This window comes from Saccoglossus kowalevskii, chromosome 17, assembly GCF_978046115.1.
Source record: "Saccoglossus kowalevskii chromosome 17, keSacKowa6.1, whole genome shotgun sequence".
NCBI lineage: Eukaryota > Metazoa > Hemichordata > Enteropneusta > Harrimaniidae > Saccoglossus > Saccoglossus kowalevskii.
The window spans coordinates 18,865,750-18,937,838 of record NC_140657.1 but is presented as its reverse complement, the minus strand read 5'-3'; the positions used below and the strand labels follow the sequence as shown (position 1 = coordinate 18,937,838).

At 34.8% G+C, this 72,089-nt stretch overlaps 3 protein-coding genes across 3 annotated transcripts; all 3 read left to right on the top strand.

Moving 5' to 3' along the window:
* Positions 1-42,224: 42,224 nt before the first annotated feature.
* On the top strand, positions 42,225-43,055 carry LOC146732706 (galactose-3-O-sulfotransferase 2-like). Its single transcript, XM_085491923.1, has one exon. The coding sequence runs from the start codon at positions 42,225-42,227 to the stop codon at positions 43,053-43,055; it is 831 nt and encodes a 276-aa protein (XP_085348049.1).
* A 4,579-nt stretch (positions 43,056-47,634) lies between these two features.
* On the top strand, positions 47,635-54,539 carry LOC146732705 (galactosylceramide sulfotransferase-like). Its single transcript, XM_085492004.1, has 3 exons — positions 47,635-47,685; positions 49,267-49,341; positions 52,129-54,539. Exons 2-3 carry the CDS (start codon positions 49,303-49,305, stop codon positions 53,242-53,244), a joined length of 1,155 nt encoding a protein of 384 aa, XP_085348130.1. The 5' UTR covers positions 47,635-47,685; positions 49,267-49,302; the 3' UTR covers positions 53,245-54,539.
* Positions 54,540-61,836: 7,297 nt separating this feature from the next.
* LOC144347806 (galactosylceramide sulfotransferase-like) lies at positions 61,837-68,817 on the top strand. Its single transcript, XM_085492041.1, has 3 exons — positions 61,837-61,879; positions 63,691-63,771; positions 66,812-68,817. The coding sequence occupies exons 2-3, from the start codon at positions 63,733-63,735 to the stop codon at positions 67,910-67,912; spliced, it is 1,140 nt and encodes a 379-aa protein (XP_085348167.1). The 5' UTR covers positions 61,837-61,879; positions 63,691-63,732; the 3' UTR covers positions 67,913-68,817.
* The last annotated feature ends 3,272 nt before the right edge of the window (positions 68,818-72,089 follow it).

The following is a 72,089-nucleotide window of genomic DNA, read 5'->3' as shown; positions in this document are numbered from 1 at the left end:
TTATAAATATGAGCGAAGGACCATGATTACGTGATAAAAATGAGCGAAGGACGACGTTTATATTATAGAAATGATCGAAGGACCACGATAATATTATAAATATGAGCGAAGGACCATGATTACATTATATTATTACATGTTTATATTATAAATATGAGCGACGGGCCACGTTTGTATTATAAATATGAACGAAGGACCACGTTTATATTATAAATATGAGCGTAGGACCGTGATTACGTGACAAATATGAGCGAATGACCACGTTTATAATATAAATAAGAGCGAAGGACCACGTTTTTATTGTAAATATGAGCGAATGACCGTGATTACGTGGCTAGTATGAGCGAAGGACCACGATTATATTATAAATATGAGCGAAGGACCACGTTTATAATATAAATATGACCAAAGGACCACGTTTATATTATAAATATGAGCGAAGGACCACGATTATATTATAAATATGAGCGAAGGACCATGATTACGTGATAAAAATGAGCGAAGGACGACGTTTATATTATCGAAATGGGCGAAGGACCACGATTATATTATAAATATGAGCGAAGGACCATGATTACGTAACAACAATGAGCGAAGGTCGACGTTTATATTATAAAAATGAGTGAAGGACCACGATAATATTATAAATAAGAGCGAAGGACCGTGATTAGGTGACAAATATGAGCGAAGGACCATGATTACGTGACAAATATGAGCGAAGGACCACGTTTATATTATAAATAAGAGCGAAGGACCGTGATTACGTGACACATATGAGCGAAGGACCATGATTACGAGACAAATATGAGCGAAGGACCAAGTTTATATTATACATATGAGCGAAGGACGACGTTTATATTATAAATATGAGCGAAGGACCACGTTTATATTATAAATATAAGCGAAGGACCACGTTTATATTATAAATAAGAGCAAAGGACCACGATTACGTGATAAATATGAGCGAAGGACCACGATTATATTATAAATATAAGCGAAGGACCACGTTTATATGATAAATATGAGCGAAGGACCCGTTTATATTATATATATGAGTGAAGGACCACGTTTATATTATAAATATGAGCGAAGGACCACGTTTATATTATAAATATGAGCAAAGGACCACGTTTATATTATAAATATGAGCGAAGGACCATGATTACGTGATAAATATTAGCGAAGGACCATGAGTAGTGATAAATATGAGCGAAGAACCATGAGTACGTTATAAATATGAACGAAGGACCATGTTTATATTATACATATGAGCGAAGGACCACGTTTATATTATAAATATGAGCGAAGGACCACGTTTATATTATAAATATGAGCAAAGGACCACGTTTGTATGACAAATATGAGCGAAGGACCACGTTTATAATATAAACAAGAGCGAAGGACCACGTTTGTATTGTAAATATGAGCGAATGACCGTGATTACGTGGCTAGTATAAGCGAAGGACCACGATTATATTATAAATAAGAGCTAAGTACCATGATTACGTGATAAAAATGAGTGAAGGACCACGTTTATATTATAAATAAGAGCGAAGGACCGTGATTACGTGACAAATATGAGCGAAGGACCATGATTACGTGACAAATATGAGCGAAGGACCAAGTTTATATTATACATATGAGCAAAGGACCACGTTTATATTATAAATATGAGCGAAGGACCACGTTTATAATATATATAAATAAGAGCGAAAGACCACGTTTTTATTGTAAATATGAGCGAATGACCGTGATTACGTGGCTAGTATGAGCGAAGGACCACGATTATATTATAAATATGAGTGAAGGGCCACGTTTATATTATAAATATGAGCGAAGGACCATGATTACGTGATAAATATTAGCGAAGGACCATGAGTAGTGATAAATATGAGCCAAGGACCATGAGTACGTTATAAATATGAACGAAGGACCACGTTTGTATTATAAATATGAGCGAAGGACCACGTTTATATTATAAATATGAGCGAAGGACCACGTTTATATTATAAATATGAGCGAAGGACCGTGATTATGTGATAAATATGAGCGAAGGACCACGTTTATAATATAAATAAGAGCGAAGGACCACGTTTATATTATAAATATGAGCGAAGGACCACGTTAATATTATAAATATGAGCGAAGGACCACGTTTATATTATAAATATGAGCAAAGGACCACGTTTATATTATAAATATGAGCAAAGGACCACGTTTTTATTAAAAATATGAGCGAAGGACCACTATTATATTATAAATAAGAGCGAAGGACCACGATTACGTGATAAATATGAGCGAAGGACCGTGATTACGTGATTAATATGACCGAAGGACTATGAGTATGTTATAAAAATGAGCGAAGGACCACGTTTATATTATAAATAAGAGCGAAGGACCACGATTACGTGATAAATATGAGCGAAGGACCACGATTACGTGATAAATATGAGCGAAGGACCACGATTACGTGATAAATATGAGCGAAGGACCATGATTACGTGATAAATATGAGCGAAGGACCACGTTTATATTATAAATATGAGCGAAGAACCATGAGTACGTTATGAATATGAGCGAAGGATCATGGTTATTTTATAAATATGAGCCAAAGACCACGATTATATGATAAGTATGAGCGAAGGACCACGTTTATATTATAATTATGAGCAAAGAACCACGTTCATATTATAAATATGAGCGAAAGACCACGTTCATAAAACATCACAAGGTCGGCACTCAGCTGGAACCCACAGGGCAAAAGGAAAAGGGGCCGTCCAAGAAATACCCGGCGACGGGACCTAGAGGCTGATGTCCAGAGGTTGGGCTATACCTGGAGGTGGAGTGGCACAGTGGCACAGGACCGGCCTGGTTGGAGAAATCTTGTTGATGTCCCAAGAGGGACGATAGGCAATAATAATAATTAATAATCTATCAATTTGTTTATACTTAGCTTTACAATTCATTAATTAACATTACATTGGATACTAGCCGTACGTTTTTCGCTCAGGATTTTAAAATATCCATGTCACTCAATTGTTTTTAATTCATACACAATTTCTTGTATAAGAAAATTACTATTATTATATGATGTTGGCAAATGTTTAGCTCCGGGTATGTTGAAAATATATTATAATATATCATCTTAAGAAGTAATGTAACTTTAATATTAATAATGTGTTTTTGTTTGAAAATGGGGAAACATTATTAATATTATAAAAGACTATTCATACAAAACTTTGGTAACTTTGAATACAAATTATAATATAGTCGTAGCAAATTATATTTCAGAATATTTTTAAATGGAGTTTCTACGTGTATTGGGTATTGTGGTTTGTGCGTGGTTTCGATATTACTTTCATCTGTATTTTGTGACAATATGATTATTACTACAATTTCTAATGGAAGCAGGTGTTTTTCCACGCGTGGGTGATAGATTGTTGGCTCACATATCTATTTTTTCTACGCCTATATAGGCAATATTGCAACAAAATGTACGAGGTTGAATAAGTTCAGGTACTACATGTTGATAAATGAGTGATAAAAATATACGACCCATAAAACCACTGTCTAACTGTTCATAATACCCGTCAGGGGAAGAGTATATAAAGTGAGTTTCAAAAAGCTCTAAAACTATTATTTAGTTCTGTTTTATTTGTACGCATTATTTTTGTATAAAATGTGTTTTTATTCTTCATCTTTATTCCCACGTCCACTAAAAAAAATTATCACAATCCACTAACTCGTTTTTATCTTAGCAAGCAATTTAATTTACCACTGAATGTTTTGGTTTGCGCAAAATACGTATGTGCGAACACAACAAGTAACCCGAAAAGTCAACTGTTGGTCGAAATTTGTTCATTGCTATTGCTTGTAGGTAATAATCAGTCAATAAGCACTAACGGACTAAGATGTCATTTCAAATGTCACTGTTACGCGTAGAGAATCCGTGGAACTGTCAGTCTGGTAAAACCAGGCTACAACCAAATGACCGCCCGTGTCTGGCAAACCATTTAGTTGCTTACATCTCAACATAAAGCAATCCGATGTTGTTGTATATTGGGTATGGGATGAACACATGTGGTGGCAATGACCATTCCAGTCCAAAATATTCACATTAGCCCAATACACTTTAATATTCACAATATAGAGTACGACTATTATTACATGATATAAGTACCAAGATTGGAGTGTGGTTAATGTCAAGCCAATTATTTTAGCAATTATTTCAAACTATGTTATCACGCAGAAGAAGTCCCTGTTTTGTTTTGTTTTAATTCCATTATAATGTAGCCTTGACTCCAGTCATTTAGATTGCCCTTCTCAGTGCATCCGAGAATGATCAGCTGAATTGCAACGATAATACGTAAACGGCACAGAATTCTGTGTCATCACTGATTGGATGTCTCTATGACTTCAGTTCATTCTCATGGAAACTCTCATGCGCTGACCGAGTCGTAAATAAGGTCCGCTCACGCCAAGAACGATTTACTAGTCTATTATATAATCAATGATGTCAATGCCTAAAGAAAACCAAATGAAATGACTCCGGTTCATTTCCCCTTGACACTTGATATGATATTAATCCGGAATTAAACCACATTTTCTATTTCTTCACGATTTTTATTGGAAATAATTAATGTTATTTGTTTAATAATTGATAGTTTATATTTGCTATTCTTACAAGCAGGGTATAACTCGTCAAAATAATGACACCGACTGTGGCGTGTTAAAGTTTTGTATTTAATGTTCACCAAGTTACGATGTCGTTTTTTTGTTTTTATTTTGATTACCAAAATGTGCAATGATTGGGCATTTTGGCACATTTTTCTAACCATGCAGGCCGGGATGTATTGCCGTTGTTTAGGGGATAGTGGGCTCGCATCACATAAGTGAGATATATGAGTTCCATCCGATCCTTAACCATTCCTTCATGTTGAACATACATCGCTTCAATGCGTAATTACAGCCAGTCCCCGTGAAATTTAATTAAGTCAGGCATATTCGGTTAAACGGATTTCGAATAGATCAAACTTGTGCACTGTGTCAAATTACTAATAATTGTTGGATTATGTATTACCATATTATAGCACACGGGAAGATTACATACATAAACTAATTATTAATTGTTATTTATTTCAGTATCTCAAGAGCTGCATTTTACAGGAAACTCTTCGCTTTAGTGTAGGTTATCAACAGTTAAAACAGTTAAATAATCAATCCAATCATGTTAAATAATTGTGTAAATACTTACACAGGGATATAAAGTTGGGTAGCATACTGATATGATTTTGACAAAATCAAATAATTTACATATGCACGTGCGTGATTTATAGTGGTGATATATAAGGGCATCCTATTCTTGATTCTTGATATGTGAGCTACTGGTGTATTATCAACATGTCAATATGACGATATTAACACATAAATTACTAGTTTGGACCTATTGCCTTCATAGTGCATTATTTTATTTATTGTATACAAAATGAACTCAGTTAAGAATGTACCGTATATTAAATTCTGTTGGCATTGCTTATTAGAGTGACTCTAAATATCTTCACTCTGAAATAATGAGTGATATGAAAAAAATGTTGAGTTAAATATATTATTAATAAATCCATATTTATTTTGTATTGTTGTTAAAAGTTTATCAAAGACAAAACGGTTAATTCAACATATTCAAAAATCGTCAACAGTACATACATTTGAACTGTCAAAGGTCAAGGAAACACTATATATTATCATTATTATTTCCATTTCTCTAAAGAAATATACCCCATTAACCTGGAGGAACAGGTTACACTGCATATAAAAAATAAAGTTACAAGCGTGACTTTAATCGCCTAAATAAAATAAAATATTATAACTCATCTATTAGAGAACTCACACTAACAAATTATATCTAATCTGAAAAGCTGTGTATACAAATCTTGCAAGATTTTGGATGATTTCATGGTTATCCTGGGAAAATATATATATATATAAGTTTACTGATAGGCGAAAGGAGCTCAAATTGTGGTTCAATGCAGTTAATTCAATCAAAAATTGGTTTTAGAATATGGTTATATGCTGGAAAAACTACCAGAAAATGAGTCTCATCTTCAACAGCATCTGTACATATTTGGCAGGTTCTATTTTCCACTGGAGTTCCATAATATCTACCGATCTCAATGTGTAACTTATGATAGAGCACTGAAAGTTAGTTAAGCGTGTCTGTACAAGGGAACACGAACGATATCCAAATAATTCTCATAAAAAATATTTGTTTTAAATTGGCGAAACGTTCGTAACTTATTTCTACTGTTCGAGGATTTACGAACATCGTCAAATAAAGCACTTTCCAACTTTCGAAATAATAATCTCTTCCTTTCTTTCCAATTAACAACGTTATTTCATCTCATCAATAAACCTATTCTCCCAAATAGTATGCATATTTTGTTTAATTAATAATTTATTAATAGCTAAAGCAAAATATGGCTTTCCTACTAGTGCCAATTTTTCGGACTCTCTATAGGCTTTGTAAACGAGTGGATTAGATGACATTTCTATATTACGTTTCCAAAATTTAATACGGATTATATTTCTGTGGAGATCGTACGAGTTCCCCCATAACTGCATTGCTGGTTGTATTTTGCCCCACACCTAATATATATTTACACCACTTTAACTGAACATCTTCAATTAGTTTACAATACCGATTTCCTATAACTGCCGCTCCATAGTTTAAAATTCGTTTAATTTTAGAGTTAAATATTTGTTGAAGTAATTTTGAAGAAATCTCGTTACCAATTCCTTTCCTGACCGCGTACGCTGCCTTTGAAGCTTTTCCGGCCAAAATTGCACATGCCAACTTAAATGAACCATTTTCGGCAAAGACAACACCTAGATATGTATAATTTACAACAATATCAATTTGATTTCCAAATAGTTTCAAATCCAAGTTATCGTCATCACAGTCACGAATATACTATTGGAGATAATAATTTCAGTTTTAGTGGTGTTTACAAACATTTTCCACGTATAACAATAAAATTGAAATCTGGCAAGTAACAACTGTAAACCCGAAGCACTATTAGATACAATAACGGTGTCGTCGGCATACATAAGACATGTTAGTGGATAATCATCCATTTCAACCCCATTAAATTGTGCAAATTGGGCTTAATATGACCTTTGTTGTACCCCAATCTCAGACTTATACGTTTTTGTATAACCATGCGGTAATTTTACATAATATTTAATCACACTGTACACACTCTTTAAAAGATTGACTATTTTACAACTAAAGCTTACTCTAACAAGCTTTAAAAATAAACTAGCTCGGTCAACATAGTCAAACGCTTTTTATAGTTTACAAAACAAACGTAAAATCTCTTTCTAGCGACTCTATATTTCTCAATTAGGCCACACTGATTTAATTTTGTGGATGACATCCTCTGAAGACCCTAAAACTAATGCGAGAGGGCGAAAAAAAAATCGGCCAAAAAAAAAATGCTGCTAAACCCACAGGATTATGGAGCTATTATTACGAATTTAACCACAGTGTATCACAAAACAACATGTCTTTATTTGTAGGAGGCACATGTTGATGTACACATTTCGTACTGTATTACTGTCACAGGTATCATCACCTTTGATTTTGAAAAAGAGGATAAGAAAGATGATACCTTTGCCAAAGGCATATACATCAACTCAATAATAAAGAAAAACTTACTGTGTTGTATTGAAAAAAAAGAATTAAAAATGAACAATAAGTTTGTCAACAGCAACCTGGAAATTAACTTCTTTGACATTCAAACTACAGCTTTTAATGTGACACTTCGAATAGACTAAGTGTAGACACAAATGCTCTAGAACTACTTCAACTATGTAACAAATTATAAGAGGCTCGATATTAAAAAAAAAACACCAACGTCACCCCGTAAGGGGACTTTGGCCAAGGAGCTTCTGCTGCTTTCGTTGCAGTTTTGTCGACTTCAATGCGGACAAAGCAACCGAACTGATTTGTCGCCTGACCGACTTTTAGGCCACCATACACCTCCACTCCTCTCCCATTTCTCTCATCATTGCAGAAGAAACGTGGGACAGCCACTCTGGACAATATGTTCTCAAAGTTGTCTGGGCGAAACTCGCTTGCCGCTACCGACCTCCTGTATAGCTGTGTAAACGTCTCCCTTGCCAACGTCAATTGCGTACCAGTCTACAAAAATCCCTCCGTTTCACCTCTGAACTTTTATGGTCACGTATTTTGGTGGTGTGGTCGCCATGTTGGATCATTTATAGCAAAATTTGCATGTTTTGAGGCAATCTCTTTCCCATAGGTCTTTGCGCTTTACGTAACGCGCATCTAACTGTGCGGAGTTTGGTTTTGAGGTAGTCCAAAACGAGTTTTACGACAAGTCGGCGCTTTGCGACAATATGAGTCGGCAAGTTCCGGACAGAAAACCGATCTGTGGAGACTCGTCGTCGGAGAGTTTTTTTTTTTTTTTTTTTTGAGAACAGGAGAAAACTAATGCGCGCGGATGTCATCCATAAAATTAAATCGGTGTAGCCTTAGCGTTGACAGGGTAAAATATTATCCTCAGTGCTGTGATTTGCCCGGACGCCTGCCTGATTATCACTGAGAATATTATTTGTATCAAGCCATTTGACTATTCTTTAGTTAATAATAATTGTAAAAATCTTACCAAAACAACTCAATAGGAAAATGTCACGGTAATTAGCGAGGTCGTGTATGCTACCTTTCTTAAAAATTGGACAAATCAGTAATCAAATCTTGATTACAATTTTGAATAACTAATTTCTAAAGCCATCAAATCCGAGTTATTTTTTTTTTTCATTTTTAATTTCTTTATTGCAGCTGTCACTTCCTCCGTACGAATCTCCATATCAAGTTGTACAGTATCAATATAATCTTGTGAGTCGTGTATTATCATGAGTGGGAATTTCAGAGCCCACTGTCTCGGAAACTGGTGCTTTACTCAAACGCTCAAAATAATTAAACTAATCTGTGTTCGAAATATATGTATGTATATAAAAATCAAATCCCAAATTATTCTTCCTTGTCATCGCTTCAAATAACGTGATACTGTTGTATTTTCATTTTTGCTGGAAGTTTCCCGATGGATGTAGCAGTATCTGTACTGGTTTCAACTCTTCAAAATATTACAATACAAGAAGCTGAGTGTACTCTAACTAAGCGTGTTCATAATAATATGTATTAGAAACGCCACGAGCAAGTGTAGGTTTTAGTGAAAATCTCGTAAATGGACTAGCCAAAACTACGGCTGTATTATTTTAAACACAAACAGTCATCATCAGTGTATTTTGTATATGTGGTTTAAAGGAAATGCCAGTACATTTATTAATCTTGTTACGCGTTTAGTGTTATGTACTCGTCAGTGCCTCGGTCATTCGAATAGAGTCACGTGACAGTTTAGCATAGAAAAAAATAAATGATTAATTTGATAATTGTTGTATAATAATTTCTCTTTTTTAGCTCCGCTTACGACTTTGTCGATCGGTGCTTATCATATAAGTGATTGTCCGTCATCGTTCGTGTCAACTCTTTTATTTTCAACTTATTCTTGAAAACTACAATTCTTATTGCTTTGATTCTTGGTGTCGTGTATATTGAGCAGACCTCTCTTAGATTTTTTTATTTCGTGTTGACATCCTTAATTCTCCAATGTTGATGAATATTTTTGTCATTTTTGGTAAAAGTGATATTTTTGACTTGTTGAAAACCGCAGGTCTGATTGCTTTGATATTATATATATATAGGTACTACATGTATACCTCTCTTAGATAGATTAATTCATTTCGTGACGATATCTTTAATTCTCAAATTTTGATGAATATTTTCGGTAAAAATTAATATTTTTTAATTCTTGTTGAAAACCAAAGTCCGATTACTTTGATATTATACGTATTGTTCATTTTCTAATGAAATATTCAGTTCTTTAATTGAAATGTGCATTGCTAACAGCGGAGCGGAGCCGACAATACGTGATATTGAATAGCATACATTAAAGTGATTGTTGTTATTTAAGTTTAATGAGTGAATCTACGTTATTTTGAACGTGGTCCTTCGCTCATATTTATATAATCAACGTGGTCCTTCGCTCATATTAATCACGTAATTGTGGTCCTCGCTCATATTTATAATATCAACGTGGTCCTTCGCTCATATTTATCACGTAATCAAGGTCCTTCGCTCATATTTATAATATAAACGTGGCCCTTCGCTAATATTTATAAGATAAACGTGATTCTTCGCTCATATTTATCACGTAATCAAGGTCCTTCGCTCTTATTTATAATATAAACGTGGTCCTTCGCTCATATTTATAATATTAACGTGGTCCTTCGCTCATATTTATAATATAAACGTGGTCCTTCGCTCATGTGTATAATATAAACGTGGTCCTTCGCTCATGTTTGTCACGTAATCACGGCCCTTCGCTCATATTTATAATATAAACGTGGTCCTTCGCTCATATTTATAATATAAACGTGGTCCTTCGCTCATATGTATAATATAAACGTGGTCCTTCGCTCATATTTGTCACGTAATCACGGTCCTTCACTCATATTTATAATATAAACGTGGTCCTTCGCTCATATTTATAATATAAACGTGGTCCTTCGCTCTTATTTATATTATAAACGTGGTCCTTCGCTCATATTTATCACATAATCACGGTCCTTTGCGCATATTTATAATATAAACGTGGTCCTTCGCTCATATTTATAATATAAACGTGGTCCTTCGCTCATATTTATAATACAAACGTGGCCCGTCGCTCATATTTATAATATAAACATGGTCCTTCGTTCATATTTATAACGTATTCATGGTCCTTCGCTCATATTTATCACTACTCATGGTCATTCGCTAATATTTATCACGTAATCATGGTCCTTCGCTCATATTTATAATATAAACGTGGTCCTTCGCTCATATGTATAATATAAACGTGGTCCTTCGCTCATATTTGTCACGTAATCACGGTCCTTCGCTCATATTTATAATGTAATCGTGGTCCTTCGCTAATATTAGCCACGTAATCACGGTCATTCTCTCATATTTACAATAAAAACGTGGTCCTTCGCTCTTATTTATATTATAAACGTGGTCCTTCGCTCATATTTATCACGTAATCACGGTCCTTCGCTCATATTTACAATAAAAACGTGGTTCTTCGCTCTTATTTATATTATAAACGTGGTCCTTCGCTCATATTTATAATATAAACGTGGTCCTTCGCTCTTATTTATATTATAAACGTGGTCCTTCGCTCATATTTATAATACAAACGTGGCCTGTCGCTCATATTTATAATATAAACATGGTGCTTCGTTCATATTTATAACGTAATCATGGTCCTTCGCTAATATTTATCACGTAATCACGGTCATTCGCTCATATATACAATAAAAACGTGGTCCTTCGCTCTTATTTATATTATAAACGTGGTCCTTCGCTCATATTTGTCACGTAATCACGGTCCTTCGCTCATATTTATAATATAAACGTGGTCCTTCGCTCACATGTATAATATAAACGTGGTCCTTTGCTCATATTTGTCACGTAATCACGGCCCTTCGCTCATATTTATAATATAATCGTGGTCCTTCGCTCATATTAGCCACGTAATCACGGTCATTCGCTCATATTTACAATAAAAACGTGGTCCTTCGCTATTATTTATATTATGAACGTGGTCCTTCGCTCATATTTGTCACGTAATCACAGTCCTTCGCTCATATTTATAATATAAACGTGGTCCTTCGCTCATATTTATAATACAAACGTGGCCCGTCGCTCATATTTATAATATAAACGTGGTCCTTCACTCATATTTATGATATAAACGTGGTCCTTCGCTCTGATTTATAATATAAACGTGGTCCTTCGGTCATATTCATAATATTAACGTGGTCCTTCGCTCATATTTATAATATAAACGTGGTCCTTCGCTCATATTTGTCACGTAATCACGGTCCTTCGCTCATATTTATAATATAATCATGGTCCCTCGCTCATATTAGCCACGTAATCACGGTCATTCGCTCATATTTACAATAAAAACGTGGTCCGTCGCTATTATTTATATTATAAACGTGGTCCTTTGCTCATATTTGTCACGTAATCACGGTCCTTCGCTCATATTTATAATATAAACGTGGTCCTTCGCTCATATTTACAATACAAACGTGGCCCGTCGCTCATATTTATAATATAAACGTGGTGCTTCACTCATATTTATAATATAAACGTGGTCCTTCGCTCTGATTTATAATATAAACGTGGTCCTTCGCTCATATTTATAATATTAACGTGGTCCTTCGCTCATATTTATAATATAAACGTGGTCATTCGCTCAAATGTATAATATAAACGTGGTCCTTCGCTCATATTTGTTACGAAATCACGGTCCTTCGCTCATATTTATAATATAAACGTGGTCCTTCGCTCATATGTATAATATAAACGTGGTCCTTCGCTCATATTTGTCACGTAATCACGGTCCTTCGCTCATATTTATAATATAATCGTGGTCCTTCGCTCATTTTAGCCACGTAATCACGGTCATTCGCTCATATTTACAATAAAAACGTGGTCCTTCGCTATTATTTATATTATACACGTGGTCCTTCGCTCATATTTGTCACGTAATCACGGTCCTTCTCTCATATTTATAATATAAACGTGGTCCTTCGCTAATATGTATAATACAAACGTGGCCCGTCGCTCATATTTATAATATAAACATGGTCCTTCGTTCATATTTATAACGTACTTATGGTCCTTCCCTCATATTTATCACTACTCATGGTCCTTCGCTAATATTTATCACGTAATCATGGTCCTTCGCTCATATTTATAATATAAACGGGTCCTTCGCTCATATGTATAATATAAACGTGGTCCTTCGCACATATTTGTCACGTAATCACGGTCCTTCGCTCATATTTATAATATAATCGTGGTCATTCGCTCATATTAGCCACGTAATCACGGTCATTCTCTCATATTTATAATAAAAACGAGGTCCTTCGCTCATATTTATAATAAAAACGAGGTCCTTCGCTCATATTTATAATATAAACGTGGTCCTTCGCTCATATTTATAATAAAAACGAGGTCCTTCGCTCATATTTATAATATAAACGTGGTCCTTCGCTCATATTTATAATAAAAACGTGGTCCTTCGCTCATATTTATAATAAAAACGAGGTCCTTTGCTCATATTTATAATAAAAACGATGTCCTTCGCTCATATTTATGATATAAACGTGGTCCTTCGCTCATATTTATAATAAAAACGAGGTCCTTCGCTCATATTTATAATAAAAACGAGGTCCTTCGCTCATATTTATAATATAAACGTGGTCCTTCGCTCATATTTATAATAAAAACGAGGTTCTTCGCTCATATTTATAATATAAACGTGGTCCTTCGCTCATATTTATAATAAAAACGTGGTCCTTCGCTCATATTTATAATAAAAACGAGGTCCTTCGCTCATATTTATAATAAAAACGAGGTCCTTCGCTCATATTTATAATATACACGTGGTCCTTCGCTCATATTTATAATAAAAACGAGGTCCTTCGCTCATATTTATAATAAAAACGAGGTCCTTCGCTCATATTTATAATATAAACGTGGTCCTTCGCTCATATTTATAATAAAAACGAGGTCCTTCGCTCATATTTATAATAAAAACGAGGTCCTTCGCTCATATTTACAATAAAAACGTGGTCCTTCGCTCATATTTATAATATAATTGTGATCCTTCGCTTTTATATTTTTCATGTAATGTATTTATCAAGGTATTTTTGTAAATTTTTCGCTACTGCATAATTTGTGAACAAATGCAACGTATAACAACGTTATTTGTATCAGGTTTTATAGTCATTACACCCGTTTAAGTCCTTCGGTCCTTCGGTTAGGTCCTTCGGTCCTTCGCGGTCCTTCGTTTTAGTGAGTACCCGTAAAATCCCCGTCGAAACATCGATACGACTCAAAGATAATGCAATTCCTGGCTTATTTTGTTTGTGTATGTCACGGATACGTGAAATTAAGTTCAAAACAGCAGCAGCAAACACATCATTTACGGTCATGCTAGAATTCACAATATATTTCAACAACGCGTAGTGATTTCAATAGAAATAGAGGTTATAGAGGGTCGTAATGCGCTCCATGAAAATAGACCAGCTGGGTTCTCAATTTATACTACAAAAAACGCAAACTATGTGAATTCATGTGATCAATATATAATTCTGTAATATTTTCTCTTACCATTAATATGGATTGTTTACACCTTCGTTGAGTAAATATTATACAATTATAATTTTATTGTGTTTACATTAATTTATCATTGTAGAACTTTTTCACCATCATTGAGTAATGAAAATGCATACTATCTACATTTAATTCTTCCATATTTATTTTCGTTATCCCCTATGAGAGAGCTGCTAAACAAAATGCCTTCAATTTTGCTATGATGATAGGAGATAATATGAGCTAGCAGACTTTCAAAATTGTGATTGGTCACTTTTTTCGGCGGCTATCCTTATTTGAAATGATCAATTTCAGGGGTCTGAACTAGGAGATTTTTTTATCATGGGGGAAAAAACTAGAAGTTGCAGAGCTGTGAACAAGGATGAATAAGTATTTTTGGCCGCGTTTGACACAATGTTCGGTTGTGACTACAACTATATTATACATTCTACAGATGTAGAATATCGCTATAGTTTTCGGTGTACGAGTGTATTATACAATCACAGCTTTGAGAACGAGGATGCACTCGTTCAACCGAGTTATTTGTAGGCGCAAACAAATAAAAAAATAAAATTGAAGGTGATCCAACCACGGTAGTTTAATAATTTGATTGACTGAAAGTTTTACACAGTTTGGTTTTATAACAACAAAGAACTGATTCTGATTAGCTAACAGAAACAAATATTGTATTGGAAAGAAGTTTTGAATTAATTAATCTAATCCCAGACCAATGTCTAAATGACATAAAGTTTATGTCTGCCAATTAATCATGTTTTGTTGATACAATACAATAACGTAATACAATTACATACAAATATGCTATGTACCCTGAAATAATGTCTTGTAAAAATTACCAAATAAGTATACATTATATAATTTATTCAAATTATTATCGTTTTCAATCACGTTTGTTGCATATTTGTTACAATTGTGTATAATTCAAACACACAAATGATATGGCGTTCATTTTGAAGATTCAATAATGTGTGCCAGAGATTTTTGTAAATATGTCATAAAAATAAGAAACTGTGAGCGTTTGAACGTTGGCAGCATTGTTCCTAAATTTGTGTATATAATTCTCAAATAATTCTGTGACAAACATGTTATATGGTCCATGTAGAACAACATTCTTTTACGTAAGCATGTGAGCTAATTGTTGTCACATGACGATATAAAATAGTCTTTTTAAAAATGTTTTATTCCAGCTGGTCATCTGTGATTTGATTATGATGAGTCGTTCTTATGTAAACAGTGAAGTGGTTGAAAATGTGTTCATTCAATCAAGTAATTCTGATATTTCAACACAATATCTTAGTTATGTTAGAAAGATTTAATTCACACTGCATATTATTTAATACACACAATATCGCACATATTCACATAAAACTGTTTTATTACCAAATTCAAGGAGGCCGACTGGTGACCATTTTACTGTCAAATATGCATACAAATCAAGCATACTTGTCCAACTAAAATAGAATCTTAGTTATAGATATGAACATATTTTGTTTTGATTTTGTACACTGTAATGCTCGCGATATGACCTTTATGTACGTAACTGTGCTTGGAAACAAAATGACTAACTGCTGGACATATTCTTAACTAATGTTGTTCTTTGCCATATCTCTGACAATGACATGCATTGACTGAATTGATGTTTTAAACTTCACTTATATATGACACATTACTAGTCAATTAAGATGGCCGACATTTTGTGTAAAAAATGTATGGAGATTTTAATTATATTGAATATTTTGCACATATAAAGTAATAATAATATGTAAACGAAATCTACATTACAAGTATTACCATATGTTGACAGGAGCCGTCTTTTGGGATGCTCGCTCTTATTTGAATAAAACATTCTAAATATACATCATTGACGCCGTACAGCAATTTAATGATAACGGACTCATAACTATGGTAAAAAATGCACAAAAATCAAACTAGTGTGGAACAGAATATCAGGCATTGTTCTTGGTACACGAATTAAATCGGACACACGACTAAACTACTTACCAGTTGTGCATGTACTGCAACAAAAAGGCTGTGATGATTAACAGTTCTCTGTCTGTTATTTATTCAAAATTACCATATGTTTTAAAAAGCCAAGGAAAACATCGAAGATATTGCATAATCATAAGAATTCCCATGAACAATTTGTATTACATAAAAATGCGTTCTGCTGCATCTGGTTTTAGTAAAGACCTTAGAAAACAGGGATGTATAACATACATTCAAATGTAGGTAACCCCTCCATGTAATACTTTAATTCGTTATATTCCCCTACCCAATTCACACCTGAGGGTGGCGGATTACAAAGTCATTTCTGTTGCATCTTTATCTGTTCCATCAAACGACCAAACATGGGTTCTAGATTGTGATTAGGAATATATTACAATTACAATTTATCCAAACTGAATAGTTCTTACCATAGTATCCATATAAGTAAAACTATTTATGAAATGGTAAGTGTTTTTGTTTGACTGTGAAAACATATCCATTATAAGTTATGTGACACGTCTTTCTAGTTTTATTATAGCATCATTGACATATGTTCTAACAATATCACAAATAAATAAATATAGCACTATAATTAAACATTAGCATTAAACATCTAAACATTAGCATTAAATGCTTAAACGTCCTTAGAATCAAGTTGTAATAGACGGTGAAACTCAAATCTCAAAGTGCTTGTAAAAAGAAATTTTTGTTTTACCGGAAATATACCAATATGTTATATGTTTTAGGTAATAACTCAGCTTTTTAACTTTTTTAATTTATTGAAACTATGATCACCATATTTATTAATGATAAAAGTACATACCTTATATATGCTTATCACGATGAGTCACGATTTTTGCCCGACCCTGAAAACCTGAATTTACTAAATCATGATGTACATTATACGATAATATGGCATAGGAACAATAGAACATCATTATAATATTTGCAAATTGCTAATATACTCGTAACAAGCTGAACACAGTTGCATTAATAATTCTCATAATCTAATGTTTTAGGTGTTTATTGAGACAACATAGGATACAAATCTGTGTTATAAGATGAGAAATACGTCGTACATTAAATGCTTTCCACCTGACGGTAAGTTGGTATTATTTTGAATTTAGCGAAATTCACAAACTAACACTTAAGATACTGGCAGTTGAAGTTGAATAAGTTGACGTCATGTACACAATCTCAATTGAAATCAATAAATAATGCTTTATGTGTGGCTGCTTAGTATGTGTGAACTGACGGAGGACTTAGAATGAATTATGTGACCTAATTAAGGCAGTACTTGCACAAGAATTACTGTGTCGATTAATTAAATTACACTGGAACAATGGACAATACGAGATATATTCGCAAACCTATACAGAATTAAATATGAAAAACACATTTACAAGGTTTAATCAGCACATAATTCCATCTAGTTGTTTAAATGAGATTGATTGAGGTTTGTTACACCTTCTTCAGTGCCGTTATAAGGAGCTCTGCGTTAGTGACTGGCCTGATGGTAGAGAGAAAGAGAGAAAAAGATTGTATTATATATACTATTGAGGGGCTATTGATTCCAGTTAAACGACACATGGACAGCCTAGATATGAGGTCAATACCAAATGCATTATTTGAAACTGTACATGATGCATATAATATAGTAGCGCTGACAATCATAATGTAATAGTGTAGGGTAATGTACTTTCCAGTCATTTTCTTTTACTCTTGTGGCCTTAAAGTATAATATAACACTTAACTGATTTTTTTCCTATAGATACCTACCTCGTTACTACTTATTGCAACTATTGTAACATGGTATAGCAGATTCGCGAGCAACCTTATGCCATTTAGTGTGTTACGTGATAGTGGAAGGTACACCACAAACCCGTCACCATCAACATGCCAACTAGCAGAGAATATCGTCTTTATAAAAACTCATAAAACAGGAAGTACTTCACTTCATTGTATCTTGTGTCGCTACGGATATGCAAATAATCTATCATTCGTTTTTTCCACGCTTAATACAGGGAACGGACATATACGAAAGATACATATCAATGAGTCAGTAATTTTGCCACCGCTTGGTGGCGCTGTTAATTCATCATTCAAATACCATATCCTTACTAGTCATGTGTCGTACAAGCGAGAAACAATAAACTCATTTATGGAGGACAACCCAATTTATGTGACTATTTTAAGGGAGCCTGCCACGCACGTAGAGTAACATATGAACTTTTTCAAGCACAGAAAACAAGTAATGGCGTCTATGCAATCATTCATTAAAACCCACGTATCTCTATAAATGCGACGGGCAAAAATATTCAGTTGAGAGAATTTGGATTATCCTTGCAATCAACACTAAATAAAACTATTGTGAATGAAACCATTATAAGACTGGACAAAGAATTCGACCTAGTTCTTATACTTGATTACTGGTGACATTAAATGTTTATTATATTATAGTAGTATCAATAACAGTAGATTTTATGACGTCATTGCAGCAGTATTATGAAGTGAAAAGTTACAAATAGCCTCATGCAAGATTTGAACCCCGGTCATAATGGCCAGACGTGTAGTCTCCGTGGTCCAGTGGTTATAGCCTGTTTGTATTACATTACGAGGGTAGTTTTACTTGAATAGTTATTCTGAAAGCTTTTATTTTCCAAATTCCAAAGGCTAATGCAATCAAATATCAAAATGGTACAGAAACTGATGAACAATACATTGTCGTCAACAACAAGTAATATCTGGTTTACCTGCTCTACTAATCACACAATTGAGGCACGTATTGCAGTGTCGTTAACTTCACATACGATACCTAACTATTCATATGCAAATACACTTATATCAATAGTACAACGCGCACCTGCAGTGAATTCCAATGCATATAATCCACTACACCACGGGTTAAATATTCGTCAATATATTAAATAAATATATTGCTAAATATTTATTGTAATTAATTAGTCAAAGAAAAATGCAATACACATAATAGATGATTTTAAACAGCTTCAACAAAAGATTCACATCGATGTGACTCTATTAAAGTAAGGTAAGTTTTTTTTTAAATTCTGTGCTGCCTCCAAGCCACGTAGCCTGTCGCCGCTTTCAAACTGCACACAATTTATATAGACGATACACACGAGGATTAGTGCTTCTGAAGAATATTAAAATCATCTGATTATAACGCAAACAGTCACGTGATGCTTTCTATTCGTGCTATTGATAGATAATATTACATAACTAATCACCAAATGTTCTACTATATATGTAGTTACAGTACTACTGAGTAAACAATTTCCACTCCATACTCGATGGACACTATGCCCCTAATATTCAATCTACATTAAAATCAGCTGAAGCTGATATTTGTTTCATGTTCGTTTTTTAAAACCTGATAAAAGTTGTTGAGTGATAATTTACTTTTATAATATTGAAATATTGTTTTATACGTGCCTTTCTAAAACGAGTCAGAGTCTTCCGGTGATTTTTGCTACGACATTCTTGTGATTTTCTTCTTTTGATAAATTCCCCAAAATAGAATTTGTTTTAATTGATTTCCTGATTGCAATTATCCATGATTTATCTTTTTTACACGTTTACTATTTGTTGGGGTTAAACGGGAAGAGGGCTCATTGCAGATATCAAACAAATATTTGACTGAATTATTAGCTGTTAAATTAACGTCTTTACAATACAATACACTGTCCTATGATTCAGCTTTCAAATCATGCCTCAGAATCATAGACACAGGAAAGGTCTTGAAGAAGAGATTGCAGATCATGTGGCCATTTAATAAAATAAAAACAAATCTGCAACAAGTGGGAAATCTGCATATTGTAAAAAATAGTATAAATGTGATCTATAGTTGACTTACTAAGTTTTGTTGTTGGCGTACTTACAATTTGTTCTAACTATGAATAAGAGAGGGTATCAACAAAATGCTTAGCTGTCGGCGACAGAACATGTACAATATCAATATTGAAATTTCCAACTAACAAGCAGCCATCGTAATTACTTTCGATCTCATTTCAAGTAGATTCTAAAGTGTTAACCAGGCCGCCAGTTTCAGAACAATATGGCATGAGAGTAATGATTGTAAGAATTCGCTAACTATTTAAAATATTTCTTCTGCTTGGGTTTTCAATTGGTTTCTCTCCGATTCTATCTGTTACTTCGATCTAGTCTTCTACCACTTTTTGATGGATTGATTGAACGAACGACAATTTGATCGATATTTTCCGGAATATTAGTTAATTTCGGAGTTTCATGTATTTCAGTGTTCTCTACTGTACAGGTTTAAGTTCGCCTTCTCGTCGTGTAAGATTAATTGCCAGGAAACACAAGCATTGACAAAAATATAAAGTAATTATATAATTATTATAATTATAGTAACCAACAAGTACTCCACAGTTCGACACAACAAATCCAGATATATTACAACACCTATTGAACGCCAGCGAGAGAGAGACACGCTTTGGGACGTAGATTACAAATAACAGGCAATAAAGTAAACACAATTTACAACACTGAAGCGTTCTATAAAAATGTAAAATTGAGGATATCCCAAACACTTGTATATATACACCCACTCAATATACAGCAATAAATAGACATAAATAAGAATATACAACAATAATATTAAGTTATAGATCAGTTGATACATATTGGCATTGTGTTTATTTCACCGAATAACGGATCAATATATTTGGCGATTTGAGTAAGAAGTAAGAAGCGTCTAACAATAATAAGAAAAAATGCAAATCGCCAAATGATGCTTTATGGATGCGTTGAGCACGAGAGAGCAAATCCACCAAAAGAGTCACCAAGCAATGTCCACGCAATGTCCACGTAATGTCGGTAGTCAATCACTGAGGTTGTTTTGTAATCACAGTATATGATATAGACCAGTTCTTTAGACGTTTAATGTATGTCCTACATATATTTTGGCATTCACTGCTTTAGGCAAAGTTAATAAATATCTAAACAGAATGTTGCCATAGAGATGACCTCAGTGACCTCACGTAAGACCTTATAACACATAGTATAACCATAAACATGTTCCTTATATTCTATGGTATAACAAAAGAATAAATTATTAATTAATCACTAAAGACGTTAAGGAGTATGTTTCAACCAAGATACAGTGTAGATTTGATTTTCAAAAACTTGACTTGGAAATATTAAATGCACAATATGAATTAAAGCGGGAGTCTGTTTTTTTTTCGGGGGGGGGTGTTTTTTTTTGAAGGTCAGTTACAATGTAGGTGTGTCCAGTACCCTCAACATAAAATGATCGGGAAAGGGAGGTCAGAATATAAATATGTCACTGCGTGGTTTTAGTAGCATTTATTACTGCAGAATACGCTTTACATCTATATTTAGATAGCCTTTCAACCAACGGATCATTAGCATAAGATTACGATGCCTCTATTTAGATAAAGGGGATGTCAGGTCATACCTGAAAAAAAAACTGTTTTAATATCTCTAAAATGTCACCGAGTGAATCGGCCGTGCGTATAATTCTGTCAAATTACCTCACTCTATGCATTGGTCCATTATTGATCACTTCTTCACTCCAATCAGGTTGGTCCAAGTTCGACCTGTATGGTTTCGTTCTATGAGTTCGACTACATTCCATTAGCTAATCTATTGTCTAAACGGGGCTACCAATCTTAACCATTGCCGATCGTAACGAACTGCAAGGTAGGTAAATTGGTTAAACTAAAATGTTCATGTCATTTATTACATAACTTAGATATAGCTTAGTTTGATTCACTTTCCCGACTTGAGCTTTCATTACTGCCTGCGGTGCACCCGTCTTTCTGACATATCTCGTATTTTCACTATCACCAATTATTAGTATGTTTGATAAACATTCACAAGCACGAACACCGATTATGATCTGTTTGAAGTTGTTTTCTAGGGATTTTGGTCAAGTAACTCGTGGTCCCGTGACAGCCATTTTATTGAAGTCAAACGAGGACACAATTGCGACAACGGGGAAACTGTATTAGAACGACTCTCGGAAAATTTAAAAAGTCAAATGTCTGCTACTTTCAGTAGTTATTGTGGTTACCATGGACCTATTTTCCCTGCATCTTAAATGCACGAAAAAACATTGGTTTCAAAATTTCTCGTTCAAAAGGGTGGGAAGAATACACATGAATCTAAAGCAGACGACATGTTCGTTGTACGAGTGGATAACAAGTCCACCAGAAATACATACTCCAATGACATATGCAATTGGATAAAGGAGAAAATGGCTGGCATCGAAGTTACGCGTGGCCTGGAGCTCCAAATCCCGACAAAAAGAAGATCAAGCTAATTGTTCTTTTTGTGGCTTTCACTTTGCTGAGAGTTTAGTAAACATATTATCGACTAGCTATGGTTTTGATGGTGTGATGCGAGAAATATCCACCTTTTATCACTTCTTATTTCTGTGTCGAGAAAATCCTTTAATCTAAAGAAAACAAATCTAAGGTCAGCAAATGTATCAGTAATGACTAAAAAGTCGGACACAGTTTGTCTCGGTTGTTTGATGTTGTTAAGAGGTACGTCGTGCTACTACATTGGTTATAAAGTTCAAGGACACACCCACACAGCTTCGAATTTCGATCCATGTCTACTAATTGTCTGCATACATTACTGCAAGCCTAACTCTCTAGAGCAGCCAATACTTTCAAGTAACATGTTTATTTTAAGTTGAATGAATAATCACATTGAATTGCGTGTATTATTGCATAACACAGGACCAATTATATGGCAAGCCTTTTGAGAGAGCTTTTTAAATGAACGGCTATGTTGACCGCACCTGTTTATACGGTTTGAAGCTCTTTTGTTAGCATTGTGAATAAGGACCAACGTCTGAACAGCTCGTATCGTATTAGTCTGGCTTTTTTTTTCTTTATGATCCAAGCCTTTTGCGTTTTTTTCATCATTTCGTTTCAAAAACTGCTGAATGAATCTAAAATGTCCTATTGTGAACTGGTGCGCCTGACTTGATCAATTGATTTTGGCAGAATTTGGATCAGTCTCAAAATTTAGACACCATTCTGAGTAAGAATCTTGATATATTTGCATATAAGATGTATGACTGGAGCCAACTATATATTAGTCACGTGGTTTGGCTGTCATCTATAATTTTTGGACAAAAAATGCCAAACAATTTGGCATTTTTTTCTGATGAGTGCTTTACCCGGTCAAATTGAAAATAAAAATGAAATATTTTTATTGGTCAGTGATTTCATTGCTGTCTTGAGTTTTTAACAGTACATAGAAAGACTGCGAAATTTTGAAACAGTTGGACTCCTCGCTGGGGTATAGAAAAAATGCTTACTAGGATATGCAAGCAAAATTAAAAGGATTTTTCGTAAACAGCGGCTTAACAAAGCTCATTGTCTGATGGCGCCCCTTAGCCCGTGCTAAGGACTGGCCATCCCATAGCCGAAATGCAAATATGTGAGATAAGCCTAAATCACCTTTAATCTTACAGTATTAATTTGTCGTGCAATTTAGAAAAATAAGGATACGTTATATAATTGATTCAAATGATTCTCGTTTGTGGCATATTGTGGTTGACATTTTGTATAATTCAAACATGCAAATGTTATATCTAAGAAACTTTGAATGTTGGGCAGCATTGTTCCTAAATATTTGTATATAACTCGAAAATAATTCTGCCTGAAATATGTTATGTGGTCCATTTAGAACCAGAATCTTTCCGAAACCATGTGAGCTATTTTTTGTCACACACGATAAAATAGTATTTTTAAATCTGTTTTATTCCAGCTGGTAATCTGTGATTTGATTTTGAGGATTCTTTCTTATTTTTACAGTAAAGCGTTTGAAAATCTGTTCAATAATCAAGTAATTATGATATTTCAAAACCATATCTCAGTTGTGCTTAGAAAGATTCCATTCACACTTGGGCATACATTGTATATTAGGGGAACTTAATACACATTACGTTGGTCAACATTGTTTTATTGTATGGCATTATAGTGCCACATCTCGGAGCAGTATGGACTGATCAGTTATGTCATACATCTTGAGATACATATACACTAGCATTCGTTTCATAATTCAATGACAGAATGCCGATTGGAAGCTGTTTTTGTGTTTAAACACATACAAGTCGTGCATTTATGCTTTCTCATTTACGCCATAGACCCTTAATGCACGTCAATTTAATATGTGTTGAACTGTGTCAACTTCATCACAAAACGGACACTCGTGATGCTGCGTATCCTGCGGCCACACTTCCACGAGTAAAGCTCCTGACCAGTTCTAGTAAGATTAAGTTTACTAGAGACCTGATGTACTTGTACTATAATATAGCAATGCTTGAACTTGATTACAATTTTTGCAAATTGCCCATGTGCTCGTAACAAGTTGAACACATTTACATTAATAATTATCATAATCCACTTGTTTTAGGTGTTTATTGAGTTAACATAGGATACAAATCTGCGTTATGAGATGGGAATCACGTCGTACATTAAATGCTTTCTCCTGACGGTAAGTTGGCATTATTTTAAATGCAGCGAAACCCTCAAACTAACACCTAAGACACTGGCAGTTGAAGTTGAATAAGTTGAAATCAATCAAGAATGCTTACAATGAAATATGCGACCTGATTAAGAAAGTACTTGCAGAAGAATTGCTGTGTCGATGAACTAAATTACACTGGGACGATAGGCAATACGAGATATATTCGTATGGAAAACACATTTACAAGATTTTATCAGCACATAATTTCATCTAGTACTTTAAATGAGATTGATTGAGGTTTGTTACTTATTGTAACATCATCTTCCGTGTCGTTATAAGGAGCTCTCCGTTAGTGACTGGCATGAAGGTAGAGAGAGAGATTTTGTATTATATATACTCCAGTTAAAAGACACATGAACAGCCTAGATATAAGATCAATACCAATTGTATTATTTAAAACTGTACATGATGCATATAATATAGTAGCGCTGACAATTATAGTGTAATGGTGTAGGGTAATGTACTCTCCAGTCATTTTCTTTTACTCTTGTAACTTAAAAGTATATTATAACACTTAACTGATTTTTTTTCTTATAGATTCTTTCCTCGTTACTACTCATTGCAACTATTGTGACATGGTATAGCAGATTCACGAGCAACCTTATGCCACTTGTGTCACGTGATAGTGGAAGATACACCACAAAACCGTCACAATCAACGTGCCAACTAGCAGAGAATATCGTCTTTATAAAAACTCATAAAACAGGAAGTACTTCACTTCAATGTATCTTGTGTCGCTACGGATATGCAAATAATCTATCATTCGTTTTTTCCACGCTTAATAGAGGGAACGGACATATACGAAAGATACATATCAATGAGTCAGTAATTCTGCCACCGCTTGGTGGCGCTGTTAATTCATCATTCAAATACAATATCCTTACTAGTCATGTGTCGTACAAGCGAGAAACAATAAACTCATTCATGGAGGACAACCCTATTTATGTGACTATTTTAAGAGAGCCAGCCACGCACGTAGAGTCACATATGAACTTTTTCAAGCACAGAAAACAAGTAATGGCGTCTATGCAATCATTCATTAAAAACCCACGTATCTCTATAAATGCGACGGGCAGAAATATTCAGTTGAGAGAATTTGGATTATCCTTCCAATCAACACTCAATGAAAGTATTGTGAATGAAACCATTATAAGACTGGACAAAGAATTCGACCTAGTTCTTATACTTGAATACTTCGACGAATCTCTGATTCTGCTGAAAAATTTGCTGTGATGGAGTTTTGAAGACATAATATATTTAGCACAAAATCAACGTACCACACGTGAAACCATCACAGACACATTTCGACACAACGTATATAGGTGGTCAAATGCAGATTATCTCTTTTACAATTATTTCAACAGTACATTGTGGGAAAAAATTCGACAATTTGGACCAAGTTTTGAAGTCGAATTGGCACATTTTCGGGGTCTTTTAAAGAAATACAGCGACCAATGCGCCACGTTTCAAACAAATGGCACTATAAGGAGTACTTTAAAACGACTTGTCTATAAAAGTAGAAATAATACACAATTTTGCCAACAGTTGACATACAATAATGTAGATTGGTATCGCCGTATTGCAGTCCGACAAGACCCCGAAAAATTTGCCAAAAAGTTCAGAATAAATGATCAAATCTAATTTCGGATGTGGAAATCGTATGCGACAAGATATGTGCCAAATTGATAATTGTAATAGTATTATTAGTTGTTTATTTTTAACCATTTTTGATTAAGTATTGAATTTGCTTCATTTTTTGTTATCATTTTTTGATCATAAAATGATTGTTTTCTCGGAATTAGTTTTGAATATTATATATTTTTAGATTTCTTTTTGTTTTGAGGATTCTTAGCATTTATCTTTTTGGGTCTTGAGACTTTTCTTTTCATTTTGGGTTTTATGTCATGAATTAGTTTACGCGTATCTGTTGACCGACTTAATTAGCTGATTATTAGCGAATTGCTGTGTTATGTCTGTCATCGTTTAGGCAGGCGAGGTCCTGGACGGAACTTGGCTCAGTGATTTGGAACTAATTACGAGATAACCGTCGCTCTTCGGACTATTAATTCTGACAGTTGGTATTCGTAGTTATTAATGTAGTGAACGATTAATCAAAAGATATGACGCATTCAGTATTTAGTGTGATTGGCTTTATGATTGAAGGTTATGCCTTAGAGTCTTTTTACTGCATTGTAATTGGTTAGAGTTTTGAAAATGAATAAAGAGAGTTTGAGTTGGTCTTGACGAGTACACCAGAACAGACGCAGTCCTGGAGAGTCTAAGTCCAGTCTTAGAGAGTCTTGGGCGAGTTTTGGGTCAGCCTTGCGATAGTCTTGGGGATTTTTCCCCAGGGCGCTGTGTATTATATAGTGCTCGACTGATTGACTAAGACGATAGTTGAAACGTATTTCGCTGTGTGTGTCTTATTTGACCGTAAAGCTTAAGTGACTTTCCTGTTCCCGTACCTCAAGGGGACGAGATATAGAGACGAGACGAGACGAGATTCCCCCTGACACGTGTGGAGAACCCCATGGAGAAGAATTCCCCCCTGATATTTAAATCATAGTTTATGTTTATCTCCCTATTCATAATCGCATGGTGACATTAAATGTTTATTATATTGTAGTAGTATCAATTACATTGGATTTTATAACGTCATTGCAGCAGATTATTCGCGCTAATGTATCCGATTATTGAGCATCAAGGCCCTGTACCATGAATATGAATACAATATTGTTTTCGAAAACGAATAAAGGAGACACCATTTAAAAAGAAAAAATATTGTTAGATAACAAGTATTTAATACTAAAATCGGCAGCAAATAAAATGGTCCATTGCCAATAACAGCGAACAGCGTCCTCTGTCCAGTACACTAAAGCGTGCTCGGTCGAAGCGTTCCATCTAGTACACCCGCTTCTAAAATCTGCGACTGACGTAAGGTTAACCGGGGATGATTTATCGAAGCAAATGCGAGGAGCGAAGTCATGGTATGCCTACGAGTACAGAGATTTGTTTCTGTTATTGTAGTTTTTCCAAAATGAGATCGACGAAAGACCGACGTGACTTGTATATGCTCAGCATCGACTCCTCGGTAAATATTACGGTCTGGTATGTATAAACAAATGAAAGTATCCGTGATTCCAGACGTGTTTTTTTATTTATACAGTCAGATTAAAATCACTGTTGGTTCCCTTTCTATGATTGCTAACAGCCACTAGCCCTCCAGCCATGTTCGTTCGCTCGCTACGCCTGTAAGTTTCGTTTCGCTTCAAAGCATTCGTCAAACCACCGGCCACCCGGGTATGCGCCTCTAGGCACAGTCGATTCAGTCGGCCCACAGCGGCGATCTAGCGTAGCGTACGTAGTGCAAGGCCGCGGCGGACACCGAAACGGAGTACCAGTCACGATATGCCGCTCGCTCGGGCGATCACTACAATGCTATTCCACACCACACATCAGTCATTCGTTTACTCGCAATGTAAATGTATTAAATACAATAATATTTGATGGATTAAAACTAGTTTCTTTATTAGTTTGCCGTATGCTACAAAATAATGATAATAATGAACTCTCCGCTAACCCATAATGGCTTTCGCCCATAATGTGTTGGCGGGTCGTTCATTATTGTTAAAAAATCAATTAAACAATTGCAGATTAGTCTATATCAAAAATTCAAGTTCTTCACATATTTGGACAATATAAAGGTCATTTTGCGATTTCATGTCGAATTTGCGGACATCGCCGTTTCTAATCCTCACAATCCCATCTCGGAAAGTCACGTGATTTGTTTCTCTATTGTTTTTCCAATTTACCGTTCACCGATCACTCGTGAAATGTGAGATAGCACTGATAGAATTACTGCAAAATTGCGCAAAAATTGTCAATGTGTTGTTATAATGCCAATGTGTTCAAGGGGCGGCGTTCCGTCATGCAAATGAGGCCAGACGAGAAATAGCGAAAGTCATATTTTACTTTATAATTGAGGAAATAGTTGCGAGTCGGTTACACGTGATCAATTGAATATAAAAATTCGTGCCCCATGATATCAGATTTATTAAACTCGTATCGTAATTTCCATAAATTCCTCACCAAAGGTTCAGCATTATATAACCAAAAACAAACTATTGAACCCTCAAAATGCTCATGAACTGAATTTTCATCAAAAAACACATTTGTAGGTATATTTTGGTGACTTATAGTACCCCCTCAAATGTTGTGGTCCCTGTTTATTTTGTATTTACTATTTTGCTTGTAAATCGTCAACTTTATTTTGCAAATGGCAGCAACTGGAATAAGTTGTCTTTCAAGATCACTGAATCAGTGTATGGTTTTCTGTTGCGTTAATTACAGCAAATCTTAGCGTGTCAGTGGTGCGCCGTATCGTCATAATGTAATACAGCGAATTACTTATAAAACAGATCTAAACTTGAAATTCTGTGTCTTTCTGACTGTTTTGGGGGCTGGGGTTAAGCTCAAACGAAAACAAAATGTCCTCCTAATAGTGACAGAAGACGAAAATTCAAATACAACCATACTATAATATTTTGCATTGTATTATACCTTCATTGTATCATTATCTTATTGTGTTTTTATTTTTTCACCATTATTATGGAATTATTATACCATTAATGTTTTATTAATTTATTGTGTTTATATTATTTTATAATTATATTGTATATCCTTCGTCATTAATGTTTCATTATATAAATAAACCAACCCCTATCCTAGCATCAAAATGAATATCACATTCAGACCATGTATTGAAGAAAATACATGCTGTGGCGAAATATTTAATTATTTTTCTTTCTCTGTATCTTTCAACACGCCAATTTTAAAGCGGCAATAATTGTTACTGTCGATCCTTTTTCTCTCGGATTGTTCTTTTTGATAAATCACATCCTGTTTCATTTGTGCAAATTTGTAACGGCCATTGACAAAATGTAAACACTAAAAGACAAGCATATACGCAATATATAGACGTTGTACATTTAATTTAAGGTTTCACACCATCGATTAGGTTATTACCATATACCGTTCATATGGTTGTTGTAAGCCAATGAGGTTTTTCACTGCGTTTAACCAACATGCGGTTTGTGAGGGCGTACTTCAATAATGTGTAAGCTGTCAATTGTTTTTTGGACATTTCAAAACTGTCTGCTTTTCTGAGTATATTGAAGGTAAAATGCCTGACAAATCTGTGTGTTTTGTCATTCATATTGTATAAGATTAGACTGGCAAATATGTGTTTTTCCTGGCCAGAATTCTATTACATACATGTGCTTTTACAAACATTAAAACCATATCTTGATCTTTGTAACCTGTTTTGGGGAGAACTTCACCCAAACGCTAACATGTTCGTGTGTTAAGTTCTAATTAGTGGTATGAACCCATCTATCACTTGCCAATGACGAAGGGTTGTCGCGTGGTTGAATCCTAGTCTCCAGAGGGCGCATTCTATAACAATTCGATTTAGTCAACCAAACCTCCGGGATTATAGGACAAAGTAATAACACTTGGGCCCTGGTGAAATGTCAAATTCAACGCCTTCTTCAGAGGCTAAGCAGTATCTCAGGTGGTCTCTCACTGATAATGTTTTGTATCATTTTCCTTAATAGTGTGTGTCGTGCGTAATAATTTTCTACTGTCCCCATCATTGTGTCTAAACAATATTTCAATACGAATTGTTCATCTTTATGTGGTAAAGAAAAATGTTCATTGCCGCTTCAAGTTAGTCAGACTGAAAATTGGATCGAAAGATATAAACAACAAAGGGGCTCTTTCGGTGAACATTTTCTGACCTATAACATGTGTTGTTATTTGGTTGTGCAAAATTGACATTAACAAATTTACTTGGTTAACCTGATTGACATACATACTGAATGTAGTTTTATTTGAAATAGTTATTTTCTTTTCTTAATGCTAAGTCAATCAAATATCAAAATGGAACAGTAAATGATGAACAATACATGGTCGCCAGCAACAGGCAACATTCGGTTTACCTGCTCTACTAATCATACAATTGAGGCACGTACTGCAATGTCATTGACTTCACATACGATACCCAACTATTCATATGCAAATACACTTATATCAATAGTACAACGCGCACCTGCAGTGAATTCCAATGCATATAATCCACTACACCACGGGTTAAATATTCGTAAATATTAAATAAATATTTCTCTAAATATTTATTGTAATTAATTAGCCAAAGAAAAATGCAGTACACGTAATAGCTAGATTTTGGGACAGCTACAACAAAGGATTCATATCGATGTGACTCTATTAAAGTAAAACGAAGTGACATTTCTTTCGACACAGTGCAAAATGTGTCAAATCATTGGATTTTCATGGCAAACTATCTCAGACTGTTTCACAAAAACAAAACCATCCACACAATACACTGATACCGTGGAGATTTAGGCTTGGCTTACATTTAGGCTGCCGATAGTTAATGTTAATTGGCTTGCATGTAAGCTGCGTGTTAAAACCATTTCATTTTATCCATTGGTAAAATGGAAATATCCTGGCTTACATGTCGGCTGCCTATAGGCAGTGTCTATAGGCAATCGTTGGCTTGCATGTAAGCGGCGTGTTAAAACCATTGCACATTGTTCACTGTCAATATGGTAATAGTATGGCTTATATGTAAGCTGATCATACAGATGATTTTCATAATGATAATGTGGACATTTTACTTTGCATGTAAGCGAATTCGGTTTCTCGGTCCCAAATCCTTCATTTTGCCATATTTTTGCTGTTTCGTCTAAACAAAACATTCCTGTCATACATTTTGGCCAAAAAGCTTACCTGTGTACATAATAATTAAACGAGAAAAACAACATGTCGTTTCTGACAGTCTTCATATTCACCCACATATTGGAAAAGTGTATTAAATAAATTTACATTCTTTATTCTTATATTTGAAAAAATAAGTCATAATTACTGTTAATTACACTAGCACTGCATTGTCCGGTATTCGTATGTTTGATTTCATCTGGTTACCAATAATCTGACGAAAAATAGATATAAATAAAAAGAAATAAAAAAGATAGATTACAATAAACTCATGTGGTGTATTGAAACACATATTTTTACATAAAGTTGTGTGTAATACCCGTGCAGTTAAACCTATTTTATGTGTTGAACAAATAAAGTGTGCAATTCACTTTACACCTGAAAATGTGTTCATGTATGTTTTATATGCACACATGCTTGATGAAAGTGTGTTAGACTGACATCATAATGCAAAGTACATACACGCACCCCCCCTCCTTATACATTTACACACACACCCAAACGCGCGCGCGCAGATAGGTTAACTACAAAGGCTGTATTCAATATATATATAAACGAACAAATAAATAAATAAATAAATAAATACAAGGTATTTAAACGAACACATATTTTTAGTGAGGTATTGTTTGGAAGTATGTTTTAACGGCTGATGGTAACTTTTTTTGTCAGGCTTCCTAAACGATGTCGCACACTATGTGCAGGCTTGTTTTAAATATTCATTTGAACTGAATAATTACTTGCATAAGCTTGGTTATTTGACCTCATACTGCGGGGTCAATACATCCATTTCTATAAAGTAGATGGAAGTTCGGTTGCCGACTGTGGCTTCACGGTCACTACCATTTTACTCAATGTACCAAATTATTTGGTTGGAATCTAAAAAGAACGAAAATGATTAATCTTACAAACATTGCCCTGAACATCTCCGCCATGACTAGCATTAATACCGTGACTAAAATTATGTCAAAAATAATATCGTGACTAATAATAATCCGAAACGTAATAGTATTAAATATGTTTACCGAGAATTCAATAATATTTAATCGCTCTGAAAGTTTGTAGTTCAGATGCCCTATTTCCCGTACTTTACACATTCCAGCTTTGCAATAACATCTTTCCGACAATATGGATACCACCCTTGATTTGGGCCTTCGTGGTGCTTCGTGGCTGCGTCCAACTCTTTTTATGGTGTTTGTCTTTTCAACAATATTTGGAATACCAAATATATCACAGGCGGACCATCTTCACCAATTCAGAATATATCCAATTTTGTCACCTCTTTACCAGTATCCCACATTTTGCATTTTATTCCCAAATTACCGTTTACTTTCATAAACTGTTAAGATACAAATGTTTGCTGAGAGTAAGCAAAAATAGAACAAGTTTCAATTATCAGATTTACGGTGAGCTAAATTTGGCGATCAACGCTGTGCATCATTTTTCTCACGGTCATATGATTAATGCTGATAGGCGAAGATGAGCAAAATTAGCACAAAACAGAGTTTGCTGGCCGCTTACATATGGCCCCTCCATCTGAGAATATTGACAGAATTAAACCACCCTGTATGAGGCAGAAACAGAATTTTATACACACTTTCTTGAGCATAAACAATGAATATATTTTTCACTATCGAATATTCTTATTACGATATTATTGAATAATTTTTTTAAACTGGTGTGGTCACAACGCTACGATTTAAATCAGACGTGTCACAGTCACTGTGCTACTGATGTATCTACGTGTTTTCAAACTGACACGGTCACAGCGCTACGATATAATCGATGAACATAATATATGTGACGAGTATGCAAGATGTCACTACGGTTAGTATTGCTGTCGAGTGTGTCGAACTGTATGTCTATGAAGCTTTCATAAGCTGGTGTAGAGTTTGTGCAACTGTCAGATTCCACGTTTGTAAGTGACCTTGGTTCCTCGTGCATACCAGTATTATCTCGACCATTGTACGATGTGATGTCCATACGTTCGTCGTCCCCATCGGAAAACAAGTCGATAAATTCATCTCTGCTTGTTTTGGGCGATTCATCATATACGCTATCATCGTAGGGTTAATACGAATAGTCATCATTAGAATAATTATCTTGTGTATCAACGCTGGTGTTTAACAATCGGAAAAACTGTGATAAATAACCGCTCATCTAGGCACAACACGTATTTATAGTGTGATGATTTCTACTTGGTATATAAAGGTTTCAAAATTGCCGCTAAAGATGGCAATTAGTAGTCAATGGCCAATCGCTGTAATGTGATATTTGTAATATGAACCTGCATACATATGTCAAACATGCGTGAAAGTGTGTGATTCGGGTGTTCAACAATCGCCATCTACAAGTTACAATGTAGCCAGAGCAAACGAGTTGAATGCCATGTACTAATTTGATGTTCATATTGCCTTATGAATGTGATACTTAGATTTAATATCACCATATCAAATTAAATATCGCGATTTTTATAATGTTTAGTTATCTTTCTCAAATAAACAACTGCACATAAATAACAAAAATAATTAATTAATTTGTTAGTTGGTTAGTTAGTTATGTAATTAGTTAATTAATAATTAATTAATTAAAACACTCGCGGTCAAATCAAACTGCGACGACGCGTTCGGGTGTGTTCCGAGTTTGAAAACATTTCATAACGTCCATTTAGTCTATCCGGTATGAAAAATTTGTGATTATATTTATTTATTTTTTTAATTTATTTTGTTAATTTTATTAAATTGCAGCCAACAGACAAATAACCCAAGTATATGCCTGAGAACAATAAAATAATTACACAAACATATGACATTAAAAACAAAAACAAAATTACTTTTTAAAACAATTAATTAATTTTTAGCCCGGGTTTATTAATTGATATGATTCCACCCTGCCTCATTTTAAAACAATGCTGAACGTCACCGAATACACCAATGCATCGCAGAGGTCTGGAAAATGTGTTGAAGGCACTGATTCGCGCTTGATGGAAACACTGGTTACGCTAACTCTTTGTATAACCACTCCTGTATTTTACGTATGCGCAACCAATAGTACCATTATTAAGCGAGGAAATACCCCAACGAAGTTTTTCCTTCATAGACTGTGTTTTTACAAAGCGAGGAGTCCTATGTCTCTTCCAATTTAATCGTTTGTTAAAAAGAACATTATTATTTCAACCATGTGTCAATTATTCGTATACAGTAATATAATGACATTTTTTTGTATGAAACATTGCCATCTACATTTTTATTAAACTATGTTTGAATTGGTTTCGCGCTCATTTGTACTGATCTAAAGCGTCGATACTGAGTGAACGATTCATTTGTGTAGCGTTTCTCGAATAAACGCATGTTGTTGTTGTTTTTTTCAACCAGGACGCTATAATCAAAACAAACTTAGCTCTCAGACATTGATGTATAGAATTTCAAGGGCAGCCGCAATCACCTACGTTGACAGCTCAGTCAGCCAATAAAATTAAAGATTCATTGGCGAATTTAGATGGGGCCGACGGAGCAGCGGCCCCCTATTTTTAACAACCAACAGGGCTTTGCGCCATTGGCGCTCGTGAACTTGGCCTTCGGCCAAATTATCGCCCCCTCCCCCTATTCCAAAATCCTAGATCCGCCGCTGTGATCACAGCTGAGAATCTCGCAAACCGTCTTGTTCCTCAGCTCCTGGGAGCGAGGTTATTTGTAGGTCTTTACTAGACTCGTCACATCCGACATATAGTATAATTTATGGCCGACATTGAAACATTTAAACAGAATGAAATATTGTCACAGATGACCTCAGTGACCTCACTAACAACGAAAGACCTTGTGATGTACAGTATATCCATAAACATGTTTCCTATATTCTATGGTATACAAAAAGAATAAATTAAAAATCGATGATGAGGAGTGCGTTTCAACGAAGACAGTGTAGACTTGATTTTCAAAAACTCGACTACGCAAATTTGTCAGGTGTTTGTCTTAGATTTTCATGATGGTGTATTCTCCATTTATTCCGGTTGGTGATTATGCTACGGTTTGCTATTTTCATAACACAGAAATTGAATAAATGTTGTTGTAAGTATGTAATAATCATTGTGTAATAAACTGTTGTACATATAATAGTATATGTATTATACCAATCTCAAGGTCCCTCGTAAGATAAGGTAACACGAATTGGACAATGTTGGCGGGCAAAATACTAGACCAAAATTTTTGACGGGAAAAAATACTTGTCAATGTTTGACAGGCATGATTTATACTTAAAGTTGCATTTCATGTGAGGCACCATTTACATTATCAACATGTGGATGGGTAATGGAAAAATCAAATGCAGAATATGAATTAATGCAGGAGTTTGTTTTTTAAAGATCAGTTACCATATAAGTGTGTCCAGTACCGTCGACATGAAATGATCGGGCTAGTGCGGCCAGAATATAAATATATCATTGCATGGGTTCTATATTTACATCGCCTTTCAACTAGACTTGCAAAGTCGGGTCTTCTTTTTTGTTTTACAAAAAATATATAATTAATTGTCAATTTTGCCTTTTTAACGTGATCGGAAAAACTAGCGTGACTGCGAAAGAAATCCTGACTTGACGCATCTGCAGGCGACCCCCTGTGTTGGAGTGAAAACCAGGGCGGACTCACTCCGGTGATTATGCCACAGTCACTCTACTAGTAGATTGACTGTGTATATATAGTATATGCTAATAAAAAGTTGTTGACTAGCATTGACAACGAATCAGTGTGCAGCTATATACTCGTACGTTATATCACAGTCATGTACGTGACCTTCCACTTCTGAGGTCCCGGCGATTTTGAAAGAATATTTATATACATTAAACATTTAAATCGACTTGTGTTCAGTAAACATGGATGAAAGTATCGCCTTCGCACTTAGAAAGTTGAAGTATCTATCTCTGCGATCGAATCGAATCAACAATTAAAAAGTCATGTTTACTTTCACTCATGAATAATCAATGACATCATGAATAGTTGAAAGCAGTCGAATGTCCGCAGATGCGTCCAGTCGGGATTTCTTAGCGGTCAGGCTAGTTCTCGCGATCACGCTAAAAGGACTGAAAGAACAATTAATTATTTCTTTTTGTAAAACAAAAAAGAAGTTCCGACTTTGCCAGTCTACCTTTCAACCAACGGATCATTAACATAGGATTAGGATGCCTCTATTTAGACAAAGGGGATGTCAGGTCATACTTGAGTGAGTACTTGTGTTGACTATTTCGAAAACTGAACTGAATGAGTCGGACTAAGTCGTGCGTACGTAGTACAACACATTAATATTCAGAATAATTCTGTCAAACTACCTTACTCTATGCATTGATCCATTGTTGGTCACTTTTTGTTTCACCTCCGATCGGGTTGGTTCGACCTATATGCTTTTTCCCCATGTTTAGGGTTCGGCTACTTTATATTCGCACTGTCTCGACGGGACTCTTGACCATTGCCGATCACAACGAACAACAAGGTACGTTAAATTGGTTAAACTAAATATCTATGTTATTTATTAGATAAAATCAGATATAGCTTAGTTTGATTCGCTTTCTCGACTCGGGCTCCCATTAGTGACTCCAGTGTAACTGCCTCTACATCTCTAACATATCTCTTATTTTTACTATCACCAATTAATAATATGTGTGAAAAACATTCACCAGCATGAACACTGATTATAATCTGTTGTTTTCCCGTGAAAAGTTGTTTTCCCGTGATTTTATCAGGCGACTCCAATGACAGTCATTTTATTGAGGTCAAACTAGGACACAAGTACTTATCTAAACGGGGTCACTGTATTATAAATAAATGCCTTTAAAATGCATTTTGAACGGGTTCATCTTCAGCCACCGGATTTTGTGTATAAATATTCTTTAGAATCAAAGGTTTCTGAGAATAATAAACATACATTGCAAAAAAATATTGTTCACAGTGCACGAGGTAATAAGCAAACTAAAGCAAATGAAATGACTTGAAAGGACGTGCCCACTCATTTATATTATTTGAATTTCTCAGAAAATCTATGGCTGGGTATGTTATTTCCATTTTTCAACCAAAGAATATAAATTCAGTGTTTAAAGTGAACAATTTATGGAAATAGATCGTAACATTTGCATATATTGTATTTTTTTTAAATTAAAGCAACAAATTTATGGATAAATTCTCTCCCATCTAATGAGTATTTTACACACCTTGTTGACACCAGTGCAGCAAAAATAAATTCTACTGTATTCATACACTTTTATAAACAAGACATTCGGCAGCAGTCAAGATGAACTTGCCATGACAAGATCAATTGTGGGATATATATATCAGTATATCATATAAACAATTAAACGTGCACCGTTTGGTATTTACAGTTTACACAAATTCGAAGTTTTAATGAAAATGGTAATGGTAAAATGGTGTTTAATATATTGAAAGCAAATTGAAAAGAAGGCAAAACCTAGTGACACATATCTGAACGGTCACATTCACAAGACAGTGAGCTGTTCTAATCGACCTTGCAATCGCCATAAAAACATCACTTAATGGATTCGGATGGTGTCGGTAACAAACTAGTCTTGCTGTACCATACAAAGGTCATTACAGGGCTACACAACTATTCAAAATATTCAAGTTATGAGTACAAAATCATCCTCGTCAGATACAAGCTTTAATATATAACGTACTGAAGTTCACTTATCGTAGCACTCCGAATCCAGTGGAACATAGCAGTTGATTTATTGCAACGATTTTTTTATACATCTTTTTAACTGTGCTAGGGGCATTTGAGATAACAAAAATACTTATATATAATTTTCATGAGTCCAGTTAATTTTGTTTAGATTTTAAATGCATGAAAATATAATATTTTTTCAATGATTTAAATTTATTTTTGCTATTTTTCCAACAATTTTGTTTATTTTTTAAAATTCAGAATCCACGGGTTGACTAATAAAAGTGCACATTTTTCGATTAGTTTAAAAGTTGTATTTTTTGCTTTCATATTTTTTGGGGGAATACGATCTGTTTCACTTAGTTTCAGTAGCCCTTCAAAGGGGATATTTTGAGCTTCAATGTCAATTTTATCAGGTGTGTAGAGGTTACTGTAAAAGGTGTGTATGATTTTGCGTATTACAGTTTGATTTTTCAGTAAAGAGTGTTATCTTAACGCCTCAGCTGAAAAATCGACTTTTTGTTGCCCTTCTTTTTCTCTAACTTGAAAAAGAAGGAATTGCATTCATCACTTTCATTTGGAACCTGATGTTGCGCACGCGTAGTACTACCTTTGTGTTCGTGTTGTACAAGGCGTGCAAGAAGTTTTTTTTTTCTTTTCAGTGTAGCTGCTTAAGAGCCGTGCATCGTGTGCAGTACAACGTTTGATGGCTTAGATTTCCATTCCCATTGTTCGGTTTTGTATTTATCTTGTTTGAGTGTGCAATACTGTTGTGTGAGTAATTTTATTTTATTTTTGCCAATAACCCACCATATCATGTGTGTGTGTTATTTCGAAGTGTTTGCCACTTCGCCCAAGAATCAGTTAAGATAGCCACATACACTTCATCGCGCAGAATTTCCGTATTCATGCACCACACGAGACTTTTGTTTTTACTGTCACCAATGGCGATGTTGATGTGGACAAGGGAATGGTTAGAAAAAACTAATGCATCATTGCTTATGTCGATATTATTAATTTTCCAACGCATACATTTGCTATAAAACCTGTCAAGGCACACAAGCGTACAACCCCGCCATGCATCAAACTGTTTTGAGGAGCTATGCAGTGCGCATGTCTGGTTCAATCAATCTATTACGGTCAATGTCGGGCTGAGTAGTATAATTAAAATCGCCTCCCATGATTACTAGGTCATTATTTAGATTACAGATGAAATGTTCTATTTTAGCATTCCCCGCGCTCAGCGCCATTAATGGGTGCATAGGACATTAATTATGCGAACAGGTTTGTCATTAATTTGAACATGAGCGTGCAACACGTATCCAGGCATGATTTCACACTGTGATAACATATTCACAGTAATTCTGTTGCTGCTGGAGAAAACATCATCATAAAAGTGTGAATTAAAAGTCAGCAATAAAGTTATCCGTTTCGATTTGCTGTTTATTTTTTTAATGAGTCTGTGTTGAGCTTTATCAGATGTGTTCAACTGCATGGTATTGTGGTAGTTTATCAAATGTCAGACCAATATTTTAAGATTGGGGCAAAATTCAAAACACTTCTCCATAAATCTATGAGAGTGCAGTGTAGACATCAAAAGTGTTTGACATTTGCATTTGATATCGGTGATTCACTGCTGTCAGTGCATATTGAATAATCTGAAATGATAGACCCCTCATTCCAGCTACTTTCACTGGCCGTTTCCTCAATATCATCAGCGGTTTTGTTTTGTGGCATAGGTGTACTGAAAAAATCTTGTGATTGATCAGTTATATCACTAAAATCAATGAGGATTTCGGATAATGGCGAGAAGCGCGGGAATTCAACTGTGAAAAGTGAGGGAGATGATGGAAATGGAGTTGACACTGTAATCCCGGGCTGTGGCTTTGGATTACAGACCGTTACATTGGCATATGCGTGTCGGAGGAGTTTTTAGGGTGAAGGAGTGGGGGGAGGCGATGCTGATGCATTGGAAGGGAAAGGAGGGGTTCGTAACCTCTTTTCATCAATCGGACAATTTTCTTGAACAATTTCACACTTTTCCTTTTCTCTATCAACTGGCGATTTAGAGTGCATGCGCTTTTTACTCGTATTTGTTGATGAACCTGTATCCATTTCAGTTTCAAGTTCAATATTATCTGTTGCATTATCGGTCTCATGATTGTTGATCTCAGTATCTGGTGCTTGGGTGTTAATTATATCAGTTATGTCATCGTGTCGTCGTGCAATTTGTCAGGAGAATTTAAATCAGTAACTACATTCACCTGTTGAGAGTCTGATGAAGAGCAATATTGATTATTTATCATTTGCATATTCATTATTTGAGAGTTTGGGCACGTTTTACGTGTATGTCCCTTCAAGACACATGAAAAACAAGTCATTTATATGCCTGACCTTGGAAAGTGATGGGTAATAAACCGTTGATATTGAGATATTTTAAATGTACATAAACTTGGCGGCAAAAAGACTTTACGTGTTTTAGTGATGTTCTTTAGCACTCGAGCAAAATCGCTCGCACCGCGCTCATTACACGCCCCCATTTAGCTAAGGCGTCTGTAATAGAATTATCAGGTAAAAAAGAGGTGAACATTTGATACAACAATTTTTGTTGAGGGGCGGACAAGGGGTTCAACAGATCGATGAAGATCTTCAATGTCAATGCCAGCGGCAGAAACCATGTCGACCCATGTAACCTTATTTAAAAAGACAATAACCGATCGGTTCATTCGGGAAGCTGGCACAATATTTCTTAACCACGACTAAATCTGCAGCCGACTCCACATACGTTTCTACCGGAATACCATCAATGTTTTCACACCGTACCGCATAGTTTCTAGTAAGGTGGCCTGTTGGTGTTGACGGTGTTAACACCATTATTGAGTTGTTTACCCCGACCCTGAAAACCTAAATTCAGCAAGTGGCTCGAAGTCCAGTAAGATAATATGTACTAAAAACATTATGTACATTGTACTATAATATAACACAGCAATGCTGGAACTATTACAATTTTTTGCCCGTATGCTCGTAACAAGCTGAACACATATACATTAATAAATCTCAAATTCTAATTATTTTAGGTGTTTATTGAGATAACATAGGATACAAATCTGTGTTATAAGATGAGGAATACGTCGTACATTAAATGCCTTCACCTGACAGTAAGTTGGTATTATTTTAAATGTAAACGAACCCCTAAAACTAACGCTTAAGACACAGGCAGTTGAAGTTGAATAAGTTGACGTCATGTACACAATCTCAATTAAAATCAATCAAGAATGCTTTATGTGTGGCTGCTTAGTTTGTGTGAACTGACAGAGGAATTAGAATGAATTATGTGACCTAATTGAGAAAGTACCTACAAAAGAATTACTGTGACAATGAATTAAATACACTAGTACGAGTGGCAAGTACGAGAGAGAGAGAGATTATATTATATATATTATTGAATGGCTATTGAATCCACTTCACCTGAACAGCCTAGATATAAAATCAATACCAAATGCATGACTTAAAACTGTACACGATGCATATAATATGGTAGCGCGGACTTTCCTACTGTGAAAGTGTAGGGTAATGTATTTTCCAGTCATTTTATATATTATATGTATATAGTATATTATAACACTTAACTGATTTTTTCTTGTAGATACTTACCTCGTTACTACTTACTGCAACTATTGTGATATGGTATAGCATATTCACGAGCAACCTCATGCCACTTAGTGTGTCACGTGATAGTGGAAGGTACACTACAAAAACGGGACCATCAACGTGTCAACCAGCAGAGAATATCGTTTTTATAAAAACTCATAAAACAGGAAGTACTTCACTTCATTGCATCTTGTGTCGCCATGGATTTACAAAAAATCTTTCATTCGTGTTTTCCGCGCTTAATACAGAGAACGGACATATACGAAAGATGCATATCAATGAGTCGGTAATACTGCCACCAATCAGTGGCGTTAATTCATCTTCAAAATACAATATCCTTACTGGTCATGTGTCGTACAAGAGAAAAACAATAAACTCATTCATGGAGGACAACCCTATTTATGTGACTATTTTACGAGAGCCAGCCGCGCAAGTAGAGTCACATATGAACTTTTTCAAGGATAGAGAAAACGTAATGGCGTCTGTGCAAGCATTTCTTAAAAACCCACGTACCTCCATGAATGCGGCGGGCAGAAATAATCAGTTGAAAGAATTTGGATTATCCTTCCAATCAACACTCAATGAAAGTATTGTGAATGAAACCATTATGAGACTGGACAAAGAATTCGACCTAGTTCTTATACTTGAATACTTCGACGAATCTCTGATTCTGTTGAAAAATTTGCTGTGCTGGAGTTTTGAAGACATAATATATTTAGCACAAAATCAACGTACCACACGTGAAACTATCACAGACACATTTCGACACAACGTATATAAGTGGTCAAATGCAGATTATGTCTTTTACAATTATTTCAACAGAACATTGTGGGAAAAAATTCGACAATTTGGTCCACGTTTTGAAGTCGAATTGACACATTTTCAGGGTCTTTTAAAGAAATACAGCGACCAATGCGCCATGTTTCAAACAAATGGCACTATAAGGAGTAATTTAACACGACTTGTCTATAAAAGTAGAAATAATACACAACTTTGCAAACAGTTGACATACAATAGCATAGATTGGTATCATCGTATTGCAGTTCAACAAGACCCCCAAAATGTTTTCAAAAAGTTCAGAATAAATGATAAAATCTAATTTCGGATGTGGAAATCGTAAGGGATGAGATATGTGCCAAATTGATAACTGTAACAGTATTATTAGTTGTTTATTTTTAAGCATTTTTGATAACGTATTGGTTTGTAGTGGTTTGTTCATTTTTTTTTCGAAATTTTCAGTTTTGGTTTTGTTTATAGCATTCTTAGCATTTTCTTTTTATTTGCGGTTTTAGATCATAATGCTTACCTCTTTAGTCATAATCGCACGGTGTCATTAAATGTTTAATATTGTACATCAGATTAGTTTATATATTTATTTGGACAATATAAAGATCATATTGCGATTTAATGTCAAATTTGTGGACATCGTGGAATTATTGCAAAATTGCGCAAAATTTGCCAATGTGTCGTTATAACTACAAACGTACCGTCATGCAAATGAGACCAGACGCACACACACACAAATAGCGAAAGTCATACCTTACTTTATATTGAGGAAATAGTTGCGAGTCGGTTACATGTGATCAATAGAATATAAAAAAATCTTGACCATGATATCAGATTTATTAAACTCGTCTCGTAATTGCTATAAATTCACCACCAAAGGTTCAGCATTATAATAATGTTTACATTATTTTATAATTATTATGGAATTCTTTCATCATCATTGGGTAATTATTATAGATTATTGTTTTATTGTGTTTTATTGTGTAATTCCATTGTGTTATTATATCATTATTGCGTCATTATTTTATTGTGTCTACATTACTATACCATTATTGTTTCATAATTTTATTGAGTTTACATTATTTTATCATTTTGTGTATCCATCGTCATTATTGTTTTATTATATAAATAAACAAACCCTATCCTAGCACCAAAATGAATATCACATTCAGATCCATGTGTTAGAGAAGATACTTGCTGGGCGAATGGTTCACTTATTTTCCTTTTTCTGTAAATTTTAACAACCAATTTTAAAGCGGCAATGACTGTTACTATCGAACTGTTTTCTCTGACTGATATTTTTGATAAAACTCATCCTGTTTCATTAGTGCAGATTTGTAACGGCCATCGACAAAATGTAAACACTGAAAGCCAAACATATACGCTATATATCGACGTAGTACATTAAGGTTTCACACCATCAATTAGTTTAATACCATATACCGTTCATATGGTTGTTGTAAGCCAATTGTTTTTTTTTACCGCGTTTTATCTGAAATTACGAAAGCTGAAGTTTGTTCTTTAACAAGTACTGGTGAATTGTGAATCAGAGCAACTGTCTATCAGCCATTTCAAATCTTTCTGCTTTTATGAGAATATTGAAGGTGGAATGCCTTACAAATATGTTTTGTCATTCATATTATACGAGATTAGGCTAGGGAACATGTGCTTGTCTGACCAGAATTCTATTACATACATGTGGTTCAAAAAAAATAAAATATTTTTATCTTTGTAACCTGTTTTTTTTTTTTGTTGTTGAGGAAATTCATCCATTTGCTAACATGTTCGTGTATGAAGTTCTAATTAGTGGTATGAACCCTTCTATCACTTGCAAGTTAAGAAAGATGGCGTCGTTGCATCCAGGTCTCCTGAGGGCGCCATATCTATTAAAATCCAGTCTTGTAAACCAAACCTCCGGGATTACGGTACAAGATAACAACTTGGGCCCTGGGGACATGTCGAATTCATCACATTCTAAACAGTCTAAGCAGTATGTGTGATTTTCCTTAACAGTGTGCGTCACAATTTTCTACTATCCTCATGACATCATTGTGTCTAAACAATATTTCGGTAAGATTTGTTCAAGTTCAGACTGAAAATTCGAATGAAAGATATAAACAACAAATTGGCTCTATACAAAAACGTCTTTGGGTGGGAGATTTGGTTCACGTGCGCTCGAGTGCAAATAGGGATGTCTGTATTTTTGGTGAAATGCGTGTGATTTGCAAAGTTTGATTTCGACAATTTCGAACTCCCCATTTGTTGATGGGCGGGCAAATGCGTTTTCCGTTGTGTCTCTTTCATCAGATTTGGCCAGCACCAAAAAACGAAATGTTTTTTTTTTAATAAAATTATTTACTTACCACACCAACTCATGATTGCCAACAATGTGCCATAGCGCATGAAACATTCACGCATCTTCCACTTCTATAAGTTGTGTGAATTTCTCTGTTCGTCACACCTTCAGGGATCAACACGTCATAGGATATCTCTTACATAATAAATTGGAACACGAATGCATTATACGAGAAGCAGTCCCATTTAAAATCATATATAGATGGCATGTATTTCAGAAATGACAGAATCTACCCAAAACACTAGCCACTTTGCATATTGCTTTAAGGTAGAGTTGCAGTTTACCTGACAGGTATTTTAATTAGTTAATTAGGAAACCAAGATGACCTCCCTTGTCCACAAAACTATATATTTTCGGAAAGCTTATTGTATGAATTTTAAAATGTTGTTAGTATTTTTTTTATGAACACTGTAATTTGAAATATGCACAAAAATGTGCTTTTTTGGTCAAAAGTGATTTAAAAAAAAAATGGCTCTAAACCATGCTTCTGTTTCCCGTCAAAATTGATTTATGGGTACATCTGTTTACTATGAAGAACGTGCCGTCTTAAAAGCTGTCTACTAGTTTTCAATTTTGCAGGGCAGCAGCTCAAAATTCACTACTCAAAGTTTATGCATAAATTAACACCCAGGCTAGTTGTCAGTACGATTGTTGTAACACTGTTCAACCAAAAACAATGCTCCGATGGCGTTTCGAGGATAAACACACTGTCAATCAATTGTGAAAATTTCAAAACAAAAGGTCAAAGCGTCTAGGAGCTATTTTTTTTTAAAGTTCTGGGATGTGCACTAAAAAGAAGCTGAGATAATTTCTAATTTGCATATCAATTCACTCAGTAAGAAGTTTGCTAATGCTCATAATTAAAATGGCTGTAACAGTTCCAAATTCAAATGTATTATCGTTCTATTAAAAGTTATATATAGTGCATAATATGGAGATCCCTCATTTCTTTTTTCACCACGTTTTTTATCATTTATGTACAGCCTTGCTAAATCTTGTTAAGCATTCAAAAAAGAGAATGTATGCACCTGTTATCTATATTTTAAAATCGTTTTTTGAGTATGTTCCACTATTCACAATTCTACAAAATTTCAACAGTCTATAGCCAAAATTGTTTGGATAATAAAAAGCATAAAAAAAAAATTCACTCCCAAGTGCCCACGAACCTGCATATCTACCTTAAGGGATATCAACGCCAGGTTATTTTGCTATTAATAATTATTACATAAACACCAACAACAAAATAATGTAAAAATTGTTGAAAGAATTATACAATATTGCTAAAACAGAAACGGTGGCAGAATTAATAAATATTTATAAAATTAGTGTAAAACAATAAAATAATGAAACATAAAATATAATAACTACACAGTAAAACTTAATAATCTTAAAATATTTAAATTGACCTATATTCATTCGTCAATAAAAAAAAATGTTTATGAATCATTCACTGATAATAAATGACGGACGGACACACAATCATCGACAGATCCATATAGTGTAATGTGTATACCCCGATGCACCGGTTCATCTAAAACAGCTTCGCGCTTTATTGGTACACTGTGACTAATGTTGCCGTTGGTGGCAGTAGCATTTCCAAAATGCTACGGTGATAAGTTTTTTTCTGATTTTTTCCTTTGATTGAACTGATTGAGAACATGCTCTCTGGTTGTTCTAGTGTAAGCTATGGTACTGTACAGCGCTCTCTTGATGTGAGCCACCCCTGGAAACCAAGCAGTCTGAAGTCTGTTGCTCCAGTTTGACATCGTTACGTCCGGTAAAGTACATCTACCGCGCAAACAGCCAGGTTTCAGTTTCCCCCTGCCTTACCTGCATATTTCGACCGCGGTTACGTCTAAAATATCTAGGCAATGCAGTAATATTTAATTAGCCGATTTTGTGAAGCTATTTGTAGTTTTTTTTTTATTCATGGTTATAGCTATACTCTCATTCTGTATTTATTGTCTAACTTTTGGTTAGATTTCTTTGTATTAAAGTGTGCGTATGCACATTGCAGTTAATTCAAATTTGATGTCATTTAGTGCTGTGCGTGTATGATGAATGTGTTCGTTCCCTTATTTATGAATTCTCTATAGTTCTTGGATGTCCCATTGTTATTGGCATGAGATCCGAACATTGTCGTCTTGTAACAATACTCATCTTTCATGATTTCCAATGCCTCTATGGCCCGTGAAAAGAACCCGCAACAAGTGTGATCTATATATGTTTATGTCATACAAATTACGGTTAGGCATCCCCATTAACTTTGTATGAATTATTTTGGATTTAATACAAATATATATAGACCTCTTGACAATGGATTCATTGACTGTTTTATTGAATGCACACCTGAAATACTGAGCATTTCAAGCTATTATTCAACTCAATAACACATTCTATGTACGTATTCAATGCAGGCAAGAGTGCCATGTTATTTTTACATCCAGGAACTAAAATAGATATGAATAACGTTATGTTAATTTGTCATCATAATTTGCATATCCATTGTTAAACCGCTGTTTTATATCGTCGACGTTACAAACACGTCAATAGTACTCGTCGAATTGCTATACATGTACGGTCATTGGTGAGTACTATGATATTGGTTCATTAAGCTTCGAGTCCGTGTTTAGACTGACTACACCAATAACTCAAACCTTGTAAGATTTGGGAAATATAACTGTTTATGATCACCAGATGTGCATGGCTACTCGGTACAAGTGAGACTAATATTTGAAATGCCCAGGCCGATTCAAGGAATGAATTCGCATGATTATTTCTAAAAACTTTTGATCCGAACCTGTTGCCAATGCGAAATGCAAAATATAGTTCCTCACAATATATATTGATGGGAAAAATATGTCACTCACACAGTACATGATGACAATATTTCTATCAATATAGATTTGTAATTAAATGTTTATATGACACGTGTGAACTATTAATTATACAAATATGCACGATATGTTACTTAACATTGAACAACCTCCATTAAACCTATATTTCTCTCTTATATAATACTAAGACGTAAACACAGTCTATGTTGCCATAAAAAAATCTGCTACGTGTTTACCCGCATCATATATCACCACATAAAACAATAACTAGCTATTTTAGGAGATAACCGCATCAAATCGCATCCCTCGCACATGTTTTCATCGTACATGATAAATCTGGCGATCTGTAATCATTTTCAAGGTTATATGTGTAACAGTACACTATTCACTTGTTCATTTGCATAAAAGTTGTTGTGAAATCATCTTAACGAATGTAGTAATGCATGTATAGCGACCGAGAGAAAAGTTCCGATTTGAAGATCAGCTGTGTCCAGACCATAAACACTGTCGAAATGTGTTTGTTCTCATGACAGGTAGCCTTAGTTATACGGTGTTTACGTTGTTGATATCTTGATGAGGTCATTCTTAATCTAATATTGTTGATTTTTTTTCATTTTTGAACTCTACTTCCTACTTTGTTGAATTCAGATACCGGTATTATTGCATTCTGAAACTTCACTGGATAGAGTAATGGGTGGTTACAAACCAGTCTTTATTACAATACCAAACACTTAAAAAAATGTAAATTTGAAGAAAACAGATCTACATGATACAATCACCCTTTCAAAAGATTGTGCATATCAGCAATGAAACTCAACAGTAATCAACGAAAATTTTAAACACTACATTAAAATTAAAAAAATACCTAAAATCATCTATATTGCAAAACACTTCAACCAATGGCGCTACTGATATTTGTGAGAGTGATTTTATTGCATTCATATTAACTGTTCAATTTCAAACTCGAATTGCTTACTAATTTGGCAGCATGTCACAGCTACAAATTGTTGAAAACATTATGCGCGAATATGAATACAAGTATTGATTAACACTTCTCTCATGTATGTAAGTATATGGGCAATGATTTCTAAATGTATACAAGTATGTGCTTTGCAATCTTTAAATGAACACACACGTGTGGTTTACAATTTAATATGAATACAAGTATGCAGTTGATGTTTGAAGTTGACATTCTTCATAAGGATTAAAAACTAGTGGCTGGGCTGAATGTCAATCATTTTTTAAACTTGCCATGGGACCCAAAGTCATCCCAGGCCTCTAATATGCTGCACACATCTGCATATGTAGTAACCTAAACATTTGTTTCTTAGATTATATTGAGATATCTATCGGATATATGTTATAAGATGGGGAATACTTCTTACATTAAGGTGTTTCAATTCATGGTAAGTTGCATTTATTAATAATAATGTTGTGAAACACCAAACCATTACTAAGGTAACAGGCACCTAATATTACAAGATAATTTGTCACGTTACACAATCTTACTCTGAAGCAATCAGGACTGCAATGTTCTTGGCCTTTATGTATTTATATATAAGAACTTTAAGGAATAACTGTGTTACTGAATTAGGCCGGTTCTTTTAAAAAAAATTACTGTGATTAGCATCACAATAAATAACAATAGTGCGATGGGCAATACGAGATATATTCGCTGAAATGTTCAGAATGACACACATAATCGACATTTCTGCTTACAACACTTTATTTAGTCCTTAATCCTGCGCACGTCAGCTCGATAGCTAAACCAATAGGATAAACAGCTATCGTCACTAGAGTAGCCAAGACGTTAACAATAGAGTAAATACTGGCGAATCAAATTCTGCATAGGTGTGTCTCTAACGCATGCTTTTTGATTTATTTAGTAATTTTTTGGACCCAGCAGCCCTCAAAACTTAATATTACATGTAAGAAGAACGTAACTAATACATCGCTTTTCCGCCGCTCCCCCCCACTCCCTGTGTTGAGTTTTCCCTCTCTCGAGACTCATTATTGCCTGCGTGTACTGCCAACTCATTTGTATGTCCTCACTTGGCAACGCTTGTCAAGCCATATCTGGTCGAAATACAACTGGTCAACAATGAAAATGTATCACTCCGAAGTACGTCACAGACTGACAAAAATGCAGTTTTGACAGTGACGGTCGATATAAACTGACTCTGTTTGCAAGTTGTAAATGCTCTGTTCGTTTGAGGCTGTGGGACTTCGCTTTTGGAGTTATTATCGAAGATCATGTACGATTAAATCGTGTCATCGATTTCGTCAAACAAATGCTATAACTCCGAACTGATCGACGATCATTATTCGTCGATTTTGCATATTTAGCGCAAAGGTATTTTTTTCTCTGGGGATGATGAATCCAGAATTAATTGCGTAATTGTATTCTTTATTTAATTTGTTTACGATAGTTGGTCAAGCATTACCATATCACATAACATGTGATCATTTTGAGTTTTTATGACGAATCTTTACTATTGAGATGAAACTAAATTATTACATCTAGGGGTGGATCGTAAATGGATGTAGGGCTTTAAAAAAACATAATACGCAGAAAAGAATTATTTTTCAACACATATCTTCAGTCGAATAAGCGCCGTTAGGTGTTGTTAGACAACGGTATCTGCAGGAGAAGGTGTGTACTGTACTGATTTTTAAAACTGCTCGTTTATGTAGCCCACGTGTTATTCACGTATCAATGAGTATTATAAATTTGCATGGTCTCTAACGGATTTTATATTCATTTCATATGTCGGTAAATGTACGTTCTCATAGGCAAATTTCTTCAAATTTAAACTTTTTAATCTTTTTGCCATCTCCCGGCACCACAGTACATTGGTTACATTGTGTAAGTTCGATATCAAATGATTCAATGATCAAAGCAAACCTCTCACTGTAACCAAAACATCTTAATCGGTGTGTTTAAAAAAGCAGATTTGGAAGTTTTTCAATGTCCATCATAACTTTCCCACTGCATTTGCATGTGGTAAAACTCTAGCCCGAAGAGCCCAAATTAACAGGAAGTAAATCATGGTAATGAAAAGGCTGTACATGCATTGGCCAATCACTTTCTTGCATAAACACCAGCAAAATACTTGCTGTTGTACTTTAGCAAAAAAAGCTTAGCACTGAAGGACAATGGTAATTTTAACGGTTTAAAGTAATATTCAAATCCTCTTTAAAAGAGTTGTAAGCAGAAATGTGCATATGTAATGTAGCAAATGCGTTGTAACTGAACGTAATTTCATGATTCTATAACAATGTTTGGCAAATGCATGATCAGAACTTGAAACCGTTAACCCTGAGAAGTGGTAGTCAGACTTAACATATGATTTTGGTCAAATTTACTGTTGCAAATCATACAATATTGACAAACACTGTCACGTAATCCAACCTAGACAGACATTAAGTCGAAATTCTTTTGCAATATGGATTAGAGCAGTGCATTCTTATATGCTGTTCGATAGAGCCTGGTGTAAATGAATTATGCATTATTGCGAACTAACAAGTGGTGAAACATGCAAGTATTAGTAGACGCAAACTATGAAAGTGGGTAAAGTACACGTGCACTCATTGTCTTGGAACGCATAATAACAATCGCCACACATATGTAATATAATTTTTTTTTATTTCTCATAGAACGAATACTAAACAGTGTTCTTCAAAAGCGACATTTCTAGTTTTTTATAAAGCATAATGAAGTTTGGCTATCAAAACATCAAAACAAATAACAATATCAAGAGATACATGGTTTCTTCCATATCACATAATTCAGTCATTAATCCCATATACAACTCTTTGCATGAAATACTATGTGTTGTTGAGTAGAAAATTGTTAAAATCATCAAATTTATTCAAATTATTTTTTTTACAAAACTTCTTGATATGAGTTCATTTATTAATAAGCAAAGATAAAGACTTGGACGTGTCATAAAAAAGATCATCGGTTTCACCAATGACTTATGGTACACATTTTCGTAGGTAAAACTTCAGGAGAATTTATGCACGAGAATGTGGTATATAATTGTAACACTGACTTCAAAGCGCACTCTCACTCATGTATTGCAAATATTCATTTGAGAATGGGTCGCCAGGGAATTTAAAGTTAAATTACATTTTCTCATTGATTTTCCTAAAATAGTTCATCATACCACTGTTCTGTTATTGTCTTACAGATACTGACTTCGTTAATTCTTATTGCAACCATTGTCACATGGTACAGCAGATTCTCACCAAAGACACTGCCTCTTAGTGTGTCACGTGGTACTAGATTGTACACCACACAACCGTCACCAACCACGCCATCAACGTGTCAAGCAGCAGAGAATATTGTCTTTATAAAAACTCATAAAACAGGAGGTACTTCACTTCATTGCATCTTTTGTCGCTACGGATATGCAAATAACCTCTCATTCGTGTTTTCCACTCGTAACGCAAAAAACGGACATATACGAAAAGTGCATCTCAGTCAGTCGATAATACTGCCCCCGATTGGTGGCGTTGTTAATTCATCTTCAAAATACAATATCCTTACTGGTCATGTGTCGTACAAGAGGGAAACAATAAACTCATTCATGGAGGACAACCCTATATATGTAACAATTTTACGAGAGCCAGCCGCACAAGTAGAGTCACATATGAACTTTTTCAGGCATAAAAAACAAGTAATGGCGTCTATGCAAGCATTCCTTAAAAATCCACGTACCTCTAAAAATGCGGCGGGCAGAAATAATCAGTTGAAAGAATTTGGATTGTCCTTCAAATCAACACTCAATGAAACTATTGTAAATGAAACCATTGTGAGACTGGACAAAGAATTCGACCTAGTTCTTATACTTGAATACTTTGACGAATCTCTGATTATTTTGAAAAACATGTTATGTTGGAGTTTTGAAGACATAATATATTTAGCACAAAATAAACGTACCACACGTGAAACCATCTCAGACACATTTCGACACAACGTATATAAGTGGTCAAATGCAGATTATCTCTTTTACAGTTATTTCAACACAACATTGTGGAAAAAAATTCGACAATTTGGACCACATTTTGAAGTCGAATTGGCACATTTTCGAGGCCTTTTGAAAGAGCATAACGACCAATGCGCCATGTCCCAAACAAATAGCCCTTTAAGGCGTAATTTGACACGACTGGTCTATAAAAGTAGAAATAATACACAACTTTGCCAACAGTTGACATACAGTAACATAGATTGGTATCGCCGTATTGCAGTCCGACAAGACCCCAACAAATTCGCTAAAAAAATCAAAATTAATGAGCAAATCTAATTTCGGATGTGGAAATCGTACGGGGTGAGATTTATGAAAAATTATTTTTTTTCATTTAGCATTAAGTAATATTAGTTATTTGTTTTTCGTCATTTTTTTTATTACGTATTGAGTTTGTTCCATTTTTGTTATATTTTTTATCATAAAATGATTTTTACCATTTATCTCTTTGGGTTTTGAACATTTTCTGTTTATTTTGAGTTTTAGGTGATATTTTTGTTTAAATATAATTTCGTATTTACTATTTTACCTGTAAATCGTCAACAACTTGAATAAGTTGTTTTTCAAGATCACTATATCACTGTTGCGTCAATGACGTCACAGTATATTAGTAATTTCGTGACAGCAACTCTTTGCGTCTTAGTGGTGTGCCATATTTTCAAACTGTAAAAACAGCTCAAAATATAACATGTTGTGTCTCTCTGACGGTCCTTGGGGTTGGGGTTAAACTCAAAGGAAAACACAATGCTCTGTCAATAGCGACAGGAATATTAAATACACCCAAACTATATTAAGTTGCATTGTATCATACCATATATGTCTCAATATTTTATCATTAATGTGTGATTATTTCAACCACCATTATTGTTTAATTATTTTAATGTGTTTAAAATGTTTCCATTATTGTTTCATTATTTTATTGTGTTTACATTATTATACCATTACTGTTTTATTGTTTTCTTGTGTTAACATTGCTATACCAGTATTTTTTCATTATTTTATTGTGTTTACATTATTTTATTATTCTTGTGTATATGTTTCTTCATTATTGTTTTATTATATAAATAAACAAACCCCTATCCTAGCACCATAGGCAATATCACATTCAGACCATATGTTGGAGGGAATACTTGATGTGGCAAAATACTAATTTATTTATTTATTTTCATTTATTTATTTTTATTCAACACTCCAACTTTGAAGCGGCCTTTACTATCGATCTTTTTTTCTCTGTTTTTTGATAAAACGCAACCTGTTTCTTTAATGCAAATTTATAATGGTCATTGATAAAATGTAAACATTGAAAGCCTAGCATATATACGCTCTATATCGACGTTGTACATAAAGGTTTCACACTACAAATTAGTTTATTAGCGTTATACTGTTCCTAGGGTTGTTGCAAGCCAATGGGGGGTTTTCACCGTATTATATCTGAAACGCGATGTCTAAAGACGCACTTTGATTACGTAAGCTATAAGTCTCGTGCCTGAAGATTTTTTTTTTTGACAAATACTGGTGACCTATTAGACATTTCAAAACTGTCTGAGAATATTAAAGGTGTAATGTCTGATAAATCTGTGTATTTTTTCATCGTATTTGTAGGAGATTGGCAAACATATTTATTTCTGTCCAGAATTCTCTTACATGTGTACTTTCAAATATATAAAACAATAATTTGATCTTTGTAACCTGTTTTTTTACGAAATTCATCCAAGCGCTAACATGTTCGTGCTTGGAGTTCTAATTAGTGATACGGATCACGGTTGTTAGAAGAACGGTTCTTTTGTTAGGATGCGTGTCTCGGTAAACATTTAAAACAAAAGGAATTAGCATACTGCCAACGTGGCGGCGATCGTGATTTGCATACAATTACGATTAGGGTTTTTTGTAATGTTTTTTTTTCCGGGATTTATACAGATAGTCATGATTTGGTATGAATAAGAACACTGAAATGAAAAAATATATATTCAGATTAAAACTGCGCTATGAAACATTCAACTTCCTTGGTCACTTACATTGCTACTGGCAATAAAAAAAAACAAGATGGCCGTCATTGCTATTAGAGAGAACAAATGAAATTAACATTGTTTAAACTATCATAGTGCTCTCAGATTCTAAGTCAATGTACAAAATCAACATGCGCCATGTTGGACATCAGCAGGCGCAGACTTACGATCGCCCTACTGAATACCCGAACATTAACATAGTAACGAATACTAACATTTTAGAACTTTAACAGAGTTTTGGGGGTAAAAAATGCCATGGTCAATTTTGATTCACAAACGGCAAAACAAACTATTGGTATTTTCATTTTTTCGAAAACAACGAAACCTCGAGTGTCATAAAACATTCGCACAGTAGTAGGTGATGCTTCTACGTCCATCTTTCGGTTTAATGAGCTTTATGTTTTTGACTGCCGTGTGCGAAGCACAAAAGGGAGTCTTTGCAGTTACCCTGTCTGTATGTCTGTATGTATGTATGTATGTATGTATGTATGTATGTATGTATGTATGTATGTATGTATGTATGTATGTCACTTTTTTGTTCCACCGTTATCTCAAGAACCACTAATCAAATTTTGGTGAAACTTGGTACATAGATGCACTGGGATAATGCGCAGAGTTGATTAGGTTTTGGTAAAAATCTATGAATATTAATTACCTAATTTGCATGATAATTAGCTGATTTTTAGCTGTTCCAAGACTGTTCCACTGATTTTTGAAGAACCACTCATTGGATTTCAATGAAACTTGGCACATGGATGCTCTGAACTAATGCGCAGATTTGATTAGTTTTGGGTAAAAATCTGTTAATATTATTAATTACCTAATTTGCATGATAATTAACTGATTTTAAGCTGTTCTATGACTGTTCCACTGATATCTGAAGAACCACTCATTGGTTTTTGATGAAATTTGGCACATGGATGATCTGTACTAGTGCGCAGATTTGATTAGTTTTGAGTAAAAATCTATGAATATTAATTACCTAATTTGCATGATAATTAACTGATTTTAAGCTGTTCTATGACTGTTCCACTGATTTTTGAAGAACCACTCATTGGATTTCAATGAAACTTGGCACATGGATGCTCTGAACTAATGCGCAGATTTGATTAGTTTTGGGTAAAAATCTGTTAATATTATTAATTACCTAATTTGCATAATGATTAATCAATTTTCGGCTTTTCCACTGATATCTCAAGTACTAATCATAACATTTCAATAAAACTTGGTACATAGGTGTCATATGACACTGCACATACCTGATAGTTTTTAGGGCAATATCAGTACATATTAATTACCTAATTTGCATAATTAATTAATTTTCAGCTTTTGATATTTCGAGTAGTAATGATCACGTTTCAATGAAACTTGGTACATAGTTACTTGATGACTGTGCAGAGACCTAATTAGTTTTTGGGTAAATATTTGTGCATATTAATCACCTTATTAGCATAATTAGTTAATTTTCAGCTTTTCACCTGATATCTCAAGTACTAATCATCACATTTCAATGAGACTTGCGACATAGATATTCTAGGACTATGCAGAGACCTGATTAATTTTGGGATAAATAATTGTGCCTATTAATTACGTAATTTGCATAATTAGTTAATTTTTTGCTGTTCTATGATGTCTAAAAACCACTCATTGGATTTCAATGAAACTTTTAAAGAGTACCCATCACATTTCAATGAACGTAAGACTATGCACCATATTAGTTTTTGGTAAATATTTATGCTTCTTAATCATCTAATTAACGTAATTAATACTGATATCTCAAGTATTGATCATCACATTTGAATAAAACTTGGTACATAAATGCTCTAGGACAATAGACAGTCTGATTAATTTTGGGTTAAAATCTGTTCATATTAATTCTCTAATTAGCATAATAAGTAATATTTTTTTGATTCTAATCACATTTCAATGAAACTTGGTACATTGTGCAGACCTTATTAGTTTTACACTTAAATCTGTTCATATTAGTTACCTTATTTGCATAATTAGTTTTCAGCTATTCCATCAATATCTCAAGTATAAGTAATTTTGAATTAATTTTTCATGTGTCTCCAAAACTCTCAGCACACGGGAGTTCTTTCTAAGCTTTCTTTGATTTCATGTTATTGCCGCTTCAAGTTAACCAGCCTGAAAGTGATGATAGGCGGGCGTTTCCTGCTGTGTCCCCTTCGTCAGATTTTGCCACTACCATCAGAGTCGAGATGAGAAAAAAAAATTAAGCCGGACAATTTTCATTTTCTGCCTAACACCTTGCTCCTGTCCTTCGGGGAACTGATTCTGACCCATAACAACATGCCGCATGTTGTTATTTGGTTGTGCAAAATCGACATTGATAAGTTACTTTGCAGGAATGAGTTTTACGCGTGTTACATTTCAAAATGCGCATGCACACAGCGATTTCTTAAAATGCATACTAATTAGGTAACTTGTCACTTGATAAAGTTATTGAAAACATGCGTGACTTTGAGCAATAGGATTGAAGCGAAATATCTACGTGAATAAACCTATGGTTAATTTCAAAAGTTTTTTGATCAACAACGTCTCAAAAACACTCAATTATTTGTTCAGCTTGTAACTGTGAAATCTGTCTCTCTGTCTATCTCAGGCAATTGTGCCATGCAACTCCCATGCACTCATAATGTATTTTAATGGAATGTTTTAAACTGTGGGCGTATCAATGGGACAGCGCTGCCAATTCTAGATTGGACAAAAACAGAAGTTGTAAACTGACTGTGAAAATGGATGTAAACGTTTTAGGGAGGTGTGGTACATTGTAATTGTGTGAATAAGTTTGGTCTGAAACCCCTATTTGGATATTTTGCAAAACATTAAGCCCAGTGAACTAAAAGTAAACCCAATTTTGTACCTTAACTGGGTTGTCCTACATCCAAGACTGTATGTATGAGGATGTATTGTAAGTTTGACTGACATGTTTATTTAGACTCCTTCCAGTTTCTTGCAACTGCTTTTTGTAAACACAAAGAGCTTGCTGCAGATTCCGGATTCAGGCGTATTTTAAAGTTCAAGATATTTTGGCATATCACTGTCTCTTCTCTTTGACCAATCATGTCTTAGTTTAGCCTACCATATTTCTGTCTGTCCGTGCTATCAAATCCAATGCTAAATTCCACGCTTGCATTTTACTCATCAGATAAACCGAACTGTTAGAACTTTGATGTACTGCAGCCTTCCTCCTCACTTTGCGTAGGTTCTTCTCAGTCTGTTGCTGCAACCATGGAAGGTACTAACGGAAGGAGCCACGACGCCTATCAAGTGGCAAGTTAAGCCTCTTAACTGGCTTATTTCTTTTTGTTTCAACCCAAATTAATCCTGATAAAGACATTGTCTAGCTCATCTTTAATGTCGATGATCGTTTGCGATTGTTTACACAAGTAACGAGTTAGCGGAGTATGATATAACCTCGCCGACTTTTAATGTGACCATACAAAACATGTGCATTATGAAACTACGGTCATCACACATGCGCACTGGGTTTGTTTAGGTGTGAAAGGTCAAAATACGTATTTCACAACCGGAAATTCAACAGATGAACGTTTGACTTCACAAATTTCACATGTTTTAATTATTAGCAACTGTAACTATAACAAGATTCCGAGTGAATACAACAACAATTCCTAAGGAATCCTAAAAAATATTATCACAGAGAAAGTGTCTAGGCATGCTCTTCTTTCGATACTATCTTTTCTGTTGGTGTTCGCTGATGTCCGGTGGTCAAAAATTTCGACAGTTTCGGGTGCCAAACTCACGCACAGACAATGGTACCATTGAATAATGCAATCGTGTCAAGCAATCATTGATTACGTCTCATCACCATTACGAATACAAAATTCACGATATTTCATCAGTTCTTCTTCAATCAATGTTATATTTGTCAATTTTCCATTAAAGTTCGCCAAGATCCCCGGAAACAACAGCATTCAAACTAGACGCCATTTTCAATATTGTACATGCGAGGTTCGACTGTCACTTCCGAACATGCTCTGAATATTACCGAATGCTCGAGATGGTCGTAACCCATTGTACGATGGTGCTAAAAGCTAACAAGAACAATGTGAACAATGTTTGTGAACAAACATTGACAAACGATCATGGGGTAAAGCTAAAATAATAGCATCGTGGCTCCTTCCGTTAGTACCTTCCATGCTGCAACTAAGCAAAAGACTCATTATTTGCAGGCATTTTGTATAGAGTATATATCATTTCATGAAGATCTCATTAATTTATTTTTTGTCATGATTCTATTAAATATAGTTGATTGGCAGCCATTTTGTGACAATGTTTATCCTTTTATTTACACAATTCTGCTTACACTTCAAACTCACACAGTCCAACTACATCTAAACTTAGTTCACAGACAATTGCGTTCTAGCACATCAACGAAAATATTTGCCCTGATCAAATCTGAGATGACCAACAAAGCAGCAATTTAGTTTTACAATTTGTCAATATGCACATTAGAACTATGACACAATGAATTGTCTAGCAGTTTATTTTGTTTATTTTACAACATATTACTTGTAGACAGCATATAAATGCTGACATTTCGTTGTACATATTGCATTTTCATTGTTTCTATATGTTGTGTCACAATAAAATGTGTGAATTCAACCACACAACCTTGCCTTTCACACGTCAGAGCTTTATTTATCTATTGTTGTTCCAGATATTTACAATCATATACTTATTACAACATGTGACTGTTATTTAGAAACAATAGCTGCTGAAGAACAACTTGGTGAAACAACAATTCACGGCGAAACTGGGATCACAAATTCATACACAAGTTAAATTATTTTTTCGGATATATGTTTAGAGTTGGTACAAAATTAAGTTATAATTAAAGACATCGGCATGTCCATTTGTTTGATTGACCTTTGGCCGTCTGTTGACGAGTTATACAAATCGACATTTAAAGTCAGCATCTGTTTCTCGGGCATACCTGAGATGATTTCCTTTATACTTAGTATTGACATCATTCACTGACGTACATCTTTTGGCTTCTCTATAATGAAATACCTGTCATCCATGGTTGTTGTCGTCGTCATCATACGCCTTTCTTTTGTGCACTATTGGGTAACATCGTAGTCTAGTCTAGTCTAGTCTTCTAATTTTTTTCTATTCTCAGTATCATTTAATTTTGTCTCGTTTTTTTGCAGTTGTTATCAATAGAGGTTACCCTTTAACTTGTTTTTCATAACATAAACTATTTTCAATGAATTTAATAATACATATCTACTAAAACTGTTGCTCGTTTTACCATATTAAAGGTACTGGTTTTAATTTGGGATAAACTATTCAGCAAAACAATAGAGGGATGTGCAGTTTTGATTTCTAGTTTTTAATTATACTAATCAGGTTGATTGGCGCATTATGTGATGGATTGGTGAACGGAATTAATAGTGTTGACTTTGAGTGTCTGATCATTCAGGGTATAAGTCGAATAATGAAATAACTTGTTTCTGTGAATTTCATTTTTCACAATGCAATGGATTTGGTCAATATTGCTAAACTTCACTGTTTTTGGCAGAATCCTGCCGAAATAAATGAATTAAATTAATGATTTGCAACAAATCACCGATGGCAATTTTGCAGAGAATCGTATGAACATGTGTAGTACCCATGTTCTTTATCAACTTATTTACTTACCATATCAACTTATGATTGCAATGTGCCATTGGGGCACAACATTCACAATTCATCCTCTTCTATGGATTGTGTGAATCTTTCTGTTCATCACAACTTCTGGGTCAACACGTCATAGGATATCTCCTATATGGCAAAGTTGAACACAGATGCATTATACGAGAAGAAGTCCCACTTCGAATTATATATAGATGGCATGTATTTCAGAAATGACATTTGGGATATACCCAAATCACTCGCCATGTTGCATAATGCATTATGGGATATCAAAGCAAGGTTGCTTTGCTAATAATAATGATAACATAATGTAATATATAAACAAAATAAAATAATGAAAACAATGTTGAAAGAATTATACAATAATGATAATATAATAATGGTAACAGAATAAATCATAATAAAATTAGTGTAGAAACAACAAAATAATGAAGCATACAATATAATAATTACACAGTAATATTTAGTAACCTTAAAATATTGAATTTTAGTGTTCTTCAACAATAATAATGTTTATGATACATTCATTATTTACTATTCACTAAATATCGAACGGACACACAATTATCGACAGATTCATATAAAGTAATGTGTATATCCCGCGACACCTGATCGTCTAAAAAAAGCTTCACGCTTCATTGTGACTAATGTTGCCGTTGATGGCAGTTGCATTCATACACTGCTAAGGTGATCTGTTTTCCTGATTATTCTTTGGAATATTTTCCTTTTTCGTTCCTCAAATTACAAACATGGCAAGGGAAAAATATTTTGGTATCCTGCTTTTTCATCCATTGTGATCATTATAATAAATATCGCTTTTCACGCATTACAAATTTGGTTGCGCATATAGACTCAGTGAAGGAGGAATAAGTCGAGAAACTCTTTATTATCTGTTCATTTATGCATTCATTGACTTGTTTAATGAATGCATACCTGAACAAAGAGGTACTTAGCATTTTAAAGCTAGCATTCAACTCAATAGCAAATTTTATGTACGTATCTGATGCAGGTAAGAGTGCCATGTTATTTTCACATCCAGAAACTAAAATAGATTTAGAATGGATTAAACTAATTCTCACAAAATCCACATACATGGATGTTCTATGAATAACATTATGTTAATCTGTCATCATGATTTACATATTCATTTTTAAACCGCTGTTTTATATCGTCGACGTTACAAACACGTCAATAGTACTCGTCGAATTGCTATACACGTACGGTTATTGGTGAGTACTACGATATTGATACATTTAGCTTCGAGTCCGTGTTTAGACTGACCACACAAATAACTCAAACCTTGTAAGATTTGGGAAATATGTCTGTCTATGATCACCAGATATTCATCTATTTCATCGCGACTCTGTACATGTGAGACTAATCCTTTGAACAACAAGGCCATTTCGCAGAATGAATTAGCATATTTTTTTTCTGAAATTCTTTGATCGGAAAATGTACCCAATTGGAACAGAACTATTATGGAACTATACTATATAAGTGCAATATACATTTCCTCATAATATTGATGGCAAACATATGGGGCTCAAACAGTACACGGTGACAATATTGCTATCAATATAAATTTGTAATTAAATGCTTATATGACACGTTTGAATTAATTATACAAATATGCACGATGTGTCATAGGATATTGAAAACCAACATTAAAGTTTCTCTCTTGTATGAAATAAAGACGTATACACAGCCTCTGTAGCCATAACCATAGAAAATCTGCTACGTGTTTACCCGCATTATATATGACCATGTATAGCAATAACTAGATATTTTAGGAGCTGCTCGCACCACGTCGAATCCCTCGCACATGTTTTGATACATCTAGCGATCTGTTATCATTATGTTATGAGTAACAGTACACCATTCAATTGTTTATTTGCATAAAACGTGTGAAATCATTTTAACGAATATTTTCAGAATGTAGAAATGTTTTCGTTCTCATGAAAGATAGCCTTGATTAAACGGTGTTTACATTGATATATTTATAAAGTCAAGAGGTCAATCTGAATCGAATAATACTGTTAATCGTTTTATTTTTCGTTTTTGGACTCTGCTTCTTAATTTCGTGAATGCAATACCGGAATTGAATGCATTCTGAGATTGCATTGGTTACAGTAATAGTTGGATACGAATTAATCTTTATTACAATAACCCCTATCGCTAAGGAAACAAATGGTATTAAAAGATAACATATCTACACGATCCAATCACATTTTTCAAAAGGTTGTTCATATCAGCAATGAGACGCTTCTGTTCATACAGGAGATTGCTCGTTTGATTGTGTAGCCGTTCGTTATTTAGATTATGGCAAATATCAGACAAAATATAATAATTCATTGTACGCCGGAACATCATATAGAAACGAATACATGTATGTTGTATATTAGATGGATTTTGTCCGAGAGGGCGCCTCCGATCTGGATTGAACGTTTCGAGTCAGTCGTTCACATGGCATCGTCGAAGCAACAACTCCACTTTTACAGTAAACCTCAACGAAAATGTGAAACACTACATGAAAATAAAAAAATACTTAAAATCATTTATATTGCAAAACAATTCAACCAATGGCGCTACGATTTTATTGTGGGAGTTATTTTTACGTGTGATATTATTGCATTCAAAATTCTATAATTTAAAACTCGAATTGCTTACGAATTTGGCAACTTGTCACTACTAAAAATTGTTGAAAACATTATGCACAATTTAGTGAATTATGACTACAGGTAATGATTTACACTCCTCTCATGTGTGTATGTGTGTGAACAATGATTTCTAAATGTATACAAGTATGTGGTTTGCAGTCTCTAAATGAACACACACGTGTGGTTTACAATCTAATATGAATACATGTATGCAGCTGATGTTGGCAGTTGACATTCTTCAAAAGAATTGAAAACTAGTGGCTGGGCTGAATGTCAATCATTTTGGTTGAGTATTTGAACTTGGCATTGAATCCATATTCACCCTAGGCCTCTAATATGCTGCACACGTCTGCATATGCAGTAATTTAACAATTTGTTTTTAGATTATATTGAGATATCTATCGGACAAGACTATATGTTATAAGATGGGAAATACTTATTATATTAAGGTATTTCAAGTGTTGGTAAGTTGTTTTTATTATTAATAATGTTGTGAAACCGCATATCATTACCAAGGTTACATGCATTACACAGTATTTTGTCACGTTACACAATCTCACTCTAAAGCAATCAGGACTGCTACGTTTTTGGCCTTTTATATATATGAACAAGGACATTGCATGTTGGAATAAATATGTGACTGAGTTAGGCCGGTTCTTTTACAAAAATTACTATGGGAATCGACAATTAGCATCAAAATAAATAACAATAGTGCGATGGGCAATACGAGATGTATTTGCTGAAATTTTCTGGATGACATGCACATAACTCACCATTTCTGCTTATAACACTTTGTTTAGTCCTGAGTGAAACGTGTGCGTTTTAGCCATTCTGCGCGCATTGGCAAATCAAATTCTGCATAGGTATATCTCTAACGCATGCTTTTTTTTATTTATTTCGTAAACTTTTTGGGCCCAGCAGCCCTCAAAACTTATAATTACATGTAGGAAGAACTTAATACATCGCTTTCCCACTTTTTCCACCTCCTTCCTGTGTTGGTTTTTCTCTCCCTGGACTCTCATTATTGTTTGCGTGCACTGCCAACTCGTTTGTATGTCCTCACTTGGCAACGCTTGTCAAGCCATAAAAAGACTATTTGGTCAACAATAAAAATTTATCTGAAGTATGTAACAGACTGAAAAAATGCAGCTTTAAATTATGACACCATATTCTTTAAACTGAACTGAATCGAATAACGCTGACAATGTGTTTAATTTTATAGAGCCACGATTTAATTAAGTGACGATCGATATAAACAAACTCTATAAGTTGTAAACGCTACGTTCTTATAAGGCTGTTACTGTAGTGGGAGTCACTACCGAAGATCAGGTACGAAATATTGAAAATTAAAACAAAACACATTTGATTATTTTCTTCCCTATTAGCACAATCAGTCGGTAGAATCGTGTCATCGAATTCTGAACTCCTTGACGACCATTATTCATCGACTTTCCACATTTTATCGCAAAGATATTTTTTCTTGATGAATCCAGAATTAATTGCGTTATTTTAGAATGATTTTTATTTGGTTTTGTGTGATAGTTATCTAGCATTATCATATCACAAAAGGGCATTTCACGCATGGGTCACAGTGCTCCCCAGGCCAGTCTTTTTGATGTTTTCCCGATCGCCTTCACGAGTATCAACGTAAGCGACGTCAAAACTAATGAACTGAACTTTTTAAAAAATATAGCACTTGTTCATCGTCTTGCGTACACGTGCACCTCAACAAAGAATTACATTTCAACACAGATTTCATGTCGAAAGCGCAGTCAGGTATTTATATTGGACAACATTGTATACATATATTAAGATGTGAAGTTCTGATTTTAAAATCTGGTTGTGCCTGCAGCCCCGCGCTATTTACGTATCAATGAATTATTATACATTTGTTAGGCCTGTAACGGATTTTATATTCATTTCATATGTCGGTAAATGCACTTTCTCAAAGGCAAATTTCTTTTATTTTAAACCTTTTTAATCTGTCGAACTGAAACAAGTTCCCCGTCCTACCATCTTTCGGCACTACAGTACATTGTGTACGTTCGACACCGGCATTCAATCATCAATGAAATCCTTACACTGTAACCGAAACATGTTAATCAGTCGTGTTTAAAAAAACAGATTTGGAATTTTCCCAATGTCCACCATAACTCTTCCACTGTGCTTTGCACGTTAGTTAAATTCTCGTCCGAAGGGCCCGAATTAACAGGAAGTGAATCATGGTAATGGAAGAGCTACACATGCATTGACCACTCACTTACTTGCATTTTATCGGCCTAAAATAGGATTTAGATCGTGTTATACTTCACATCTCCTTTGGAAGAGTTGTAAGCAGAAGTGTTTATATGTGTAAGACCGTCTTCTTTTTTCTCCCCCTCCCGGTTTTACATCATCAGCACTTGACAAGTTATGCAAAAACGTCACATCAACGTACGAAATTGCGTCATAGTTATTTGTTTTGCTCACTGCGGCTGAACTTAGCAAATGCATTGTAATTGAACGTAATTTGACAATCCTATAACAATTTTTGGCACATGAATTCGCAACCTTTAACCCCAAAACATGTTTTGGGTTTTATCACGTGATTTTGGTCTAATTTACTCGAATTTTGCCATCACTTTTATTTTCACTGTTGCAATTTATACAATATTGCCACGCACTGTCCCGTGCCCCAACCTGGACAGACATTAAGCCAAGATTGTTTTGTCGACCAAATATTTAAAATGCAATATGGATGAGAACATTCCATTGTTAATACTGTTGTTCGATACAGCCTGTGGATATGTATTATTGCGAACTAAAAAACCTTATCCCATGCAAGTATTAGTTGACTCAAACTATGAAGGTGCCTAAAATGCATGTTCACTCATTGTCTTAGAACGCATATTAACAATCGCCACACCTATGTATTAGATTTTGTTTTATTTCTCATAGAACAAATACTAAACAGTGTGCTTTATAAGCAACATTTTCAGTTTTAGAAAGAGCATAATGCAGTTTGGCTATCAACCCACCACAACAAATAACAATATAAAAAAATACCGGGTACATGTTTTTTTTTCAATATTACATGTTCTAGTAATTTGCGGAAGTCAGTCACTAATCGCATATGCAAATCTATGTATGTATATAATATCTGTTGTTGGCTAGAATGCTGGTAAATCATTAAATAATAATTTGTTCAAATTTACAATTTCAGGAGATTTTATGCACGACATTGTAGTTTATGATTGCAATACTTACTTCAAAGCGCATTGTTACACTTGTATTGCAAATATTCATTTAATGATAGGTCGCCAGGGAATTTCAAGTTAAAGCGGGGGAGTCGTCGTCTGCGCATGCGTCAGACGGCCATAGCGTGTCATTGTTTACAGCAGCGTCTACCCGGCCGGGTCTTTGTGTTTTTAGCGTGTGTTGTTATCGTTATACCCCTCCCCTTTAAATTACATTTCCTTATTAACTTGCTTAATTATAGCACTGTGCTGTGTTTTTTCCTTACAGATGCTGACTTCGTTAATTCTTATTACAACCATTGTGACATGGTACAGCAGATTCTCGCCAAACCCACTGCCTCTTAGCGTGTCACTTGGTACTAGATTGCACACCACACAACCGGCACCAACAACGCCATCAACGTGCCAACCAGCAGAGAATATTGTCTTTATAAAAACTCATAAAACAGGAAGTACTTCACTCCATTGCATCTTTTGTCGCTACGGATATGCAAATAAACTCTCATTCGTGTTTTCAAAGCGTAACACAAAAAACGGGCATATACGAAAGGTGCATATCGCTGAGTCTGTTATACTGCCACCGATTGGTGGCGCTGTTAACTCGTCTTTTAAATATAATATTCTTACGGGTCATGTGTCGTACAAGAGAGCCACTATAAACTCATTCATGGAGGACAACTCTATTTATGTGACTATTTTAAGAGAGCCAGCCATGCAACTAGAATCACATATGAACTTTTTCAAGCATAGAAAACAAGTAATGGCGTCCATACAAACCTTCCTTAAAAATCCACATACTGCTAGGAATACGGCAGGCAGAAATAATCAGTTGAGAGAATTTGGATTGTCTTTTGAATCTACACTCAAAGAAGCCGTTGTAAATGAAACCATTATAAGACTTGACAAGGAATTCGACTTAGTTCTTATACTTGAATACTTCGACGAATCTCTGATTCTATTAAAACACTTGCTGTGTTGGAGTTTTGAAGACATAATATATTTAGCACAAAATCAACGTACCACACGTGAAACCATCACAGACACATTTCGTCACAACGTATATAGGTGGTCAAATGCAGATTATCTCTTTTACAATTATTTTAACAGAACATTATGGGAAAAAATTCGACAATTTGGTCCACGTTTTGAAGTCGAATTGGCACATTTTCGAGGCCTTTTGAAAGAGCATAACGACCAATGCTCAATGTTCCAAACAAATAGCTCCAAAAAACTGGTCCATAAAAGCAGAAATGATACACAACTTTGCCAACAGTTGACATACAATAACGTAGATTGGTATCGTCGTATTGCAGTCCGACAAAACCCCAACAAATTCGCCAAAAAGATTAAAATATATGAGCGCAAATAATATCGCATATAGAAATTGTATCGGTTGCGATCAGTGAAAAAATGCTTGTTTTAAAGTGGGAGGGTCGCCACCTGCGCACGCGCCGAAATTGAGTCCCGAGTGACAATAACAACACACGCTATGGGCTCATGGGTAGACGCATACGCAGATGACGGCTTTCCGCTTTAAGCTATATTTTTTTTTAACATTTCACTATCGTTATATGATTATTTTCTTTGACGTTTGTTGATTATAATGTTTTTTAATCAATTTCTATTCTAATTTACACATTTTTTTGCTTTGATCTTGTTTTTGTGCTGAGCATCTCCATTTTAGATTATATTCACAATACAAGGATTTAACTTTCTGGTTCGGTTGGTGTTAGCCAATTAATGTTTAATAACATACTATGCATGTATTTACCGGGTCGCATATCATTTAGTATGCCATATTATAGTTATTGTCGTGTTTTCGCTGATCTGCTCATTGTCTCGGGATAGAAACCGACAGGTAAAATGGTATTGAAAGAATTGACCGAGTCTGCCCTTTATGCAATATGTCCGAAATTGAAAACGAATACCATTTACTATTAATTTGTAAATTTGTTGAGGTCATTAGTTTAAAATACATTCCAGGATACTATTTTACATTGTCTGCATATAATAAGTATGGGGAATTAATGAAGACGTTTGATAGTAACATACTACAATCCATGGCAGCTTATTTGTATCATTCCTTAAAACTAAGATATGAAATTTACAAAAACATTGAGTGACGTACAGCATATTGTATTTATTTTTTATTTTATTTTTCGCGAGGGGTTTAGGACCGAGAGACTGTCCCCGTCTGCAGATTTCTAGTTGATGAATAATTCATAGTTGATGCTGATTTTACGAAATTAATTATATTAACATAGTGTATGCAAATTTATTCTAAATGACCCCATGAATGCGTTGGTTGCTCACGTTATGAACAAAACGATTACAGTCACTCCAACATAAATTGCAAGGAAAACTATCAAATCGCCTAAAACCAATTAAAACAATGTGCATTTCATAGAAAGCCACGGGAGACTGTTTCGCGGGATCAACAGAACTATGACATGCGAATTTGTTGTGGCAGAAACCATCGATCTACATCCTGGCAGCTCGTATGCATGCAGAAAATGGAAGCGTCGACTCTGCATAAAAACATGGATGAGTCCAGGAAGGAATTTCAACAAACTAAGCGAGGGTTGTTGGAAAGATCGCAGGCATTTTCTCTAAGAGAATGACAACTGAAAATGAGGGATCCCTGCTTACGAAACGAGTTCTTTTTGCCAAGACGAATGTCAAAACGACACGCAGACGAACACATCTCTCCCCTCTGTGTATTTTGTGATAGTGTCTCGCTGGTATTCCTTGCAAGACATATCATGGTAGTCTAACCGCTCCAGCACGTTTATAATGCATTCGTCAAGATTTGTTTGTGTCATGATATCAAAAACTGCCGTGGAAAGTGTCGTGTACTATCACGGGGGAATCCTTCTCTCTGGGGTTCTCCACCTTTGTCAGGGGGGAATCTCGTCTCGTCTCTATATCGCGTCCCCTTGAGGTACGGGATCGGGAAAGTCACTTAAGCTTTACAGTCAAATAAGACAACACACACAACAAAATACGTTTCAACTTTCGTCTTAGTCGATCAGTCGAGCACTCTAAGAGACACAACGCCCTGGAGAAAAATACCCAAGACTATCGCAAGGCTGACCCAAGACTAGCCCAAGACTGGACTGCCTCAAGGCTCACCCCAAGACCCCCCAGGACTGGACTGCGTCTATCGTGGTGTACTCGCCAAGACCAACTCAAACTCTCTTTATTCATTTTCAAAACTCTAACCAATTACAAAACAGTAAAAAGACTCTAGGGCGTAACCTTCAATCATAAGGCTAATCACACTAAGTACTGAATACGTCATATCTTCTGATTAACCGTTCATTACATTAATAACTACGAATACCAACTGTCAGAATTAATAGTCCAAATAGCTACGGATATCTCGTAATTAGTTCCAAATCACTGAGACAAGTTCCGTCCAGGACCTCGCCTGCCTAAACGATAACAGACATAACACAGCAATTCAGCTAATAATCAACTAATTAAGTCGGATACGCGAGATACGCGAGAACTAATTCATGACAGTACAGTCAAAACACGCGTAAGTCGTGGGCGATCCTGGTAGCCGGCAACCCATAACCCTTTTCACGATTGGCCACGATAAAATTATAGAACTCTACGCGACTATTCATCGTGGCATTTATTTAAAGTTATCTGAGAGTGAGGTAGGTATATGTAGGTAGGTAGGTAGGTAGGTAGGTAGGTAGGTAGGTGGGTGGGTGGGTGGGTGGGTAGAAGCCATGTGTATGTGTTTGGAGTACATTGAGGGCACGCTTAAGCCATAAAAGTCAAGTGTGCGAGTATTTTGAGTTAAAACGTCATAGCAGCTCATTTTGAAATTGCAAGTGTTACAATGTATATTTCAAGGTTGAGAGTTAAACAGTGTATTGCGGAATACATTTGCACTGTGCCATGAAAATGCTTTGCTTTAATGGCATAATCATTTTGGATTACAGTTATTTAGGACCTCCTAATCCTAATTTTTATACTATTATAACTAATTATATTTCCTTTTTTAGCACACAGACCGCCCCTAAAGTTGAGATAAAAAAATGTTGGTGGGAAATAGTGCTGACACCAGTACCTGTCGTTTAATGTTCGCCCAAGGGTGGATGTTAGACCAAAATTCTAGTAAATTAGACTACACAAAAAATGTTTAAAAACAACTGAACCGTGGCTATTCAAGTGTAGATTGACTGACCATTGCAAACTTATGTTTTATATACCTACGTATCACGTGCCAGGCTCAAATCCTACTGACCAAGAATACCTTGAATATGATAACAGATCGCCTGGTTGATCATGTACGATTAAAACGAGGGATGCGATCTGATGTGGTCCTCTCCAAAAATAGCTAGTTTCTGCTCTATTTTGTCAAATATGATGCGGGTCTGGTAAACATGATGCATCTTTCCTTTGGCGACATAAACTATAAATACGTATTTATGGGCAGTTTTGAAATTAATAGTATACAAGTGAGAGATGTTTATGAAGGTTTTTTTTAATTGAAATGACGTATATTAAATTGCACATCTACATTGTTAGCAATATTGTCATTGCATACTGTTTGAGCGTCATACTTATTCCCAAATATGAGTCCTTCATATTTCATCTTAAATGCTAAAATAAATTTTCGAATATTGATCTTTTGATGTTTTAAGAGGTCAATACGAATCACGTACCAGACTTAAATCCTACGATTGGCTATTACCATCATGTCAAGACAATATTTGCTCGTATTCTCGCGAACCACAAAAACCTTTATATACACTTACTTATTTGAAAATTAGATTGTTTTTGAGCAGCCAACAATTTCCAAATCAGGAAACAACGTGGTTGTACCCTCACTCTTCTGAATGTGTTAAGCAATTTATGTTATGTATGGTGCAATCCAATATGCAGTTCGTTGGAACTAATACCACTGTTGGTCACGTGACCCAGTTTCATTCATATACTAAGTGCAATTGCTACAGTTAATTGTAGAATATGTTGTAAAACCTGATGGATGACAACATTTTCCAGGTTGGCACAAAATGGCATGATGGTATCTGCTTTTGTTTCACTGCATGAAGTATGCAAATACACAGGCAGAATTTGGTAATGTTTTCTGGATACTTCCCCACAATGTTTTATACAGCTTGTTAATATGTTAACTGTACATGTGGCTCCACGATGTGAATTGTATATATTGACTTTTAATATAATCTGGGATAGAATAAACTATATAAACATTAAATCCAAATCGATCCAACTATATAAAAAAACGTATAGATGCAATAAATTATATGTTGATAACCCGTTATTTCAACATCACTCATTCCAAAAATAGTTAGATCAACTGTCTTCACACTTTTCCTTATTGGCATCATTCATAACATCTTCTTCAGTTCTGTTATATGCATTTTATCGTGAATCAATCTGACAATATAAATACCAATTTCAATCTATCAAGCAAGCTATCAAAACAAACATAGTATTTGAGAATCGAGTAACCATTGTCCCTGTCTATAAATTAAAGATCACATTTCGAAGATCACTATATCAAA

Coding starts and splice junctions, on each gene's coding strand:
- LOC146732706 (XM_085491923.1), top strand. CDS start 42,225: ATGCATATCAATGAGTCGGTAATACTGCCACCAATCAGTGGCGTTAAT.
- LOC146732705 (XM_085492004.1), top strand. CDS start 49,303: ATGGGGAATACTTCTTACATTAAGGTGTTTCAATTCATG. Junction 49,342..52,128: donor TTAAGGTGTTTCAATTCATG/GTAAGTTGCATT, acceptor ATTGTCTTACAG/ATACTGACTTCGTTAATTCT.
- LOC144347806 (XM_085492041.1), top strand. CDS start 63,733: ATGGGAAATACTTATTATATTAAGGTATTTCAAGTGTTG. Junction 63,772..66,811: donor TTAAGGTATTTCAAGTGTTG/GTAAGTTGTTTT, acceptor TTTTCCTTACAG/ATGCTGACTTCGTTAATTCT.